The sequence below is a fragment of the Hordeum vulgare genome, chromosome 1H, assembly GCF_904849725.1.
Source record: "Hordeum vulgare subsp. vulgare chromosome 1H, MorexV3_pseudomolecules_assembly, whole genome shotgun sequence".
Classification (NCBI taxonomy): Eukaryota; Viridiplantae; Streptophyta; class Magnoliopsida; order Poales; family Poaceae; genus Hordeum; species Hordeum vulgare.
The window spans coordinates 73,464,286-73,536,374 of record NC_058518.1 but is presented as its reverse complement, the minus strand read 5'-3'; the positions used below and the strand labels follow the sequence as shown (position 1 = coordinate 73,536,374).

The following is a 72,089-nucleotide window of genomic DNA, read 5'->3' as shown; positions in this document are numbered from 1 at the left end:
TCAAGAAAAGACTAAGGAGGGCAGCAAAACGCACATCACCGCCCACAAAACCTTTTGTGTTCTACTCGAGAAGACATCTACGCATGAACCTAGCTCATGATGCCACTGTTGGGGAACGTCGCATGGGAAACAAAAATTTTCCTACGCGCACGAAGACCTATCATGGTGATGTCCATCTACGAGAGGGGATGAGTGATCTACGTACCCTTGTAGATCGTACAGCAGAAGTGTTAGAGAACGCGATTGATGTAGTGGAACGTCCTCACGTCCCTCGATCCGCCCCGCGAACAATCCCGCGAGCAGTCCCACGATCTAGTACCGAACGGACGGCACCTCCACGTTCAGCACACGTACAGCTCGACGATGATCTCGGCCTTCTTGATCCAGCAAGAGAGACGGAGAGGTAGAAGAGTTCTCCGGCAGCGTGACGGCGCTCCGGAGGTTGGTGATGATCTTGTCTCAGCAGGGCTCCGCCCGAGCTCCGCAGAAACACGATCTAGAGGAAAAACTATGGAGGTATGTGGTCGGGCAGCCGTGAGAAAGTCGTCTCAAATCTGCCCTAAAAGCCCCATATATATAGGAGGAGGGAGGGGGACCTTGCCTTGGGGTCCAAGGGATCCCCAAGGGGTCGGCCGAGCCAGGGGGGAGGACTCTCCCCCCCCCCCAAACCGAGTCCTACTTGGTTTGGTGGGAGGGAGTCCTTCCCCCTTCCCACTTCTTCCTTTTTTTTCTTTCCTTTGATTTTTTTCTCTCTTGGCGCATAGGGGATTGGTGGGCTGTCCCACCAGCCCACTAAGGGCTGGTGTGACCCCCCCAAATACCTATGGGCTTCCCCGGAGTGGGTTGCCCCCCTCCGGTGAACTCCCGGAACCCATTCGTCTTTCCCGGTACATTCCCGGTAACTCCGAAAACCTTCCGGTAATCAAATGAGGTCATCCTATATATCAATCTTCGTTTCCGGACCATTCCGGAAACCCTCGTGACGTCCGTGATCTCATCCGGGACTCCGAACAACATTCGGTAACCAACCATATAACTCAAATACGCATAAAACAACGTCGAACCTTAAGTGTGCAGACCCTGCGGGTTCGAGAACTATGTAGACATGACCCGAGAGACTCCTCGTTCAATATCCAATAGCGGGACCTGGATGCCCATATTGGATCCTACATATTCTACGAAGATCTTATCGTTTGAACCTCAGTGCCAAGGATTCGTATAATCCCGTATGTCATTCCCTTTGTCCTTCGGTATGTTACTTGCCCGAGATTCGATCGTCAGTATCCGCATACCTATTTCAATCTCGTTTACCGGCAAGTCTCTTTACTCGTTCCGTAATACAAGATCCCGCAACTTACACTAAGTTACATTGCTTGCAAGGCTTGTGTGTGATGTTGTATTACCGAGTGGGCCCCGAGATACCTCTCCGTCACACGGAGTGACAAATCCCAGTCTTGATCCATACTAACTCAACTAACACCTTCGGAGATACCTGTAGAGCATCTTTATAGTCACCCAGTTACGTTGCGACGTTTGATACACATAAAGCATTCCTCCGGTGTCAGTGAGTTATATGATCTCATGGTCATAGGAATAAATACTTGACACGCAGAAAACAGTAGCAACAAAATGACACGATCAACATGCTACGTCTATTAGTTTGGGTCTAGTCCATCACGTGATTCTCCCAATGACGTGATCCAGTTATCAAGAAACAACACCTTGTTCATAATCAGAAGACACTGACTATCATTGATCAACTGGCTAGCCAACTAGAGGCATGCTAGGGACGGTGTTTTGTCTATGTATCCACACATGTAAATGAGTCTTCATTCAATACAATTATAGCATTGATAATAAACTATTATCTTGATACAGGAATTATAATAATAAATATACATTTATTATTGCCTCTAGGGCATAATTCCAACAACCATAACAAATAGTGTGTGGCTATGATGTTCAGACACATCATCACACTATGATGTTCCGGGTGGCATGAACTACAAAACAATTTCCACATTGTCTTAACTGCGTACCAAAACTCGTAACTCAGATATTCATTTCCATGATCATATCGTAGACAGTTTATCCTCTTGTTACGACGAACTTCACTCTGAAACAGAATTGAACTTTTCAACATTTCGGACTCGTGATTCATTAAGTAAATACTCCTGTATCTACTCAAATCGTCAGTGAAGTAAGAACATAATGATATCCACTGCGTGCCTCAGCACCCATTGGACTGCATACATCAAAATGTATCACTTCCAACAAGTTACTTTCTTATTTCATCTCAATGAAAACAAAGCCTTGCTCATGTGGTATGATTTGCATGTCACTAGTGATTCGAAATCAGGTGAGTACAAAGATCCATCAGCATGGAGCTTCTTCATGCAATTTATACTAACATGACTCAAGCGGCAGTGCCACAAGTAAGTGGTACTATCATCATTAACTCGTATCTTTTGGCACCAATATCATGAACATGTGTAACGATACGATCGAGATTCAATAAACCATTGAAGGTGAATATTCAAGAAAATAGAGTAACCATTATTCTCTTTAATGAATAATCGTATTGCAATAAACACGATCCAATCATGTTCATGCTTAACGCAAGCACCAAATAACAATTATTTAGGTTTAACACCAATCCCGATGGTAGAGGGAGCGTGCGGCGTTTGATCATATCAACCTTGGAAACACTTCCAACACGTATCGTCACCTCGCCTTAAGCTAGTCTCCGTTTATGCCATAGCTTTAATTTCGTGTTACTAATCACTTAGCAACCGAACCGGTATCCAATACCCTCATGCTACTAGGAGTACTAGTAAAGTACACATCAACATCATGTATATCAAATACACTTCTTTCGACTTTTTGCCAGCCTTCTTATCTACCAAGTATCTAGAGTTGCTCCGCCTCAGTGACTGTTCCCCTCATTACAGAAGCACTTAGTCTCGGGTTTGGGTTTAATCTTGGGTCTCTTCATTAGTGCAGCAACTGTTTTGCCGTTTCGCGAAGTATCCCTTCTAGCCCTTGCCTTTCTTGAAACTTAGTGGTTTTACAAACCATCAACTATTGATGCTCCTTCTTGATTTCTACTTTCGCAGTGTCAAACATCGCGAATCGCTCAAGGATCATTGTATCTATCCTTGATATGTTATAGTTCATCACGAAGCTCTCACAGCTTGGCGGCAGTGACTTTGGAGAACTATCACTATCTCATCTGGAAGATTAACTCCCACTTGATTCAAGCGATTGTCGTACTCAGACGATCTGAGCACATGCTCAACGATTGAGCCTTTCTCCTTTACTTTGTGGACAAAGAATCTTGTCGGAGGTCTCGTACCTCTTAACAATGGCACAAGCATGAAATCACAATTTCATCTCTTTAGAACATCTCTTATGTTCCGTGACGTTTTACAACGTTTTTGGCGCCTTGCTTCTAAGCCATTAAGTATTTTGTACTGAACTATCGTGTAGTCATCAGAAACGTGTATGTCGGATGTTCACAACATCTGCAGACGACGCTCGAGGTGCAGCACACCGAGTGGTGCATTAAGGACATAAGCCTTCTGTGCAGCAATGAGGATAATCCTCGGTTTTACAGACTCAGTCTGCAAACTTTGCTACTATCAACTTTCAACTAAATTTTCTCTAGGAACATATAAAAACAGTAGAGCTATAGCGCAAGCTACATCGTAATTCGCAAAGACCATTAGACTATGTTCATGACAATTAGTTCAATTAATCATATTAATTAAGAACTCCCACTCAAAAAATACATCTCTCTAGTCATTTGAGTGGTACATGATCCAAATCCACTATCTCAAGTCCGATCATCACGTGAGTCGAGAATAGTTTCAGTGGTAAACATCTCTATGCTAATCATATCAACTATACGATTCATGCTCGACCTTTCGGTCTCATGTGTTCCGAGGCCATGTCTGCACATGCTAGGCTCGTCAAGCTTAATCCGAATGTTCCGCGTGTGCAACTGTTTTGCACCCGTTGTATGTGAACGTTGAGTATATCACACCCGATCATCACGTGGTGTCTCGAAACGACGAACTGTAGCAACGGTGCACAGTCGGGGAGAACAAAATTTCGTCTTGAAATTTTAGTGAGAGATCACCTCATAATGCTACCGTCGTTCTAAGCAAAATAAGGTGCATAAAAGGATTAACATCACATGCAATTCATAAGTGACATGATATGGCCATCATCACGCGCTTCTTGATCTCCATTACCAAAGCACCGGCACGATCTTCTTGTCACCGGCGTCACACCATGATCTCCATCATCATGATCTCCATCAACGTGTCGCCATCGGGGTTGTCGTGCTACTCATGCTATTAATACTAAAGCTACATCCTAGCAAAATAGTAAACGCATCTGCAAGCACAAACGTTAGTATAAAGACAACCCTATGGCTCCTGCCGGTTGCCGTACCATCGACGTGCAAGTCGATATTTTCTATTACAACATGATCATCTCATACATCCAATATATCACATCACATCATTGGCCATATCACATCACAAGCATACCCTACAAAAACAAGTTAGACGTCCTCTAATTTTGTTGTTGCATGTTTTACGTGGTGACCATGGGTATCTAGTAGGATCGCATCTTACTTACGCAAACACCACAACGGAGATATATGAGTTGCTATTTAACCTCATCCAAGGACCTCCTCGGTCAAATCCGATTCAACTAAAGTTGGAGAAACCGTCACTTGCCAGTCATCTTTGAGCAACGGGGTTACTCGTAGCGATGAAACCAGTCTCTCGTAAGCGTACGAGTAATGTTGGTCCAAGCCGCTTCAATCCAACAATACCGCGGAATCAAGAAAAGACTAAGGAGGGCAGAAAAACGCACATCACCGCCCACAAAAACTTTTGTGATCTAGTCGAGACGCATGAACCTAGCTCATGATGCCACTGTTGGGGAACGTCGCATGGGAAACAAAAAAAAATTCCTACGCGCACGAAGACTTATCATGGTGATGTCCATCTACGAGAGGGGATGTGTGATCTACGTACCCTTGTAGACTGTACAGCAGAAGCGTTAGTGAACGCGGTTGATGTAGTGGAACGTCCTCACGTCCCTCGATCCGCCCCGCGAACCGTCCCGCGATCAGTCCCACGATCTAGTGCCGAACGGACGGCACCTCCGCGTTCAGCACACGTACAACTCGACGATGATCTCGGCCTTCTTGATCCAGCAAGAGAGACGGAGAGGTAGAAGAGTTCTCCGGCAGCGTGACGGCGCTCCGGAGGTTGGTGATGATCTTGTCTCAGCACGGCTCCGCCCGAGCTCCGTAGAAACGCGATCTAGAGGTAAAACCGTGGAGATATGTGGTCGGGCTACCGTGGCAAAAGTTGTCTCAAATCAGCCCTAATACCTCGGTATACATAGGAGGGAGGGAGGGGAGGAGGCAGCCTCAAACCCTCAAGGTTTGGCCGAAATTTGAGGTGGAGGAGTCCTACTCCAATCCTACTTGGAGTAGGATTCCACCTTCCCACTTGGAAACTCTTTCCACCTTGTGTTTTTCCCTTCTCAAACCTTATGGGCCTTAGTGGGAACTTATTCCAGCCCACTAGGGGCTGGTTTATCTCTTCCCATAGCCCATGAGACCCCTTGGGGCGTGACACCCCTCTCGATGGTCCCCGTCACCCCTCCCGGCACTCCCGGTACACTACCGATGAGCCCGAAACTTTTCCGGTAATGCCCGAAATCTTTCCGGTAACCAAATGAGCTCATCCCATATATCAATCTTCGTCTCCGGACCATTCCGGAAACCCTCGTAATGTCCGTGATCCCATCCGGGACTCCGAACAACATTCGGTAACCAACCATATAACTCAAATACGCATAAAACATCGTCGAACCTTAAGTGTGCAGACCCTGCGGGTTTGAGAACTATGTAGACATGACCCGAGGGACTCCTCGGTCAATATCCAATAGCGGGACCTGGATGCCCATATTGGATCCTACATATTCCGAAGATCTTTATCGGTTGAACCTCAGTGCCAAGGATTCATATAATCCCGTATGTCATTCCCTTTGTCCTTCGGTATGTTACTTGCCCGAGATTCGATCGTCGGTATCCGCATACCTATTTCAATCTCGTTTACCGGCAAGTCTCTTTACTCATTTCGTAATACAAGATCCCGCAACTTACACTAAGTCACATTGCTTGCAAGGCTTGTGTGTGATGTTGTATTACCGAGTGGGCCCCGAGATACCTCTCCGTCACACGGAGTGATAAATCCCAGTCTCGATCCATACTAACTCAACGAACACCTTCGGAGATACCTGTAGAGCATCTTTATAGTCACCCAGTTACGTTGCGACGTTTGATACACACAAAGCATTCCTCCGTTGTCCGTGAGTTATATGATCTCATGGTCATAGGAACAAATACTTGACACGCAGAAAACAGTAGCAACAAAATGACACGATCAACATGCTACGTCTATTAGTTTGGGTCTAGTCCATCACATGATTCTCCTAATGATGTGATCCCGTTATCAAGTGACAACACTTGCCTATGGCCAGGAAACCTTGACCATCTTTGATCAACGAGCTAGTCAACTAGAGGCTTACTAGGGACAGTGTTTTGTCTATGTATCCACACATGCACTGCGTTTCCAATCAATACAATTATAGCATGGATAATAAACGATTATCATGAACTGAGAAATATAATAATAACTAATTTATTATTGCCTCTAGGGCATATTTCCAACACATTCTGCTTCTGGACGCAATGCTGGAGCTCCACGAGGCCAGCAGGGCGCTTGCACGTCCCTTCGAAGGTCCTGATGAACACTCGGGCCAGATCTGCTCAGCTATAGATGCTTGAGGGGGCCAACTGGTTCAGCCACGCTCGCGCTGAGCCGTCGAGCATCAGAGGAGGTGCTTCATGGCGACATGGTCGTCCCCTCCTCCGATCTGGAGTGCCACTCGGTAATCATCCAGCCACGTTTCTGGCTTGGACTCTCGTGTAAACTTGCTGATTCCCGTCGCCAATCGGAAGTTGGGAGGGATGTCAGCCGAACGGATGGCTCGACCGAAACACTCGGGACCAGAAACGATGGTCCTGCTTCCACTCGGATGGTCAATATTGTAACCATCGCGGTGGGCTCGGCCCCTGTCGACCCTCCGCTGGGCGATATGCCCTCTCGCGTCGGGTCTTGGGTCATAAGTGTCACCGACTGAACGCCGATCATCATGATGTCGGGGCCCGTAGGGCCCACCCCGCGAAGGGGTGCGTGAACGGCGACGATCTTCAGGGTTTATGGAACGGCTGCCTCCCCTGTGTCGCTGATGAGAACCAGGGCTGTGAACTGACTGATGCGTATTCGCATGAACAGAACTATTGTGGATCTTGTTGTGCGACTGGGAGGCCGCCGAATTTTGCTGTTGTGCCGTGTGCAACAGGGCGCGGATTTGCTCGATCCCCCTGCCAGCCTCTGAATTAGTCGACTGGAGGGAATTGGCTATCTTGGCAGCCACAGCCAAGTTGAGGATGGGTGTGCGGAACAACTCCACGTTGCTCCGCCGAGTGTGCCGACTGGAAGAACGGCGAGGCGGGCGACGCACGTCGGATGTTTCGCCGATCTCGTGCTTGTTCCGGCCAGCTTGACGGGGATCTTCATGGGAGTTGGCCATGTGTACTTCTGTTGCAGGCCCGCGACCCGCGTACTCGGAAGGAAACTCGGTCGGAACCGAGTCCAAGCGCTGGGACGGCGGGGCAACCACAACCGACTCTAGGACCGCCACTTGTGAAGACGCTTCTGGCGCGCCTGGGCGTGTTGAACCCAACACTGGAGCCGCAGACGGTGGGACCGCTTGTTGCGGCGTGTGACGGCGGTGTAGGTCGACACCGGAGCCGACTGCTGGAGAAGAAGAATGTCGCGGGCACGAGCACGGAAGTGCGTAGCCCCACGGCGGGGAAGCGCCTCAACGTCGAGAGGAGCATCCCGAAGCCATGCCGAATCGTCGACGATGAAGGAGAGAGCGCCGAAGAGGATCTCGTGACCCATGCTCGAATCTCCACCGGACGACATGATGAATCGATGTAGTCGCAAACTCGTCGGAAGTCGCTTAGACACCTGCCCCACGGTGGGTGCCAACTGTCGTGGGTATAAGTCTGACAGTAGATGTGTAGGGTACGAAAGGATGGGCAGAGCCTTAGCTCCGGCGAGGTTGTATGAGTTCAGGCCCCTCTGCGGTGGAGGTAATAGCCCTACGTCTCAGTGCTCTAGGAGCTTGTTGTCGAGTGGAATATAGAATACAGTGAATTGCTAACCCCTACACCAGTGGGGGAGCGTGGCTTATATAGAGTGCGCTGCCCTCCACAACGGTTCGGTGCACAGGGGTGGAGTAGTGGCGAATAAATACCTACGTTATAGGTAACGTACGTATTAAATGCTAATAAAGGCACATGGAAACGTATGACCGTTTCCCTGCAGGGGGGTTACGATGCACAGAGTGGAATCCAGTTGGTTAGTTTGATATACTCCGAATTCTAATCTCCGACTCGATGGTCGAGGATCGGTTACCGATTGGATGATGGGAACTCCTTAGTTCAGTCGGAACTGACTAAGGGCCTTGTCCCTTATGAGGGGTAGTCCTTGGGTAGGACCCACTGTTGGGGCATAGTTTATGCCTAAGTAATTTTGGTGATTGATGACAGTACCGTAAAGGACTAACCATGTGTGTTAAGGTTTCAGATAACACACGTCAACGGCACAAGACGACTCGTCTCCTCATTCATGGAACGGAATCACTGTGCTCTCTACGATTCTCTTTATTGAGTCATAGGAAAGTTGTACTATTAAGAGGGGATCCGTAGTGGAAAGGTTTGGGTGGAATCTATCTTTGCACGCGCACACTTCACATATTGTCCCTTACCTTCACATGTGGAGCGGCCCCCGCCACTGTGTTTCCTTCCTCCTTGCAAAATGGGCCCCAGCGGTAGTACCGCTGGCCCTAGCGGTAGTACCGTTGGAAGGCTAGCGGTAGTACCGCTGGCTGGCGGTAGTACCGCCCCTGGTCAGCGGTAGTACCGCTCCAGGAGCTTAGTACCGCCTGCCTAGCGGTAGTTCGTGGACGGACCTTTTTGCGAAGACTTTCTTGGCGGTGGTAGTGCTTTTGCACTACCAGGGGCCCAGCGGTAGTACCGCTGGGGCCAACGGTAGTACCGCTGGAGTTCCAGCGGTAGTACCGCTGCATCCAGCGGTAGTACCGCTAGGCGGCGGTAGTACCGCCCCTGGTCAGCGGTAGTACCGCTGGAGTGCCAGCGGTAGTACCGCTGCAGCCAGCGGTAGTACCGCTGGAGCTCGGGCAGAGAGTGGGAAAACGGTTTGATTCCCCCCCCCACTATATAAAGGGTTCTTCTAGCTCTGGAACCCTATCTCTTACCTCTCTAAGCTCCATTATTGCGCCCCAAGCTCAAAAGTGCCCGATCTCTCTCCCTAGCCAATCAAACTTGTTGATTCTTTAGGGATTTGTTGAGAAGGCCTAGATCCACACTTCCACCAAGAGAAAAGTTGATTCCCCCACCAATCCCTTGCGGATCTTATTACTCTTGGGTGTTTGAGCATCCTAGACGGTTGAGGTCACCTCGAAGCCATATTCCATTGTGGTGAAGCTTCGTGGTCTAGTTGGGAGCCTCCAAGCTTTGTGTGGAGTTGCCTCAACCTTGTTTGTAGAGTTTCGGTCGCCGCCTTCAAGGGCACCTATAGTGGAATCACGGTACCTTGCATCGTGCGAGGGCGTGAGGAGAATACGGTGGCCTTAGTGGCTTTTTGGGGAGCATTGTGCCTCCACACCGCTCCAACGGAGACGTACTTCCTGTCAAAGGGAAGGAACTTCGGTAACACATCCGCGTCTCCATCGGTTCCACTTGTGGTTATCTCTATCCTTTACTTTGTATTTGCTTATGCTTGTGACTATATCTTACTTGTCTTAATAGCTCTCATTGTTAGCTTCTTTAGGGTTCACCTCATTGTCGTATTATTTGTGAACCCGTATGTTGTTTACCTTAACTTGCTAAGATTAATTAAAAAGTGGTCGTTGTCTATTCACCCCCCCCCTCTAGCCAACCATATCGATCCTTTCAATTGGTATCAGAGCCACGTCTCTTTATTAAGGGTTTAACCACCCGAAGAGTATGGAAGGCGGAGAGGGAATTAACCATGGGCAACCCGAGGCCATGGACTTGACTTCGGTCACAAGGGACGACTTGAATACGGCTATGGCCGCCCTCAAGACGTCCTTGACGAACGAAGTCAAGACCATGCTTAAAGAGTTAATTGAGGGACTTAAAAGTTCACCTGAACCGGCTATAGTGGTTAAACCCACCATCACTGATTCAGAGGCCAACTCCTCTAAGGAAGCGGCTAAAGGTATGTGACCTCCCTCATCTCACAAAAAGGATGGGACTGGAACATATGCCTCAGTTCCAACCCCCCCATGGTCTATGGAGGATCCGTTCCCGCACCTCGTCTTAATCCTGTTGGTCCTCCTCCTAAGATTGTGAAAGGTGACTTTGCTAACTGGGTATTTTCTATTAAGTCTCATTTGAATCACAACTCAACAAACTTGTGGAGAATCATCGAGCAAGGATATTATCCCCATGACCCAAGCAACCTCACTCCAAGAGAAGATGCAGACAATCAATACAATCACTCTGCGTTGTTTATTCTCCAGTCTGCAGTGCCACCTGAAGATCTTCCCCACTTGCGTCCCTTCACGTTGGCCAAGGATTGTTGGGAGCATATTATGGTGTTGTACAAGGGAAACTCAAGCATTCAACGATCCAACTATGAAGTGATACTTGATAAGGCCGATGAGTTTGTGATGAAGGAAGACGAGGACCCTCGTGATCTCTATCGAAGGGTGACTGCTATTGCTGTGGCGCTCAAGGATCATGGGAGCAAGGATGTGGATGATACATGGGTCAAGCGCAAGTTCCTCAAAGCCATCATGCCTTTCAACAAAGCCATGTCATCTGTCATTCGTCAGCGGCCAGACTTCCACTCCTTGTCTTCTAGTGAGGTGTTGGATGAGTTCATTGCAATGTCAATCATGAATGAAACAGCCGACAATGCACTTGCTCGTGTTCGATCAAAGAAAACTTCACCCAACCTTGCGTTGAAAGCAAAAGCAATGCTTGAAGAAGAAGATGAAGATGAGGAAGAGGAGAGCTGCCCTGAAGACACAAAGTATGCCTATCATGAGCACATGGCTCTTGCATCAAGGCAATTCTGGGGCAACAAGAGGAACTCAAGACCCACCTTCACCAAGAACAACTCGAGTGGATTCAAACCCAAACAACGAGTAAGGACATGTTATAACTGTGGTAACGTGAGTCACTTTGTGGCCGAATGTCCCTATGAGAAAAGGGAAGACAACGGAGGCAAGCTCATTCGCAAAGACAAAACCAAATCATTTCCAATCAAGAACAACTTTGTGAAGAAACCTCACCCAAAAGGGATGGTGGCCCTAGAAGAGTATCCTTCCGATGATGATGGTGATGATGATGATACAGTGGCAACGGCAACTGTTGCTATTGCCACTACCTCTTCCCAGAAGGTGTCTCTCTTCAACGCCCCCAACGAGAACCACATCACCAAGTGCCTCATGGCAAAAGGTGTCAATCAGGTAACTCCCATCATTAAGACCAACATTGCTTCTGCTCCTTCATTGTTAAATTGTGTTGAAGATAGTGATGTTGGGGAACTTAATGAGCATGATCTTGATAAGTTTCTGTGCACTATTAAGGGAGAACCCAAGAAACACTTTGTTGCTCTCTTGGAACAATTGGGTGAGGCCACTGACCTCATTGAGTCTCATGAGGAGACCATCTCCGAGCTTCAGGGACATAGTCGTGACTATGCCGATGAAATTGCTGAATTATCTAGTGCTCTAGAAGAGGAGCGCACTCTTCGTTTGGCTCTTGAGGAGTCATATAATGATGATTGCGCTAAAATACAAAAGAAACTAGATCATGATGTTGTTATTACTCGTATGCTTAAATCTGAAAAGTATGCTCTTGGGGTTGGCCATGACAGACTCAAAGAGGAGTTTGACATACTTGACAAGGCCCACAAAGCCTTGAAAAGTGCTCATTTCTCTCTGAAAGAGTCTCATGATCAACTCCAAGCAAAGCTTACCAAGGAGATCTCTACTTGTCCTCCCTTTGTGTTAATTGATAATGCTTGTGCAACTAACCCCTGTTGTGAGCATGTACATCTTGTGGAGGAAAATGCCAAGTTAAAGGAGAAACTTGAGAAGGGCCTTGTGGCATGCATACAAGGTGAGAAGAGTCTGAACGATCTCTTGAGCACTCAAAAGGGTGTTGTAGGAAAGGAAGGACTTGGACTTACCTCCAAGTCAAAAGGTAAAAGGACGAACAAGAACAAACGATCTCTCACCCTCATGGACATCTTTTTCAAAGAGGGTGAGGGGACTCGGAAGGTGAACAGGAACAAGGTGGACTATGGGAACCCCAAGAAGGGCAAAACCGTTCCTACTAACACAGCCGACAAACTCAATTCTTCTTATGTTTTGTGTTGTGCTAGTGATGGGCATGTTTATGCCAGATTTGTTAGTTCCTACGATGAGGATATTGAATGGGCTATCTGGGTTCCTAAGACCCTTGTCTCTAACAGTAAAGGACCCATTAAAAAATGGGTACCTAAAACCAAGCCTTGATCTATTGCAGGAGTTTGCTTCCGGTGGGGTGTCATGGTTGCTTGATAGTGGAGCAACAAATCATATGACCGGAAGCAAGGACTTAGTGGTGGATGTGCATCCTTCTCCATCTATGCCCACCCATGTCCAATTCGTTGATGCATCCTCTTCAAAGGTATTGGGATTTAGTAAGGTGGTCGTCTCTCAAGATTTATCTATTGAGAAGGTCATGCTTGTTGAGTCACTTGCCTACAATTTACTTTCGGTTCGTCAACTTGCAATTATGGGTTTTTCCACATTCTTTAATATTGACACTGTGGTCCTCCTGAGGAGCAAGACTCTTAAAGTAACCTATGTTGGACATGTCGAAAATGGTCTTTATGTGGTGAACTTATCAAAGCGACCCACTAAGACTGCGACATGTTTAATGGCTAAAGTTGACGTGGGCTGGCTTTGGCATCGCCGTTTAGCTCATGTAAATATGAGATCTTTGCAAAGTCTTCTGACAGGGGACCATGTTCGTGGACTAACAAATGTGAGCTTTGCCAAAGATCGTGTTTGCAGTGCGTGCATTGAAGGAAAGATTCATGAAACTGCTCATCGTCCAACGACTCTTATCTACACTAAGAGGCCATTGGAACTTCTCCGTATGGATATGTTTGGTCCTCCATCATTTGATAGTCTTGGAGGCAGAAAGTACTGCTTAGTGATTGTTGACGACTACTCAAGATATACCTGGGTATATTTCTTTAAAAAGAAGAGTGAAACTCAACAAACGGTCATCAACTTTGCTAATGAAGCGCAACGTCAACATGAAGCAAAGATCTTGATGATTAGGAGTGACAACGGCACCGAGTTAAAGAACTACACCTTAGATGAGTTTCTAGGTGATGAGGGAATAAAGCACCAATATTCTGCACCATATACCCCTCAGCAAAATGGCGTGACAGAAAGGAAGAACCGGACCTTGATAGACGCTGCAAGGACAATGATGGCAGAATTCAAATCTCCATATAACTTCTGGGCAGAGGCCATCAACATAGCATGTCATGCATCCAATCGGCTCTACATCCGCAAAGGCTTGAACAAGACTCCGTATGAGATTCTAACTGGAAACAAACCCAATCTCAAGTACTTCCGGGTATTCGGTTGTAAGTGTTTCATTCTCAAGAAAGGAGCACGGTTAGCTAAATTTGATTCTAGAGCACATGAGGGTATCTTTGTTGGTTATGCTACAAACTCTCATGCTTACCGTGTCCTCAACAAGTCCACCGGACTAATTGAGGAGACGTGTAACGTAGAGTTTGATGAAAATAATGGCTCGCAAGTGGAGCAAAGTGGTCTTTGTGATGTAGGTGATGAAATTCCTCCCCAAGCCATAAGAAGAACGGGGATTGGTCAAATACTCCCCATTGAGGAACCCCTTGTGGCTGAAGGAGAAGTACAATGCTCTACTCAAGTGGGGCCATCACCCCCACAAGCCCCACAGCTTTCGATGAACAAAGAGAAGACTCTCAACAAGTTGAACAAGCTCAAGGTCAAGATCAATTGCCCAACAATGGTGATGTGTCCCATGATATTCAAGCACTACCCCAAGACTCCGAACCTGCTCATGATCAAGATCAAGTGCAACCCCGAGGTTCAGACCAAGTAGAAGCACAAGATCAAGATCAAGAGCAATCACTAATACAAGAACAAACTAGTGAACCTGCTCAAGTCGAAGGACAAAATGATCAGGAGACTGTCTCACAATTCCCCTTTGGAGCTCCAACAGCCGGCTCAAGACGCAAGGGCAAGCAAAGGAAACAAGTCGATGCTCCCCCGTTATCTAATGAAGAACTCTTGGAGCGTCGAGCAGCCAAGAATGCGAACAAACTCAGAGTCAAGTCACATCTTATGAAGAATGTACTTGGCAGTTTAAAAAGGGGAGTATCCACCCGTCAATAGCTTTGGAATTATTGTGAGCATCATGCGTTTGTCTCGTATTGTGAACCTCAACAGGTACAGGAAGCGCTCGATGATGAGGATTGGCTTATGGCCATGCACGAAGAACTTAACAACTTCGAGCGCAACCAAGTCTGGGATTTAGTTCCTCGGCCAACGGAGGAACATAATGTCATCGAGACCAAATGGATATTCAAGAACAAGCAATATGCCAATGGAATTGTGATTCGAAACAAGGCAAGATTGGTGGCTCAAGGCTACTCCCAAGTCGAGGGTATCGACTACGGTGAAACCTTTGCCCCTGTTGCTCGTCTAGAATCTATTCGCATGTTGCTTGCATTTGCTTCTCATCATAACTTCAAATTACAGCAAATGGATGTGAAAAGTGCCTTTCTTAATGGTCTTTTGAATGAGTTGGTCTATGTCAAACAACCCCCGGGATTCGAACATCCCAAGCTCCCCAATCATGTCTACAAACTTAATAAGGCACTCTATGGCCTTAAACAAGCCCCACGCGTGTGGTATGAGTATCTTACTGAGTTGTTACAAGATAGTGGGTTTGAAATTGGGAAGATAGATCCCACTCTTTTTACTAAGAGGGTTAAAGGGGATTTGTTCATATGCCAACTATATGTTGATGATATTATCTTTGGCTCTCCTAACATTTCATTCAATGAAGAATTTGCTGCACTAATGACTGAGAAGTTTGAGATGTCCATGATGGGAGAGTTGAAGTTCTTCCTCGGGTTCGAGATTAGACAAGGTCTAGAAGGGACATTCATCAAACAAGCCAAGTACACTCAAGACATGCTCAAACGGTTCGAGCTCGAAGATGTCAAACCGGTCAAGTTCCCCATGCCAACAAGATGCAAGCTTGACAGTGACCCCAATGGTAAAGCAGTGGATCAAAAGGTATACCGCTCCATGATTGGATCCCTCCTTTACCTTTGTGCATCTAGACCGGATATTATGTTGAGTGTAGGGATATGTGCACGGTTCCAATCCGCACCAAAAGAAAGCCATTACATAGTTGTTAAGCGAATCTTTCAATATTTGGCTCATACCCCAAACTTTGGCCTCTGGTATCCCAAAGGAGCAAACTTCAATCTAGTTGGCTATTCTGACTCAGATTGGGCAGGAGATTGTGTGGAGAGGAAGTCAACGTCTGGAGGATGCCAATTCCTTGGTCGCTCATTGGTAAGTTGGTCATCAAAGAAGCAGGATTGCGTCTCCTTATCATCCACCGAAGCTGAGTATGTGGCAGCTGCAAGTTGTTGTGCACAATTGCTATGGATGATGCAAACTTTAAAGGATTATGGTGTCACTTGTGACAAAGTGCCTCTACTATGTGACAATCAAAGCGCTATCAAGATTTCCCTCAACCCAGTGCAACATAGCAAAACCAAATATATTGATATTCGTCATCACTTCATTCGTGAACATATCAAGCTAGGTGATATTGAGGTTCACTTCATCCACACTGAAGAGCAACTTGCAGATATTTTCACTAAGCCTCTAGATGAAGCAAGGTTCCGGGAGTTAAGGCATGAGCTAAATATCATTGATTCAAGTAATGTGGATTGAAACTAGGCATGTTGCACCTCACTTTGCATTCCATCTTGGTCTAGATGTAGGCATGGACATAGGGGGAGTGTTGTTCTCTCAATGAACTTTCCCTCCCCCCATTATGCATAAATCAATCTAGTCTTTCACTTTAGCCACTGTCAAATGGCACTTGTGCTTCAAAGACGAGCATTGGTCATGAACCCAAGGATAATTCTTCGCGGTGTCATACCATTATCTCAAACATAGGTGGCCTCGGCCACCGCCCCTTTCTTTTGTATAGAAGAAAGGATATACAATGACAAGTCAGTACATTTTTCTAGGTGCTATCTCGTTTTTTTACCTACTTGTCATTTGCCCAAGTTCTTCTCTTACCCTAGGCCGCGTTGTGACACTTGCAGATGTACTACCGCCAGGGGTAGCGGTACTACCGTTGCGTCCAGCGGTACTACCGCCAGGCAGCGGTACTACCGCTGGGTCCTCAGCGGTACTACCGCTGGCCCGTACCCCTTGGGCTATATAAAGGAGGGGGAGACCGTTTTTCTCAGCCACCGTCTTCTTTCTCGCGGCTCCTCCCTCCCCTAGCCCGAAATCCCCCTGTTTTGATCTCGTTTCATGGAGCTCTTTCTCTCCGTTGGATTGGAAGGGTTGCTCCACCTCTCCTTCCTCCTCCAAGGGCCATGAATCCCGGTAAAGCTCCTCCCCTTCTTCTATTTGGTTGATGTTCTTGTTCTAGGGTTAGGAGCATTAGGGATTGGATCCATGTCTTTGATCTTGTGCCTTGTTCTTGGATGGCATGAAGGAGATACTTGAGGGGATTGTAGGTCCTACGAATCGTTGCTGATTATTTTGCCATGCCCTAGGATTTACTTGTTTTAGATCTAGCACTTGAACTATGTTTGGATTAGATCTAAAACTTGCTCTCTCTTGCCTAGGCATATACTTATCTCGGTGACACCTGTGATCCTCATGTGAGTAGGGCTAGGGTGGAGTTCTTAGTGTTCATATACAGCCCATGCCCTCGTAAAAATCGTGTAGCCCTATGCATGAGGTCTATTTTTATCTATCAGATCTGAAAGTCGGTACTACCGCTAGGACCCCCAGCGCTACTACCGCCAGGGGTAGCGGTACTACCGCTAGGACCCCCAGCGGTACTACCGCCAGGGGTAGCGGTACTACCGCTAGGACCCCCAGCGGTACTACCGCCAGGGGTAGCGGTACTACCGCCAAGAGGATTCACTGTGCATTCTTTTCATGTGCTTGGCAATGAGTGTTTATTTTTCTGCTTTTTCTAGTTCATTGCCTTGACTCTTTTTGTCGCTTCTTTTCGCTGTGTGTTTTGTGTCACAGGTAGTTCTCGCCGTTCGAACCCCCCACGGGACACGCAGTCAAAGCAGTTTCGCAACCCAGAGGCTCCCGAGGGGTCTGCCACCTTAGGTCTACAACCCAAAAGGCAGTCCTTCAAGAAGACCGCAAGCAAGGATAAGAGGATCAATGTCCGAACAATGTCCCCCAAGGACTTTCTGCGGTTTCGCACTCAGAACCATTATCTCAACGAGAGGGCTGTGATCAAGGATGTTGACCATGTCTGGGCAAAGGATCAGTGCAGAATCTACCGCGATATTGTCGCACATTTCAAGAAGAACTATGTCCCCGTTCAGTGGATTGACCTAGCTCATCTTCAGCGGAACCTGGACTATTTTGGTGATGCCCTCTCTCTGATTGATAAACTGGGCATCAAGGACATCATCACTTTCAAGACAGATTTTGACCCCACTGCTGATGCTCAGTTCTATGTCACGGTCCACTTCTCTCCTGATGAAGAGCGCTCTATGGTATGGATGACTCGGACTCAGAAGATGACCGGTACCTGGCGTGAATTCATGACATTCCTCAAGATTGACTTCCAGGGAGCTGACACTCCACTTGGGTTGCGTCCCCATGCTGCAGCCCCCACTGATAGGCCCGCCGCAAAGGACAGATTGCAGCAACTTTATTTGAGGAAGGGTGTGCTCCCCAAGCATCTGGACATCATGCATCAGATCCTTCGCAACACCCTCTTCCCTCGCATTGGTAACTTCGACGAGGTTCATGGCTCTTTGGCTGAGATGCTGCTGCTTTGTGAGGAGGCTATGTCTAAGGAGTCTGCCCCTCTTGATATTTCTGATGTGATGTTCACGGAGTTCTGGAACTGCATCATCATGCGTAAGGTTCCCATAAGTGGCAAGAGGCTTTTCCGGAGGAGGTGCTCTATGCTCAGTCTGACTACATTGTGCACGACCCGATCAAGCTTCGCGTCAAGGATAAATGGGCCAACCCATCAACTTCCTCTCAGCACATGGATACTGACACAGAGACTGCTGCTGACAGAGGAACCGCCTCTCAGTCTCGCCCTTCTGCATGCCATCTTGGGCCATCAAACTGCAGGATAAGATGAAGACTCTATTCTGTATGCAGGCTAAGGGTCAGTACCAGACGCACGTGGCTCAGAAGGAGAGCCGCCAGAGGCACAAGCGTGTTCTAAGGACTCTTGATGTGGACATCTCCAGCGGATCAGAGGACGACATCACTCCAGAGGCTACTTGGATGCAGGCTCAAGGTTACCAGTGGTCTGGCGATGAGGAGGAAGAGGAGGAGTAGGACGATCAGGAGGGTACCGGCGAGTCTGGCGATGCTGAGGATGAGGAGTAACTACCTGTGGCGTTAGGTGTGCCCCTTTTTGGTGTCTTGTGCCAAAGGGGGAGAGAGTCTAGGAGCTGGATTTGCTTTCATAGTCGAACTTTGCTTTGCTTTGCTTTATTTCGTGGTTTGCTTCAAACTTGGTTTGCTTCTAGTTTGCTATCGTTTGTGAGACATGAACTTATGTGAGATTTATTTCCATCATATGCTGTGAGTCATATGCCCCGTATTGTCATATATCTCTATCTTTTTGTTCTCATTTTATTCTCTGTGCAAATCCGGTATTGTCATCAATCCACCAAAAAGGGGGAGATTGTTGGGGCATAGTTTATGCCTAAGTAATTTTGGTGATTGATGACAGTACCATAAAGAACTAACCGTGTGTGTTAAGGTTTCAGATAACACATGTCAACGGCACAAGACGACTCGTCTCCTCATTCATGGAACGGAAGCACAATGCTCTCTACGATTCTCTTTATTTGAGTCATAGGAAAGCCGTACTATTAAGAGGGGATCCGTAGTGGAAAGGTTTGGGTGGAATCTATCTTTGCACGCGCACACTTCACATATTCTCCCTTACCTTCACCTGTGGAGCGGCCCCTGCCACTGTGTTTCTTTCCTCCTTGCAAATTGGTCCCCAGCGGTAGTACCGCTGGCCCTAGCGGTAGTACCGCTGGAAGGCTAGCGATAGTACCGCTGCAGCCAGCGGTAGTACCACTGGCTGGCGGTAGTACCGCCCCTGGTTAGCGGTAGTACCGCTCCAGGAGCTTAGTACCGCCTGCCTAGCGGTAGTTCGTGGACGGACCTTTTTGCGAAGACTTTCTTGGCGGTGGTAGTGCTTTTGCACTACCAGGGGGCCAGCGGTAGTACTGCTGCATCCAGCGGTAGTACCGCTAGGCGGCGGTAGTAGCGCCTCTGGTCAGCGGTAGTACCGCTGGAGTGCCAGCGGTAGTACCGCTGGAGCTCGGGCAGAGAGTGCGAAAATGGTCTGATTCCCCCCCCCCCACTATATAAAGGGTTCTTCTAGCTGTGGAACCCTATCTCTTACCTCTCTAAGCTCCATTGTTGCGCCGCAAGCTCAAAAGTGCCCGATCTCTCTCCCTAGACAATCAAACTTGTTGATTCTTTAGGGATGGGTTGAGAAGGCCTAGATCCACACTTCCACCAAGAGAAAAGTTAATTCCCCCACCAATCCCTTGCGGATCTTGTTACTCTTGGGTGTGTGAGCATCCTAGACGGTTGAGGTCACCTCGAAGCCATATTCCATTGTGGTGAAGCTTCGTGGTCTAGTTGGGAGCCTCCAAGCTTTGTGTGGAGTTGCCCCAACCTTGTTTGTAAAGGTTCGGTCGCCGCCTTCAAGGGCACCTATAGTGGAATCACGGTACCTTGCATCGTGCGAGGGCGTGAGGAGAATACGGTGGCCTTAGTGGCTTTTTGGGGAGCATTGTGCCTCCACACCGCTCCAACGGAGACGTACTTCCTGTCAAAGGGAAGGAACTTCGGTAACACATCCTCGTCTCCATCGGTTCCACTTGTGGTTATCTCTATCCTTTACTTTGTATTTGCTTATGCTTGTGACTATATCTTACTTGTCTTAATAGCTCTCGTTGTTAGCTTCTTTAGGGTTCACCTCATTGTCGTATTATTTGTGAACCCGTATGTTGTTTACCTTAACTTGCTAAGATTAATTAAAAAGTGGTCGTTGTCTATTCACCCCCCCCTCTAGCCAACCATATCGATCCTTTCACCCACAGGGCAGGCCTATGACCCTATCCTAAGACTATAACCCCATCAGTGTTCGTACTCGGAGTTGTTTTAACTTAGGCGATACAGAGTCGCAGCTAAGCCCCCGAGTGTGGAGCGTGTCCGTACTCGGAGTAGTTTTTAACTTAAGCGATACGGAGTCGCAGCTAAGCATCCGAGTGTGGAGCGTGTCCGTACTCGGAGTTGTTTTAACTTAGGCGATACGGAATCACAGCTAAGTTCCTGAGTGTGGAGCGTGTCCGTACTCGGAGTAATTTTAACTTAGGCGACATGGAGTCACAGCTAAGTTCCCGAGTGTGGAGCGTGTCCATACTCATAGTAGTTTTAACTTAGGCGATACGGAGTCGCAGCTAAGTTCCCTACTGTGGAGCGTGTCCGTACTCGGAGTTGTTTTAACTTAGGCGATACGGAATCGCAACTAAGTTCCTGAGTGTGGAGCGTGTCCGTACTCGGAGTAATTTTAACTTAGGCGACACGGAGTCACAGCTAAGTTCCCAAGTATGGATCGTGTCCGTACTCATAGTAGTTTTGACTTAGGCGATACGGAGTCGCAGCTAAGTTCCCGAGTGTGGAGCGTGTCCGTACTCGGAGTTGTTTTAACTTAGGCGATACGGAATCGCAGCTAAGTTCCTGAGTGTGGAGCGTGTCCGTACTCGGAGTAATTTTAACTTAGGCGACACGGAGTCACAACTAAGTTCCCGAATGTGGAGCGTGTCCGTACTCGTAGTAGTTTTAACTTAGGCGATACGGAGTCGCAGCTAACTCGAGCGGTGGCGCGCGGGGCGTCCGAGTGATGAAGACGTGACACACGGAGTGGCGATGCGTGGGGCATCCGAGTGAGGTAGACGAGTCTCGCCAGGTAGCGATGTGCGGAACTGCCGAGTGATGACGATGCAGAGTGATGGCGCGCGGGACAGCCAAGTGTCCAAGACGTGCCTCATAGCTGAGCAACGGCAGCGCGGGGCGACCGAGTCGAACATGTTGATGAAGTCATGGACATCCGAACGAGTAGTGAAGATGACGTGTCGGCGACCGAGTGCATGCGGATTGTCCGAGTGGATGTCACATGATGTAGATGTGTGTTTTAACTGAGTGTCTCCATGCCGAAGTTGGCCCAAGTGAAAATTCGCCATATGAATTGTCCGAGTGAATGTAGAAGTCCCAGTCCATCTGAATCGGTCGCTGAACCAAAGAACCGCTACATCTGCCCAGCAATCGTCGCCGATGGGGGAACGCCATCGTGCTGCTTATTGAAAGAGCTACTGCATGTGGGGGCATGTCCAGCATGTCGCAGAGGCTACCGTCGAGCAGTTGGATGGGCAAAAGAGATGTTGTGTGTCTGGAGGGAGAAGTCGTCGAGTGCGTCATGCTCGGCAATACACCCCGATGGAAGGAGTAGCGCTGCCGGCTGCTACGCTTCGTTGCTCCGGGGTGTCGGGTCGCCAGCTAGTTTGAAGGACTCCGCTTGGTTGATGGAGAAGACGTTACTATGCATTGATGGAGGAGTTACTCACGTCCGACACACGATCTGCATGCAAGAGATATGAATTAGCGGTAATTAAGCAAGAGTTAAGATAGGTCTTGCATGCTACGGGCGTTTCCATTTTCCACGACGCATTCACTGCATGATGTTTATTGCTGCGCCGTGTGTCTTGCTGGACTCAATCTTGTGGTCGTCGAACTCGCTGGGGACGAGCCATCGAAGACACCGGAGAACAGCTCGGGAGCTTGGTGTGGACGTTGTCGACGTCGCGGTCGGCCTGCGGCTGCCGGAGCAGCGTGTCGACGGACATGATGGCGCCGTCGTGCACTAACAGCTCGAGGTCGAGCTGCGGACGCCAGAGCAGCATGCTCGCGGACACGACGGCACCGGTGGGCTCGACGGATAGATCGAGGGCGTGCTCGGCTGCCGGAGCAGCTCGTCGACGGACATGACGACGCCCTCGGCCACTAACAGCTCGAGGTCGGGCTGCGATCGTCGGAGAAGCATGCCGGCGGACACGACGACACCAGCGGGCTCAACGGATAGCTCGAGGGTGTGCTCGGCACCGAGCAGCGCTTCGACGGACACAACGCTGTCACCAAGCACGATGAACCTGACTATGGCATTCCGGTCGGGTTGTGGTCGCCGGAGCCGTGTGCGTGGGATGCAGCCTGCCCTCGGCATGTACGCGTCGACGGATATGCACCTTCAACGTCGAGGACGCCGCAACGCAGCTGACCGGATGAAGAGGCCGTCGTGCATGAGGGTTTGACGACAGCGTCGCGACCGGAGACGACCACAGGCGGTCGGCGTCAACGCCGATACATGGAAGTGTGGCGTCGACGCTGCAGAAGAAGTCGGAGACGACGGGCGGACCACGCCGATGCTCTTACATGAGTAAAGATCAACTCATTGTTAGATAATTTAATGTAAAAAGACAAGATGAGAAGAGGAACTCCTGATACTTAGCATTTTATTCATCCGTAGATTGTGTGATGGCTGGGACTCCCATAGTCTAATATTCGATGATGACTGTTTGATCTCCGGGAGATCATCCCAGAACAACTTGGGTTAGTCAAGATTGAAGAAAATACCATTTGCATCATGGCTCGATAGACGCGATGCCCCACGGTGGGCACCAAATGTCGTGGAAACGATTCCGACAATAGAAAGGGGGTAGGATAACGGAGAATGATCTATGAAGATGCACATGGGTGACACGGTGGTTTTAGCGAGTTCGGGTCTCTCACAGTGGAGATAACAACCCTACGTCTAGTGCTCCGGAGAGGCTTTGTTTTATCTGTCATGGACATGAGTTACATGGTGTAGAGAGAGCCAGAGCTCGAGGGAAAGAATGAGCCCGCCGAGGGAGAAGAAAACTATCCCCTAAGCTATGTGGTGGGGGTGGCTTATATAGAGTGCGTCACCCCGTCACCTCCTATGTTACAAGATGGAGCATTAGTGCCATGATGACAACCACTATGAAACCTCCACTATGAGTATGATGCTTCGACTACCCTGTTGGTCTTCGCATATCCGAGTGCGACATATGGCCGAGTGGTTTACCGTCGTCCGAGTGGATAGTGTGTACTTGTCCGAGTGGTTTACCCTGCTGAGACGAGATCATCACCAACCTCCGGAGCGCCGTCACGTTGCCGGAGAACTCTTCTACCTCTCCGTCTCTCTTGCTGGATCAAGAAGGCCGAGATCATCGTCGAGCTGTACGTGTGCTGAACGCGGAGGTGCCGTCCGTTCGGCACTAGATCGAGGGACTGATCGCGGGACGGTTCGCGGGGTGGATCGAGGGACGTGAGGACGTTCCACTACATCAACCGCGTTCACTAACGCTTCTGTTGTACGGTCTACAAGGGTACGTAGATCACACATCCCCTCTCGTAGATGGACATCACCATGATAGGTCTTCGTGCGTGTAGGAAAATTTTTGTTTCCCATGCGACGTTCCCCAACAGATCCCGCCCTAATACCTTCGTGAAAGCTTCATCCTCCTTTGCCGTGAACCCTTCCTCGTCAACTTCTTCATCGGGACCCTCGTCGTCAGACTCAGATGCATAGCCACGTGAGTACGGAATAGAATGGTCCATTGTCTCTTGCAAATTATATTTGTCCAAATCACCAAGGTTGTTGTCATGAAGAACAGTACCATCATTCTCATCATCATCGTGCTCATCATTAGCCTCTAGCAATGGTTCATGTTGGATACAAGATTGTTGTGCTGAAAGAGGTTCAATGTTGGCCTCTTCGTTGATGCGTGAAGGACTAGCTTCAACAATCGGAGAGGCAGCCCGGTTCAAATCCAACTGCAAGTTAGGAACATTTGTTTTGATGACAAATAACTCTAGAGCCTTGTCTAGTGATTCGGCCACCGTATCCTTGTATGCAAGCCAACGTTGCTCAGAGTTGACACGCATGGTCTTCCAACGAATGTGTATTCCGAATCCCATATTATGCCTACCATCAAACTCAACTACATCACTAGGGTCCATCCAATTCAAATCCTTCTGGACTTGTTCCAACAATTCAACATAGCTAGGACAGAAATCGAACACCATGTCAAGCTCATCCGGGTCCGGATCAATATTGCCTTTTAAAAAGGCATCCTTGCCCACGTGATGAACATAAACACATGTTCTTCCCATCCCTAAATAACACAACATACAATATTTTTTATAAGCAATCATCCAAATACTACGATATCTACTTACTAAAAATAAACCCTATTCCTAACTTCCAAACATCCATAACACTAACCCTAACCCTATCATAACCCTAACAAACCATAATGCGATCATCCAAACAACCCTAATCCTAACCCTAGCCTAACCCTAAAACAACCATAATGCAAACATCCAAACAACCCTAATCCTAACCCCATCATACCCCTTATCCCAACATACAAACAAATACAACAATATCATATACATCCCATATTTCATGAAAAACTAGGGTTTCCTTAAATTTGCAACAAAATAACCACAAAAGACTTTTGTTTGGATGAGAATGAGGGAATAGGTGGGGATTACCTTAGATGAGAGATTGGACAACAAATGACCGGTCCAAACCTTCAGATTTGATGATTTGGAGAGGGATTTGACGAAGAGGCGACTTGAACACACTGTGGGAGAGGGGATGGGGGAGGGGAATGAGGAGGGGGGATGGTGGAGGGGGGCTGGCCCGTGGCTGGATAAGTAACAGTGTGGCGCCTAAGCCTTCGGCGCCCCACTTTACAGTGTGCGACGCCTGAGACTTAGGTGTCGCACTGCCTGGTGGGTGGGCCCTCCCTGCCAGATGGTCGGGACGTGTGGTGCCGACGACTTTAGGCGTCACACAGTGTAATGTGGCGTCTAGGTGTCGGGCGCCACATAAAAGGGTCAGACCGGTGAATTTTTTAAGTTCGGGTGTACTTTGTGAGTTCTTTCGCACAGAGGTCATTTTTGTCAATCTTGACACGGCTAAGTCCCGTTCGGTTTGATTTATTTTTTTCCCAACAGAATTATCCCGAATAAGGCAGCCAGCGGCGCATCTCGCCGCCGACGCCAAGCCCCAGTTCAGCTGCGCAACGCCAAGCTCCATCTCGCCGCCACCTCCCACCCGCCTTGTGCGCTATCGTGCTGCTACGCTACACTTCTTCTGGTTTGTTCCTTCTCCCTTTCATGTCGTCGCGGGAACGGGATTGGGATCCGTCTGAGCAGCGTAGTCCGATTCCAAATCCAAATCTTTTTTTTTCTCCCGTAGTCTCCAGTCCAAATTTTCCGTCGTTCTTGGATTCGGACTCATCTCCTACTCGAATTAGAGCTGAGCTGAGGCTTCGGTAGGTGGGTTGAGCTTCCTGTTATATAAGTGCTCCCTGCCGTCGGTTCCTGCTAGGTTGAACTGAAGGTGTAGGGTTGATAGCTGCGGAAGCGATTCACCATTCAGAAGATCCGATTTTGCAATTTCTCCAATGGGGGCGTGCAGCTTAGTCAGGATGATGAGCTTACTGCAGCTAGACTTGAGAACTTTGCGTACGCTGCTGGCTCTTTCTTCTACTCCCAGTTCACAAGGGAAATTCAGAAAAAACCCGCCATTCATGCTGATGGAGACAGAGACCGTGGTGGAAACATTGCCGGAGCCGCTGCTGATGGAGACCCAGACCGTGGTTGATGCCGGAGCTGCCGCTGGATGTATTGATGGATATCTTTGCCCTCCTGGAGATTCCTGACCTCATTCGTGCAGGCTCTGTGTGCTCCTTTTGGCACTCTGCCTATAGTACTCTACATAACCAGCTTGGGCAATATAAGCGGCTCCAGACACCTTGCCTCCTCTACGCTTCCCAATCCGATGGTGAGAACGTAGCTTGTCTCTACAGTCTTGCAGAAAAGTGTGTCTACAAGCTTACTCTTCCGGATCCACCTATCCGTAGTAGGCATCTCATTGGGTCCTCCCATGGCTGGTTAGTTACTGCTGATGAGAAATCCGAGCTTCACCTTCTCAATCCCATCACCGGTCAACAGATTGCCCTCCCCTCGGCGATCACCATTGAGCAAGTAGAGCCGATCTTGGACAATGCCGGTGCAGTTAATAAGAATAAGATGTGGGATCTAACACCGAACGATGATCCGAGTGAGTTTTCTGACTGCCTCTACTTCAGGGCATTTGTGTTTCCTGTTCCACCCACAGGAAGCTACATTGTGGTTATCATCCACAATCCAGAGCGATATCTTTCGTTTGCAAGGGTAGGTGATTATAAATGGACCCCGCTGCCAGGTCAGAGCTATGAACAGTGCATCCACATGGATGGTCTATTGTACGCATTCACAACAACCGGAGGAGTCTATACTTTTGATCTGACCGGTGCTACCATCACAAGGAATATTATCGCAGACAAGTTGCAGAATGACAAGACGGATGGGTACACATACTTTGTTCAGGATCCATGGGGTGATCTATTTCAAGTTAGCAGGAGATTTAAAGTCACAGAAGAGCTGTTCATCTACACTGAGAAAATATTGTTATATGAAGCTGATATGGCAGCAAAAAAACTTGTGGAAGTAAATGGCTTGCATGATCATGTGTTGTTTCTTGGGCATAGTCAGTCGCAATGCCTTAGTGCGCAAGCTTATCCACAACTGAAGAAAAACTGTGTTTATTTCACAGATGATGAGACATATGTTTCGGACTATAAGAATAATCGCCGGGATATAGGTATTCTCAACTTGGAAAATGACAGTAGAGAAGAAATTGTACCTCAGCTTTGGTGTAATTGGCCAAATCCCATATGGATAACACCAAATCTCACGAGGATGAATACAAATAGTTAACATACTATGTTTATGTACGTAGCTAGCTTTGAATGCTATTAGAAACTGTCCCATAGGGTTGCGCTGACCAAAATACCCAAATTTGTGGGCAAATGCTATGAAAACGGAGGCATGTTCCGTATCTGTTCTTCATAACTTGTGTGCTATATTTTAAATGGCTTTTATATTCTGAGCTGCTCAATATATTTGTGTTTCAGAGTACATGCATATCTATGGTACTAACTTTCTTCATTTAGCTATACAATAGAACCACAGTTTTTTTCTTCACATAACCACATGTTTTAGGTAAATATTTCATTATGATATTTTTGGTGTGCATCTTTTCATTTCTTCTTTCAACAATTTGTACTCCTTTTTTTCCTTGAAAAATAGGAGAGGTTAATAAGATATTCTGAAAACTGAAATAGCAATGCATAGCCAATCCTCATGTGTCACATGTGCAAACCGCACAAACTTGTAAGTTTCATAAAACCAAAAGAGATTTCGAATTCGGACATGCTAAATGATTTCTACCAAGACTTAAAGATGTGCTTCCAAGTTCGTTAGAGAATTTAGCTCAAGGTACATGCATGGGACTGATGGAAGAACAAGAATGCAAGGGCATTATCCTAGCTAGATTGATAAGTGATAATTGTATATCAGGTATGCTCTAAGTTGACTCTAGACCCATCGGTCTCATCTTGAGATACTAATACCATCTATACTACAGTTCAAAAAGCAAGTGAAAACTGAGCACCAGTCAGTTTTTCAGGTTTCCTCCTCCGGCAGCTCAACAGTGTCTACCTCCTGGAAGTATGCTCTCTGCTTCTTGACAAAACCTTCTGGTAACTTGTGTTTGCTTGAATACGAGTTTTTCATCCTCAAAAGTTCGTGGGCAATTCACAATCTAAAACATCACTGCTATGGTTGTAACTTTGTAAGGTTTTGCTTCTAGAGTTTTTCCAGTGGAAATTGTATGTACACGCGACTGCTGTTACCATACCATTTACCCAAGTAATACTTATGCCTTATACCCTTTACATTTGGAATATAAACAATAGCAGTTGACATATGGACCTAAGATATCTAAACAGATATATGGACTAACTCTTGCTTTCTTAAGTTTCTGTGGTACCAGTGACTAAGGTATCGGCTATAGTATGCAGTGTAGAAAATGTTCAGAAGATAATAATATCTTGCTTTTCTGTAATGATTTTTCTGTTTTTGTTGTAGAAGCTGAGGAATGATTTTTTTTTTCTCTCCAGGGGTTTGTTGTAGATGGATGCCGTGGCACCGGCTGACTGGGACCTTGGAAAGATGGCACAAGGAGGAGCTGTGGTGACAAATCAATCATTGTATTGTCAAACTTGAGACCATGTTACAGTAACTTGCAAGTACAACATAATCATTCCATTCCTCATCAATTCAGTGAGGTAGAAGAGAAGCCTTGGCAGGTTCAACCACAAAGGAGTCAAGAACAGCACAATGCTACAGAGGAACAGCTTACAGTATAATATGAAGGCCTAATGGGCAAGTTGACTGAAGTTTGCACACAAAGAGCTAAGAAACATTGGGCTCTTCATGAAGGCAGGAACAAAACAATTTTGTTATTGCGCTGGGCTAGACTTGTAAGTGGTAACTATATATATCCGGTAACTTGACAAAACCTTCTGGTGACTTGTGTTTGCCTGAAGACGAGTTTTCCATCCTCAAAAGTTCTTGAGCAATTGGCAAGCTAAAACATCGCTGCTACTGTTCTAACTTCTAAATTTCTTCTTCTAGAGTTTTTCCAGTGAAAGTTGTATGTACACATGACTGGTGTTACTATACCATTTGCCCATTAGTACTTACTCCCTCTGTTCCATAATGTAAGACGTTCTTTGACACTACACTAATGTAAAAAATAGTCTGACATTAAGGGACTGAGGGAGTCTTATACTCTTTACATGTAGAGTATAAACAAGAGTAGTCTACGTATGAACCTAAATTATTGAAACAGATATATGGACCTAACTCCGACATTAGATAAGTTCATTACTTGGCTTCCTAAGTTTGCATGATACCAGCAACTAAGGTATCGGCTCTATAATATGCAGTGTAGAAATATCCAGAAGAGCATATCTTGTCTTTGTATATGAGCTATCTGTTTTTATTGTAGAAGCTGAGGAATGTATTTTTATTCCAGGGGTTTGTTTTAGATGGATGTTGTGGCACCTTCTCAGAAATGCACCTTGAGAAGATGGCGCAAGGAGGAGCTGTGAGGACAAGTCAATCACTGTATTGAGACTGGAGACCAAGTTACAATAAGTTGCAGGTTCAACGTAATCATTCCATTTCTCATCATTCAGCGAGGTAGAAGAACAGCCTTGGCAGATTGAACTACAAAGGAATCAAGAACAGCACGGTGCTACAGAGGAACAGCTTACAGTACAATATGAAGGCCTAATGGGCAAGTTGACTGAAGTTTACACACAAAGAGCTAAGAAACATTGGGCTCTTCATAAAGGCAGGAACAAAACAATTTTGTTATCGTGCTGTGCTCAAGGGGAGGAAGAAGAGAATAATTAACATTTACTATATATATGCGTGAATATATGGCCAAAGCGTATGATCGATTGGAATGGGTATATCTCGGGGAGATCATTTTAAAGCTCAGTTTTGAAGAAGGTTGGGCGCAAACAGTCATGAAATGTGTGGAAGCAGTCTCCTCCTCGCCTCCTCGGTGCAAATTAATGTCCAATTTTCTTAATTTATCAAGCCAACAAGAGGAATACACCAAGGAGATACAATTTCTCCCTTTTTCCTTCTGTCTGCGGAAGGACTGATCAGTTTCTTGAAGTAGAAAGGGCCTAGCTACTTAGCTAAGGTTATCATGGTTCGATTCCATGCTTCTTGGCCGTCACACCTACTGTACGCTGATGATTGCCTGGTCTTTTATCAAGCCTCTGCCACAGGAGCCGCAAGGCTGCAGGAGATGCTTGAGATATGCAGCAAATGGTCTGGCCAGCATGTGAAGATATTTAATAAGCTATAGTTTTTAAGTGCAAATTGTAGGCTGAAGTACATAGAGAAGCGGACATCGGGCTCAAGCTCATGTTGAGAAGCATTTCTGAAGATCAAACACTTACTCTTGGTTGATTCGCTGAATTTAGGTGGATGGGTTTCATTGTCAGAAATGAACAAGGTGGAGCTGGAGCTGGATCCATCATTTTTCTTTCTTTCGAGAATGACGATCCATCAAATTTCAAACCTGAAGCTGCCAGACAGAGTTGGCTCCAGGAGATGTCGAGTCGGTCTGTCGGTGGCCTACGTTGGAGTTAAATGTATATAACCCCCTGAACTCCCAGATTTGGAGTACATCACCCCCTGGACTCAATTTTGGCTCACTTAATCCCCTAAATCTGCACAAACCGGGCAAAGCACCCCCTGACGACTCTCCTGGTGGTTTGGGACGGCTGTTTTGCGGACGTGGAAAGGGGCCGGTGCCATGTAGGCTTGGACCTGGTGGACTCGGTGTAGTTGCGACCAGACCATCTCGATTCCATCGAGTGCCCCCTTTTTTCCTTCCTCTCTCCCTCTCCCTCTCTACAGGCGACGCCGCCGGCGATTTGAGCGACCACGACGGCGATGGTGAGGAGCACCGGCATGCCCTGAAGGATCTCACCGACGGCGGCCATCAGGTCAGTGTGCTTCCTCCCTAGGAAGGAAATCACGTGTTTTACTGTATTGAGGAGACGCTCGTGGCTGTTATCTGGGGGTTTTGGGGGTTTGATTTGCGGCTAGGGTTTACATGATCGTGGGGGCAAATTAAATTTGTTGAACATGCCGTTGTTTTAAGCACTTTTGTAGTTGAACCGTTTGTAATCTGTGTACATATGCTTAGTTTCAGTTAGGGTTTTAAACGAATTGAACCAAAAGATGGATTTTTGAAAAGAATTCAGTATATGTAATAGAATAATCACTAACTTGGGATTGCTATTTTGCATTGTTTCCTTCAGGTGTAAGGCATGGATCCATTGGATTATCTCTCTGTCAGATTTCCTTCAGGTGTAAGGCATGCAAAATCAGTGCAGATGATGGCAAGTCATGTCACTGATGCTGGTGTACTGGATATCTATGCTACTGTGCCTAGAGATGTTAGTTCAGAAGCAAGTGGTTGGAAGGAACAACTATCAGCAAAACAAGCAAGTTTAGAGACTGAAACACTGCACATTCAGGCAAGACAAACAGAGCAAACAGAGAATATTCAGAGAGAAGAAACATGGCATGTTCAGAGAGAGGAAACAGAGGAAATTCAGCAGTGTGGCAAGGTGTCAAAACTACCAGTTTTCAGGCCTTAAAAATCATTTGTGGCTACTGCAGATAGTGATAGTGACAGTGATTATGATGTTCCTCCAACAGAGAGCAACAGTTCCGCAGATGATGATGAGGTGATTGAGTACAGAAAATATGCTCAAGAATTCAAGGAGAACAAAAGAAAGAAGATGCTTGGGGAAGAAAATGGAAAGACTTGCAATGTGCTAAACAGTTTTATTGTCCCAGAAACATGTAAGGTACTCCCTCCGTTTCAAAATATAAGACCTTTTAGGTATTTCACTAGAAGACTACATACGGAGGAAAATGAATAAATCTATACTCTAAAATATGTCTATGTACATCCGTATGTGGTTTATAGTACAATTCCTAAAATGTCTTATATTTAGGAACGGAGGAAGTAGATGAAAGTGATGGAGATGAAACACCATATTTTGAGAGTGATGATGATATGTCCTATGACGAGGGTAGTGATGGAGAAGTCAGTGTTGTCCGGAGCCTCTACGTTGTGAAGCCCTGGCACTACTTGAAGCTGTGCAAATCACTTCAGCGATGGGAGCTCGCAATGGATGCATTTCTCTGTTTTTAAAATTTGTAATGGAATGAAAGAGAGACGCAATTTACACTTGTGTAACTGTTCCAGAAGCACAATTTACTACATGATTTGTACTAATGTTCCACATGGCACTAGAGGCAGTGCATTTAACTACTCAATTTTTTGCCTTTGGTAAAAAAAAAGACAGAAATCTATCACATCTGATGAGCCTAGAGCTCCGTCACATCTTCTTCCTCCAGCCCATGCGATTCTTATCTCCTTCGATCGATCGAGCTAAAGCCCGTGAGCATAGTACTGGTGGTGTCCGATATCCTGGGCGTTTGTTGCCATGGCATAACACCCACGACTGCTACACCTGAAAGGATCCGTGCCTGATTTGTGGAAATGCTTCATGTGCTTGAGGACCTGAGAAGAAAGAGAAGAGAATGAGCTGAGAAAGCAAAGATAGTTCGGAACGCATGGCAATGTCAAATTGTGAATGTATATCCTGATTGTTTGGAGTGTCCACGCTGTCCCCTCCTTACGTTTTCAGCAAAGAAAAGATGCTTGAAACAATGCAGTTTCTTGGTTACTAGGAGACCCACCACAAGCAGAGAACAAAGCGCCTAAGAGCGGCGACCAACCATCTGTAAAAGGAGCGACAGAGCAAAGTACAGAAGAGAAGGGGAGTACTAGCAGCTAACTATTTTTAACGGAAAGACATACTTCTTTCTGTTTTGTAGCAGCCATGTTAATTCATTTCTGTGATTTTACCTTCTTTAACAGGGCCTTTGATCATGAAATCTTGATGTCTAACTTCCTAATTAAATTGTTTTACTTCTATTTAATTAGGAAAATCGCAAGTTAAGTATGACATTGTCCATGTAGAGTCTGTAGCTTATTACAAAGATATTGGTGCTGCTGTTATAACTTCTATTTTTTTTTGCTTGTTGAGTTGGTCAAGAGATCTCAGGGAGGTCATGTTAAAGCTCATGTTTAAGGAAGCTTGGGTGCAAACAACCATGAAATTTGTGGAAATGGTCTCCCCTTTGATGCAAATTAATTTCCAATTTTCTGAATTGTTCAAACCAACAATACCAATCCGCCAAGGAGATACAATTTCTCCCTTTTCTGGTGTTAATTGACTTGTGTATTTGGTGGTTTTCCCTCTGTTCAATGCAATGCAGTGTATTATTCATAATAAAAACAAAACAAAGAGAAGAAGTATATACAGAGGTCGAATTCATCCATAAAATTCTCCACGTTCAACAAGTAAAATGAAACTGAAAATTTACAGTTCAAAAGTTATCAGGGCCGCATTCTAACCCAGTGAAGCACATTGCGATCACGTTCTACCCTATCAGCGTAATTTCACTGGCGAGAAGTTACTACTATGGATCGATCAAACTAGAGTCCATGTGCGAATTTCTCGTGGTGGCCGATGTCTTGTGAAATTCTTGACATGGCAAAGCAGCCCTTTTTTTTGCACTTGCGAGGATTTGAGCTTGACTTGTGAGAAGAATCCATGTGTTTCGTGGCCTGATGATAAGAAAGAAAAGACAGAAAGCAATATGAATTGACAGAAAACAATGCAGTTTTGGTTGCAGGCGAAATTAAACAAGTTGGAATTCCAACCTGTTCCATTCTCTTTTCGATCTCGGCAGGCTTCTTTTGCTGGCTCTCCATGAAACAGGAGAAGCAATAGGTTTTGTTGCCCTTGAATGAGGCGCAAAGCTCCACGTACTTGAGGTGGATGGCTCTGCGGTCGTCGTCCTCCTCTTCAACGGCACGAGCAGGAGCTCGACCCGCACGAGCAGAGCCCCACGGGGCCAGAGCAGGTGCCTTCTGCACCTCCATCTGGGAGCAGACGCCGAACCCCTTCTTGTTGCCGATCACGGCCGGGCCGTCGAGCTCGGCGTTATTGCCCATGACGTCGCGCTCCTTGTCGTCCGCGTCGTCGGACTGGATGCCGAACGCGCGATCGTTCTTGCTGTCGGCGTCGGCGTCGGCGTCTTCCTCGTTGACGCTGGAGAAGTAACCTTCGTCAGCGTGTTCGGTGTCCTGGGTCTCGCAGGAGAAGTAGCCGGCGTCGTCGCCCTCTTTCTTGGCCAAGTAGTCGTCGTCGTCCTCGGTCGCCTGCGCGTCGTCGCCGTCCTTGCGGAGCTCCGCCTGGCCGTCGTTCTTGCCCTTGCTGAGGTCGGCCGCGCTGGCGAGGTGGGTGTCCTGGCCGTTCTTGAGCTTGGCGACTTCAATGTCAAGCGCGCGCTCCGTGCTGCGGGCGTCGTCGGACTGGATGCCGAACGCGCGTTCCTTGTCGTCCTGGGTCTCGCAGGAGAAGTAACCTTCGTCATCGTGTTCGGTGTCCTCGGTCTCGCAGGAGAAGTAGCCGGCGTCGTCGCCCTCTTTCTTGGCCAAGTAGTCGTCGTCGTCCTCGGTCGCCTGCGCGTCGTCGCCGTCCTTGCGGAGCTCCGCCTGGCCGTCGTTCTTGCTCATGACGCCGATGTCGAGCTCGGCGTCCTTGCTCACGTCCTCGGTCGCCTGCGCGTGGTCGCCGTCGAGCGTGCGGGTGTCAGCGACGGGCACCGGCGCCGCGCGGTGCAGGTTCTTGCACGCCTGGAGCCGGCTCCATAGGCGCCATAGGAAGGCCATGAGCTCCTCCCTCCAGGCACCGCCGGGACCAGGCGCGGCCGCGCAGAGGCGGCGGAGGAGGCGGAGCACCGTGGAGGAGGCGGCTTCCTGGTCCATCGTCGGACGGCTGCTCGTGGTCGGGGTTGCAGGGGAGGGGAGGATGGCAGGGTTGGTGGGGAGGCGGAGGCGGAGGCGGTGGTGGAGCTCTCGGTTGGTTGCGAGGAGCGGGAAGGGGAAGGGGAGGTGATTTTAAAGACGGGCGACCGAGGCCGCCGAGAGGCACTACAAGCAGCCCATGGGGCTTCTTTCTCTCGCGGCCCAACAGGGATTTTTTTTTTCTCGTTTCCCCCACCGGGTCATCTCTCCCGCTCACGGCGATGGCCGGTGTGGGTGCGCAGGGGCGGCGGGCCGGGGTGGCCGCTGGCCGGTTATGTTTTCCGAGCTGCGCCGATGACGGGTGGGCCCTTCGTGCGTGCCGGTTCGACCAAACCGGCTCCGTGCCGGTTCATAATCCGACCCGAGCCCAACCACAGGTCAAACCCTTCTTCATCCTCCGCTCCGCCGGATCAACCAGCCCTTCCGCCGCCCTCTCCGCCGGATCCACCAGGCACCAGCCATTCCTCCGCTCCGCCGCCCTCTCCGCCGGATCCACCAGGCACCAGCCATTCCTCCGCTCCGCCGGCATAGGCCCCTGGGGCGCGGGATGCAAGGCCCCTGGGGACGCGGTGTTTGCGCAGGGCGCGGTCGGCCGTGATGGCTACGGTGGCTGCGGGAACTCGCCTAGTCGTGGAGCGGCGGGTGCGGCGAGCAGCTGGTGGGGGCGTTCATGGCGACAGTTTCAGTTTCGGTAATTGAAACTGAAATTGGATGGTCTGCACCACCACAATTGTTCCAAGGTACAGAGAGTGCTGCATATGTTCAAAGGTACAGTGACTGCATATCTTCAAATTGGATGATCTGCTCTAATTCTACAATGTTTGCAATAATTGATCTAGACAAACATTCAGTTTCACCAGATGACTGTCAATTTTACCAGATGACATTCAAAATTGGAGTACCTTTCAACTGCCAGCAGCAGCAGCAGAGACGGGGGTGCTGGAGGAAGCCAGGGTCACCGATTGGGCAGACAACAACAGAGGCGGAGGCAACCACCGCCACCAGCAGCAGCAGAGGCAGAGGAAGACAGCAGCAGCAGAAGAGGTGGGATCGGCCGGAATTATCCGCGGCGCTGGCGGCTGAAGCGGACGAAGTGTCTGCTCCTGCAAGCGGCGGTGGTGGTCGCCTCCATTGCAGCAGCGCTGGGCCAGACTGCATGTGCTGGTCGCCTCCGTGGGTGGCGGTGGGCATGGTGGGGCGGCGGTGGTCGCCTCCGTGGCAGCAGCGCTGGGCCAGACTGGATGTGCTGGTCGCCTCCGTGGGTAGCGGTGGGCATGGTGTGGGCGGGGCGCTCCTCGCTCCTCGCTCGCCAGGCGCTGTGGGCGGGGGACTGGCGCCGGTCCCTCACCATGACAGGAGGAGACAGCCTGCGAGGGCGCCGCCGTGGCGGGCTCAAGGCCTGCCCGTCGCCGCATCCCTCCGCATCCGCCTCTTCCCATCGCTCCACGCCCTCACCAACACCACCAGAGGTTCATCTCTCTCTCTCTCTCTCTCTCTCCCTCTTCCTCTCCATATGCAACATGCTCACTGGAAATTAATCCAGAGTGTAAAGTCCAAGTCCTGACTAAAACTAGTTGTAATCAACTTAATGTTATGGGGGGGAGGGTCAGTGGCTGATAGTGCCCAACGCTGGTGAGAAAGTTGTTAGATGTTCATTGCAATTTTCACAAACTGGAACCAGTCTTCACTAGTGCAGTGAGCAATCAGCAGAGATGTGCATAGACTGGTTCTAATCCAGTTTTCAAGAGAGAGAATCCCTAATAGAGCTTTCTTGCACAGTTCCCCACCCTAGCAAATATGGATCATAGTTCATACGGTACACTTGTATGAGTTTCCTTATTTCATTGGATGTACTGACTTAAAGTATTGGACTTTTTAGGAAATTTTTCTTAGCTCCTGTATCACAATTACCTAAATGATAAATGCTTTGAAAGGAGCAGATTGCTGCATCCGTCACAAGTTGACAGCCTAGTACAAACCATTTGTTTGAAACCTTTCTTCTGGAAATTCATTTGAAGCATAACTGTAGATGTCGTTATTAACAAGTTCTATTGAGATAGAAGCATTATACAACAAGGTGTAATCATTATACTACAAAAATGATGCAGTATAGTATCATAAAATACAGAGAACAAATCAGGTATGCTACAAAAGAACATTTACAAATTGCATGAAGGTCATATAGTCTTCCTTTTAGGCAACGGGTGGCTTACCAAAATGTTGATGATCAATGATGATGCATCACTCGGTTTTAGCCCGTTTTTCCGTAAATTAACTGGGCAATTCTCTTCTTCTTAATTAATCGATGAGGCATTTTTTTTGCCTCCGTTTCGAAAAATGATGATGCATCACCACTCATTGTCCACCCTGAGCAGCTCGTCTCTAGCTATTTTGCGAAGACCTTCCTCTTGCATATATTCAGTATGGCAACTGAGCATTTTTCAGTATTTGTAATCTGGAAACTGAAGCACTTGTAATCTGCGCACGCCCGTGCAAAACCCGGTCGGCATAGGCGGCGGCGGGGCTGTCTTCTTCCCCCGGTGGTTCCCCTGCAGCGCGGGATGCAAGGCCCCCGGGGACACGGTGTTCGCGCAGGGCGCGGTCGGCCATGGTGGCTACGGTGGTTGCGGGAACTCTCCTAGTCGTGGAGCGGCGAGCGGCTGATGGGGCCGTTCATGGCGGCGGGCATATCTGGTGGTGGTGGCTATCATGGCGACGGAGGGGGGGGGGGGGCTTCGGGTTGCGGGCGTTGGGGGCGGGGTACGGCGTGCCTGGTCTGGTCCCTCGCTTGGCATTGTGGGTGGTGTGGGTTGCGGGCAACCGCCCCTGCCTCGGCATCGGGCTGGTGGCACAGTGGTTGTGGTGGCTCGGAGTGTTGGTCGTGTCCGCGTCGGGACCTTCCTGGTCTGGCACTTGTACGTCGGCAGGCGGCGCGAGGGGTCATCTCCGGTGAGCTCCCTTGGCTGCGGCTGCGGGTCAATTTGGTACCCCTCATCGGTGGGCGTGCGATTGTTGGTGGCCTCGCGAGGATGTGTGTCGGCTGCCATGGTGGGTCGACATGGGGGGTGCTCGATAGAGAACTCGGTGTGCCGGTCCGGATGCGTCCGCTCCTCCTTCTCCACCTTTCCTCGTGTTCGGCGGGGAGCTTGGTAGGAGGGATGGGTGGCATCCACGCGGCCGTGTTTCCTTTCGCCGACACAGGGGTGTGTCGGTCTGGATGCGTCCGCTCCTCCTTCTCCCCCTTTCCTCGGCCGTGGGCGGACTGGCGCAGGTCTATCGATGTATGGGGGCGGGGCGTCCATGGGCGACTCAGTCGGTCAGGGGCTACCGGTTGGGCCAAAGTCGGGGCCTTTGTGTGGTCTCGTGGTTGTCTGGTTGCAGGGCGACGTCTCTGCCGGCGGGAGGCGTGGCGTTTGGGGGCGGTGCGTTCGTCTCATGTGCGGACGGGCAACCATGGCCATGCAGGTGGCCCGCGTGGCTGCGGGTGGTTGACGAAGCCAAGGTGGGACGGTGGAGGTGAGGCTAGGGTACATCACTTGCCTAGTCCTTTGACTGGCTGACGGTGACAGCGGCCATTGAATCTATATCCTCCCGGAAGGCTCCGTCACTGCGTTCCCTCTCCTGTCTTCTTGCTTCGGGTGAAAACCTGATCTTCGGGATCGGGCGGTGGCGGCTATCCATGGTTGTACCTTTCTGGGAGGCACCACTTTGGAGTCCTGGCTTCGTTGTTGTCTGGCTCACCTCTCTATTTTGGATGCCCATGTTGGAGATCTTCGTCGGCCCCAAGCGGTCTTCCTTGCTCATCTGTAGTTTGCTTGGGTGTCGGTCTTCGTCAGCACCAATGGCGAGCGGCTGGTATGGGCGTTCATGGCGGCAGGCAGATCTGGCTGGGTCTGACGTGCCTGGTCCGGTCCCTGGCTTGGCGCTGTGGGTGGTGCGGGTCACGGGCAACATGATCTGCGGGTGGCCGCCCCTGCCTAGGCATCGAGCTGGTGGGGGTGGCACCGCAGTGGTGGTGGATGGTTGGACGTGTTGGTCGTGTTCGCGTCAGGACCTTCCTGGTCTGGCGCTTGGACGTCGGTGGGCGGTGTGAGGGGGCATCTCCGGTGAGCTCCCTTGGCTGCGGCTGCGGGTCAATTTGGTACCCCTCGTCGGTGGGCGTGCGATTGCCGGTGGCCTCGCGGGGATGTGTGCCAGCTACCATGGTGGGGCGACACGGGGGGTGCTCGATGGGCAGCTCGGTGGGAAGGATGTGTGGCCTCGATGTGCGCTTGGATGTCGGCGGGTGGCACGAGGGGGCATCTCCGGTGAACTCCCTTGGCTGCGGCTGCGTGTCAATTTGGTACCCCTCGTCGGTGGGCGTGCGACTGCTGGTGGCCTCACGGGGATGTGTGCCGGCTGCCATGGTGGGGCGACACGGGGGGTGCTCGATGGGGAGCTTGGTAGGAGGGATGGATGGCCTGGATGTGGTCGCACCACCTATCGCCGGCGCAGGGGTGTGTCAGTTCGGATGCGTCCGCCCTCCTTCTCCTTTCCTCGTGTTAGGCGGGGAGCTCGGTAGGAAGGATGGTGGCTTCGACGCGGTCGTGCACCTTTCGCCAACACAGGGGTGCGTCGGTCGGCTCCTCCTTCTCGCCCTTTCCTCGGCCGTGGGCGGGCTGGCGCAGGTCTGCCGATGTCCGGGGCGGAGCCTCTGCGGGTTGCTCAGTCGGTCACGGGCTGTCGGTTGGGCCAAAGCTAGGGCCTTTGTGTGGTCTCGGGGCTGTCTGGTTGCAGGGCGACGAATCTGGCGGCGGGAGGCGTGGCGTTTGGGCAGCGCGTGCGTCCTAGGTGCCGGCGGGCGATCAATGGCCATGCGGGTGGCATGGCTGCGGGTGGTTGACTAAGCCAGGGTGCGACGGCAGAGCTGAGTGCCGGGGTACATCACTTGCCCAGTCCTTTGACTGGCTGGTGGTGACAGCAGCCATTGACTCCGTATCCTTCCTGAAGGCTCCGTCGCGGCGTTTCCTCTCTTATCTTCTTGCTCCGGGTCTATTTTTCTCGTTTCCCCCCGGGTCATCTCTCCCGCTCACACAGCGATGGCCGGTGTGGGTGCGTAGGGGCGGCGGGCCGAGGTGGCCGCTGGCCGGTTATGTTTTCGGAGCCACGCCAATGATGGGTGGACCCTTCGTGTCGGTTCATGATCCGTCCCTAACCCAACCACAGGTCAAACCCTTCATCCTCCGCTCCATCGGATCCACCAGCCCTTCCTCTCCTCCGCCGCCCTCTCCGCCGGCGACATCTCCCGGCCAAGACTCCTCGCTCGCCAGGCGCTGTGGGCGGGGGACTGGCGCCGGTCCCTCACCATGAGAGGAGGAGACAGCCAGCGAGGGCGCCGCCGTGACGGGCTCCAGGCCTGCCGGTCGTCGCTACCCCAGCACCCCTCCGCATCCGCCTCTTTTCATCGTTTTTCTTTTTGCTGTTCCCAAACTGCATTATGCCTCTCAGGCCTGCAGAATGTAGGTATTCCCTAGGAACAGGACGAAAAAAATAAACCTGCCTTAAACAGAGTTTTTTTTTGCAAGTCTGTTACTGTTGATCTTATAATTGTTCTTATGGATGTCTTTGCACACTTCCTTTTGTAGGTAAAAGACATAAACTTAACAATTGCTATGGATATGGTGTGGGGTGAAACTATAATACAAGATGTCGAAGGTCTGCATGGCGATTCATAGTTCATTGCTTGAATTCTCAGAACGAATCTTTACTTAAATTCTCTGGTTAGATCCCTCAGTCATAGGAAAAGTCACTATTTGATTCTTCTCTTTAACTGGAGTGCCATTGCGATAGTCATTTTTCATCTACTGTGTCTCAGGTGGATGCTTGGAAAGCAGCATTTTTTCCAGTTGAAAAAATATGAAGTTATATCTGAATGTGTGTCGTCAAAACTTTGCTGGGGCACCACATATTGTGCCTGCTCTGGATGGTCCTCGAGATGGAACTTGAAAATCTGAATCTCATATTTCTGCATCTTCTATATCTTCTGAAAGTATTCAGGATCTGTCCAAGATACAGAAGCATGGACATCGAAGGAATTTCATGTTTCAATAAATCTGGTCGAGCTTTCTCCGTATTCAGGAGCAACAAGGGATTCCCCTCTGGCTAATGGTGCAGGTACTATTTCAAGAGGAATATTCTTTGGAACTCAATTGACCCTTACACATGTTTAGCACTTCATTTCCATGTGCAATTCCTTGCTTTGATTTGTCTCATAACCATATTGAGCCCTGGCTTGAACCAACTTGTATTATACAGTACCACCTCTTACTGTATTGCTGAAACATCAGTGCCAATTTGGTTGTCAAGTGCAACCTCGACAAATAGTTCATTTTGAGTAGTAATAACTAGAAGTAAACGCATGTGTTTCTGCACCGTCTAGAACCAGTGTTGCGCTGAACTGTTCAAGCAAATTTTGATATTGAACACGCACACAACCCTCTTATATCCAAAAATAGTAAAATATTGTCCTTTTGGTTAGAAGATCCCTGTGAAGAGGGAAAAGGGGAACGGAAAAAATAGAACATCTCATATGAAATGGATACAATGACAGCAATAGTTCCTTTCTTTTTTATCTTTTGGGACTATGGTTGCCCTTTGGATCAAAAGGAACAAAAACCAAACTGTAATAATAACATATTCCTGAATTTTCCTTTGTGACCCAAAGAATGTCACAAGTGTTGTCTTATTTCACTAATTTGTTCACAATGAAGAGCATCTATCTGGTCAGAAAAGAACATTTGAACTGCTGAAGGTTGATTAGAATAACCTTCTTAAGAAAGAAGTTGCACTGGAGGATACCTCCCGTCACAACAAAAATCATCTACCTGATCAAAGCGCAATAAAAATAAGCTTGCAGTAGAAAACCGACAACCAACTACACTGCTTTTCATCTCATATATGTTAATACATACCCATGGGCCATGGCAGTGCCACCATTGCTCTCATAGGTGGTCAAAGGTGTTGTCTTGGTCGTGCAGCCACAGTGCTATACTACGTGAACAGTGGCAGAGGACCTTCTCCTTGAACAAAACACTTTTTGCTCCTTAATTGGAGATGGGCTAGCTGCAGAATATTTACAGAAGAAGGTTACTACACTGCAAGAGAAGAACCTGCAACATACTCCCTCCGGTTGGGTTTATAAGTCGGGCATGGTTTTTTAGGTATTCAGTTTGACTAGCAAAATATGTGTTATATGTCACACATAAAATCGTTAGATTAGTTTTTTTTTTTGAAAAGAAAGGGGTTTCCCCGCTGCCCCATTTTATTAATGAAGCAGCAAAGCAAACCGAGCTACAAGATCAACGTTTACCACCAACTAAAAGAAAACATCCATTACAGGCAAAACACTCAGGTAATGTCTGGTGGAGTAACTAAAACGACAGCCAAACCGGCGGTACTAAATGAACACAAACTGCCTGGGCAAACACCAGAGCATAGTCTTTTATTACATCACCAAATCTAGAGAATAAGCGATTAGATGTTCAGATCCACGCTATCCGCATGAGCTCCCCTCGGTGTTTGTCCAGCAGGAGGATGATTCGCCGCAGAGTGTCTGCCTGCGCAGCGTCGCAAAGAACCACCCATTGCCGCAAGATCCCTTTTAACTTGGCAAGACCGCAGTCCAGTCCTCTCCATGTGCGTCCCTGGAAACAAAATTCATTCCTCAATCTCCATATGCTTCACAAGGAGGCAGCAGTTACGAGGTTAAGCACGGGTCTTTTTTTGTTAAATTTCCACAAGGAGGAGATATCAGCAAAGCAATTAATTCTTCGAAGATGAAATCGTTAGATTAGTTTCTAAGCATATATATTTTGTGGCATATTACAAGTGTTCTGTTAGTCAAATCAAAGAACTAAAAAACCGTGCCCGACTTATATACCCATCATAGGAGTTGTATCTCAGGAAAGAGATACAATGTATCGTCATTAAGTGTAGAAACGGGAGGGAGAGAGGAGTACCTCCAGCACGAGTGTTTTGTGTGTGGCGGCTCTGTCTCAGGAACGGGAGATGGCTGAGAGCCTCCTTTTAGGTTAGTCCCACTACATGGGCCTGTGCCCTAAGAGATAACTTGTATGGGCTGGGCCATACCGGTTCAACACTCCCCCTCAAGATGGATGGTAGATATCTATCATTCCCATCTTGTCACATGCCAAGTTACAATCCTTTGTTCCCAGACCCTTTGTCAAACAATCTGCAAACTGCTGCCCAGAACTGACATGAGTAAGGCTGATGACCCCGGCATCAAGCTTCTCCTTAATGAAGAACCGATCAATTTCCACATGCTTTGTCCTATCATGTTGAATTGGGTTATTAGCGATGGCTATAGCTGACTGATTGTCACACCACACCTTCAAGGGCCCCTTCCTCAGAAGTTTCAACTCGCTCAGTAGGTACTTCACCCAGAGCATCTCACACAACCCTTGAGATAATGCTCTATACTCAGCTTCTGCTGTTGATCTAGACACAACCGGCTGTTTCTTGCTTCTCCATGATACCAAATTTCCTCCCACAAACACGCAGTAACTAGAAGTTGATCTTCTATCATCTTGACAACTGGCCCAGTCAGAGTCACTATAGCCATCCACCTCAAGATGTCCACTCTTCCCAAACCACAACCCTTTACCCGGAGTCCCCTTCAAGTATCTCAGGATTTTGTGCACAATATCAAGATGCCCACTCCTTGGTTCATGCATGTATCTGCTCACCACCCCCGTAGCATACGTAATGTCAGGCCTGGTATGACACAAGTACACCAACCTTCCAACCAGTTTCTGATACTCTTCCTTATTCACTAGCTCTCCTGATTGTGCTGTCACTTGGTGATTTTGTTCAATCGGAGTAGGGGCAGTACGACATCCCATCATGCCCACGTCACTCAAGAGATCCAAGGTGTATTTTCGTTGGCACAAAGAGATTCCCTTCTCTGTCCGAGCCACTTCAATGCCAAGAAAGTATTTTAGGTTACCCAAATCCTTTACCTCAAACTCCTTGCTCAAACAACCCTTCAATCTCTCTATTTCCTCCTCATCATCTCTAGTGATGATAATGCCATCCACATAAACAGCAAGAATGGTGATCTTCCGATCAGAGTGCTTGTAGAACATCGTGTGGTCACCGTTACACTGACCATACCCCATACCACGGACGACACGTCTGAACCTATCAAACCAGGCCCTTGGTGATTGCTTCAGTCCATACAAGGATTTCTTCAGCCTGCATACCTTCCCCGTAGTCTCTGAAGTACCAAAACCTGGTGGTATTTCCATGTACACTTCTTCTTGCAACTCACCATGCAAGAAGGCATTCTTGACATCTAATTGATGCAACTTCCACCCAAAGTTTGCAGTACAGGAGACCAATATCCTTACTGTGTTCATCTTTGCCACGGGAACAAACGTCTCATCATAGTCAATTCCATAAGTTTGACTATATCCTCTGGCGACCAATCTGGCCTTATACCGTTCCACCTTCCCTTCAGGATTCTGCTTCACTGTATAGATCCACTTACAACTCACTGCTTTCTTTTCTGCCGGCAATGTGGTTAGCACCCATGTCTTGTTTTTTCCGTAGTGCTTCCAACTCTTCTATCATCGCCACCTCGGATCTTGCTTTGCAGCCTTCCAATCCTTTGGAATTGACACAGTTTGAAGGGAGGCAACAAACGCCTTATATGTGGGTGACAAAGCCTTATAAGACACAAAATTGCCAATATCAAGATCATCACAAGCATCATCCTTTGGTAGAGCCTTCCTTGCTACTTCACCCTTTCTTGCTGCTTCACGTGTAGCCTTTCGCAATGCAATGGGCAGCTCCACTGTGTCAGATGAGCTCGTCTCACTATCTTGCTGCTCCCCCTGCACTCTTGCCTCATTGCCTTGTTGCTCCCCCTGCACTCTTGCCTCACTGCCTTGCTGCTCCCCTTGCACGTCGAGAGTACACTAGGGTGTTCGTCTACCATCGATCCCGAACAGGAACCCGAAGAGCACCAATCTTAAGTGTATCGACAGTTGGCTCGACAGGAACCTGCACATCATCATCAGTGAGAGTACTAACTGGAATTGTTCCCACTATTGGTTGGACCTGAACTTGCACATCATTAGCAGTGTTATTGCCCACAGAATCACCCTGAGTATGAGACACATCCTTCTCCCCCTCTTGACCATCGTGCACATGATGTAGGTGGTCAAGCTCTGCAAATAGCAGACTGAGATCAGTCGGCGTACCATAGAATGGCTCGGACTCCCTGAAGGTAACATCCATACTCACGAACCTGCGTTTTTCAGAGGGAGACCAACATTTATACCCTGCTGACTAGAAGAGTATCCCAGGAAGACACACTTCACTGCCCGAGGATCAAGCTTTCCAACAGATGGTCGGTGATCACGAACAAAGCAAGTACTGCCAAACAACTTTGGGGAAACAACAAACTTATTATCTCCAATGAGCAACTCAGACGGAGATTTCATACCTAATATCCTGGAAGGTGTCCGGTTGATCAGGTACGTGGCTGTCATAACTGCCTCATCCCATAAGAACTTAGGCACATTCATGGTAAACATTAATGACCGAGCAACCTCAAGAATATGAAGATTCTTCCTTTCGGCCACTCCATTCTGAGGTGGGGTGTCCGGACATGAAGTTTGATGAAGAATCCCTTGGTTAGCCATGAAATCCCCAAAAATATTGTTCACATACTCTGTACCATTGTCGGTACTAAGCACGTTGACCTGCACCTGAAACTGGTTTTTTACAAGAGCATGGAAGTTCTGAAAACAGCTAAACACCTCATCCTTGTGACGCATCAAGTAAATCCAAGTCATACAAGAATAGCAGTCAATAAAGGTAACAAAATACTTCTTTCCATTCATTGACACTACTGGGCTAGTCCATACATCCGAATGAATGAGCATAAAAGGAGATATGCTCCTAAGCCCCTTACTCACATATGAGGCTCGTGTGTGTTTTGCATATTCGCAAGCATCACATGTCAACTTGCCCTTGCCTATTCTACACATAACATCCGGAAAGATTCTACTCATCTTATCAAAAGATACATGACCCATTCTACAATGATGGATCATCGCGTGCTTCTCCTTGTCCTCCATGGTCGCAGCACATACCAAGTCCGGTTGCACCTCCTGGTCCATGTACCAGAGCCCCCTACGCCTGGTGCCAGTCCCAACCGTCTGGCTCGTCTGTTGCTCCTGAATCAAGCAACCGAACTTGTCAAGGATCATACGACAGTCTATTTGATCAATGAGAGCACTGAAAGAGACCAAATTGACAGGAAAAGCTGGCACATACAAAATTGACAATAAGGAGATGGCTGAAGTGCATTTGACTGTGCCAACCCCTACGACGGGCTGATTGGTACCATCGGCAGTTTGTATAGTGCCCTTGTGAGTAGGAGCATGCTTATGGTAAGACTCAAACACACAGGAATTACCCGCAACATGCTTAGATGCTCCAGAGTCTAAGACCCACTCTGAAGCACTCTCATTAGGAGGAAGAAATGCCTTCATCGAATTACCTTCATCAGTGGAGGCCCAGTGAGCAAAGTCTCCATAGGCAGCCTCATCAACTCCCTTGCCCTGTGACGTCCCAGTGTCCTCTTCAACTACCATATGCGCCCTGCCCCCTGAGTTTCCTGAGTAGCCACCTCTGCCCCTAGAAAGTTGACCCCCTGAGTTCCATGGGTATCCACCTCTGCCTCGAGCATACTTGCCTCTGCCAGTGCCTCCTCTGTTCTATCCCCTGCCTCTACCACGAGTTGGACATTCCCTCTTCCAATGACCTACCTCCCCACAAATATGACATTTGTTGGGATCTCCCCACTCCATGTGCTCAGTGACTGCAAATGTTGAAGCCGGCACAAACTTCACGTTTGCATGCTCAAGAGATAGCCTCACCTCCTCTTGAGACATTGTTGCAATAGTCTCCTCAATAGTTGGCAGGAGAGGTTGGTGCAACAGGGAAGCCCCCTGCCATGAAAGCAACCTCTGAGGCCTTCCAACAGTTTCAGCACGAGCCTGCGTGCAATCCACTTGCGCCTGACTCGATGCACGCCGCATCATAGAGTTCCAGAGGATCACAGTTATCCTGCTCTGCCCACAAAGCCTGCAGCTCTGCTACATATGCCATCACTGACATGTCATCGCCTTGGCGCAGCCGACTGATCTTCCCCTCAATCTAAGCAATTAGCATGAAATTACCCTTGCCTGAGTATTGGGTGGATAGAGTCTTCCATATCTCGGCGGACGTGGATAGTCCCTCCACAGAGCGACCAATGGAGGGCACCACTGAGTTCAACAACCAGCCAACAAGCACAGAGTTTATGACCTGCCACCGCTTTCCCTCCGCGGTAGTCTTGTCTCCGGGTTCATCAACCGCACCCAATAAGTGCCCATCAAGTTCCTTCTGTTCCACAGCCAGCAATGCCCTTCTGGACCAGCTCAAATAATTTGTGGCCCCCTCTAGCTTCATGTCCAGGGGTGACATTTCGAGCTTCTGAGCCACTTCCTGTCGAGGAACGATGGCCCCAGAGTTGGAGTTGGACTCCGCAAGGATCTTAGCGAGCTTCTCGAAAGCCTCAGCAAGCGCATTTGGTTCAGCCATCTCCGATCCGGTAAACAGCAGCAGCAGCCCTCAGCAGCACAGCCTTACAGCTGCACGGTTGGTCCCTTTACGCCCCCTGGCTAGCAGTAGCACCCAGCAACTCAGCAGCTCCAAGTGCAAGCAGCAACCACAGCCTCTTCCTCCAGCAGCAGTTCTCTTCCTTCTTCCTCTGCAAACAGCAGCAGTTCTCTTCCTCCTTCCTCTGCAAACAGCAGCAGTTCCAGAGGATCTTGGCCTCCAACAGCAGCCAACCCCCGCAGCAGTTCTCCAGCTCCCGGTCCCCTGCAGACACACACACACACAGCAGCACAACAAGGAGCTGCCCTTCTCCACTACCCTTCTCCTCTTCTCCTCCCGCAGCACCACAGCCCGTTGGAGACCAAGCCGCTCCTCAGCTTCCTCTTCCTGCCGCGCAGCACAGCAACTCCACCTCTCCTTCCTCTGCCGCGCAGCACAGCAGCTCCACCTCTCCTTCCTCTCCAACGAGCCGCGCCTCCCAGATCCGCCGCTGCCTCGCCGGACGCCGCCCAAATCCACCGCCACCTCGCCGGACGTCGCCGCCGTCTTCTCAGGCCCCGCCGTCGTTGGCCTCTGATACCATGTAGAAACGGGAGGGAGAGAGGAGTACCTCCAGCACGAGTGTTTTGTGTGTGGCGGCTCTGTCTCAGGAACGGGAGATGGCTGAGAGCCTCCTTTTAGGTTAGTCCCACTACATGGGCCTGGGCCCTAAGAGATAACTTGTATGGGCTAGGCCATACCGGTTCAACATTAAGAGAAGACTATCAAAAGGTGAAATAAAAATCAGGTAGGCCCTTGTATATAAATAACGTACAGACAAGACTCGAGGCTGTCAATGAATCCAATTGCTGAGCAGTGAGTTATGCAGCATCATCCCTGCCTGCTGTGTAGTTCTGTAAAATATATTGATGTTGTAACAAAAGAACAAGGATATTAGTTAGTGCTATGTTGGAAACAAGATTACTTGCATAGGCTAAGAACTTTAAGCATTTGAACTAGCCACGCAAACCAGTACCTGGACACATGATTTTTATTCCTTGAAAACAAAAGTTAGTATAGTCACACGAGATGTACGTTCTTACCGGGGTTGGCCATCTGATATATGTTCGTTGTTAGCAAATCCTCACGCTACTGATTGTGCCCGTACCGCTTACTGCTAGGGTTTAAAGGGAGTTTGCGATGTCGCCAAGTTGGTCATGGTTCTTGTTTGAAAGTTGTCAAATTTGGTCAATGATGGGGCGTTTGATTGTACCCTGTTGATCATATGAAGTGCTCAACTGATTCGCTCCAGGAAAATGAATTAGCTAGGTCCCTGGTTTCTGTGAAACTTGTCACAACTGGATGTTATATTCGAATGTGTTAACTGAATTTCCTACAGTTGTGACCTTCTTTAACTGAATGTTCTGCATCTTTTACTCTGTCATGACTGAATTTCTGCTGCAGTTTTGTTAAAAGAATGATCTGAACTTTATGCACACGGAATCTTTTGAATTTTTTATACTGTCATAACTGAATGTTCTGAATTTTTGACACTATCATAACTGAATGTTCTGAATTTTTTGTGCTGTCATAACTGAAGTGTACACTGAATGTTCTAAGCTTTTTACACATTGTTTTAACAGATAGCACTTAATTTGTTGGACAATGTATGAGCTTAAATCACTCCTAATTGTTGTGAACCAAAACTTCTGAATGCAGGAACTTTTGATGGTCTATTTAATGTTGCGATTCAGCACAAGGGTTTTCTCTGTGCAAATGGGAGCAACAGGAAGTACATGGACTATCAAGTTGACTGGTTTGACAATTGTGATAGTGACACATGGTCAACCGTTTGGACAGATGATTTTCTACAGCAGTTGGGTCATGACAGATCTCACTCGAACCATGATGTGTATTGGCTGCAGCCTGGTAAAACATGTGAAGATGGATTAAAGCTGCTGACCTGTGATGCAGGCATGCTAGCCATGATTGCTGCATCAGCAGAGCACAGTGCACAAAAATCTGGTTTTGATAGTTGACCATGGTGATACTCTAAGCAACTTACTAAGATATGATGTGCTCCTTGATGGGGTACTTGAACAACCAATATTTATCAGTCCCAGCAAGTGTAGCAAGGGAAAGGAGGTTGTGGGTTCTTGCCAAGTTGTTGGAAGAAATACAAGAAATAAGAGAGCAAGGGGTTCTTCTTTTATTGATGCATGCTCTTCTTCGTGATGTCCTGTTGAAGTGGAAGAGCAGGAACAAGATGAAGGCAATGATGATTCTACGGATGAAGATTTCTATGGAAGTGATTATGAAGTAAATGAAGGTGATGATGACCTCTTTGAGCAGAATGTGGACAATGAAGTAGATGATCACAAAGAGAATCAGATTGTAGATGACTTTGAAGGAGAATTAGCTGAAGATGCACTGGATGACTCTCATTTAAACCTAAGTAAAGAAGAGAGAGAGAGAGAGAGAGAAAATCAAGTACAAATTCAATGTGTTTAATTCAAAGACTGACATGAATTCACCGGAATTCAAACTTGGTATGGTCTTTGGTGATGCGAGGGAATTGAGAAAAGCTTTAGATTCTTATGTAGTGTGGAACAGGGTGAAGGTAAGGAAGATTAGGAATTCATCCACCAGATTAGATGTTGTTTTCATAGATGGTTGTCCATGGTACATGAATGCCTCCAAGGATGCGAGGACAAGCAGTTTCTTCATAATGAAGTTTTGTGGAATTCACACTTGCAGTGAAGTCGGGAATGTCAAATCCTTGACTGCACCATTTCTCTAATAAGTTCAAACATGAGTTCAGGGATAATGAGTAGATGCCCTTAAAGAAATTTGGTGCAAAAGTGCAGACGGAGTACAATATGCTTCCAACCAGAAGTAAGATAGGAAGGGCAAGAAGGGCAGCAGTGAAGCAGATTAGAGGTGAAGATGATGACCAGTACAAACTTCTGTTGGATTTTGGCCAGGAACTTAGAAGATCTAACCCAGACAGCAAGTTCTATCTTTGCACAAAGGAAGTGAAGAAGGAGAAGCATCCATTCCCAAAAGAACACTTCTCTACTCTATACTGGTCCTATGATGCTTGCAAGAGAGGCTTCCTTATGGGTTGTAGGCAAATAATCTTCGTTCATGGCTGCCACATAAAGACAAGGTACAAAGGGAATTTGCTAACTGCAGTTGGAATTGACCCAAATGACTGCATATTTTCTGTTGCTTTTGGTTTGGTGGAAGTTGAGTCAACTGATAGTTGGGATGGTTTCTGGCTAGTTTAAAGGTTGATCTGCATATTTGCAACACATCCCCATTCACAATCATGAGTGACAAGCAAAAGGTACTGAAAATGCTCGCTGAATTTTGTTGCACACTGTCATAACACAACACTGAATTTTGCTCTGAACATGTTCACTAAATATTGCACACAACATTGAATTTTGCTTTGGTTATGCTATCTCAATGCTCTCTCGTGTAATATTCTTTATTGGTAGAGTTTAATAGCTGCTGTCCAGAAGGTATTTCCTGATGCCGAACACAGATTTTGTGTGAGGCATCTTTACCAGAATTTTCACAAACTTCACAAGGGTCAAACACTCAAAAACAACCTATGGGCCATTGCTAGATCAACTACTGTTGAGGCATATACCAACAATATGGAGAAGATGAGAGTTGATAGCCAGGATGCATATAATTGGGTTGCGAAAGTGCCACCAAGGACATGGTTAAAGCATTCTTCAATCCTTTCCCAAAATGTGACATTCTTTTGAACGACATGTCTGAAGTATTCAACAGGTCAGCCCATATCCTCTCTGTTACACATGTTGACATATTGAGTTACTAGACATGTTTGTAAAATTGCATTTTGTTTCATGACATTGCAGCTATATCTTAGAAGAAAGAGAACTTCCAATTGGATCCATGCTAGGGAACATTCAGAATAAGTTAACCCACAGATTTGAGTCAAAAAATAGGGAGGCAAGTGAGAAGTGGACAGGGAGATTGTGCCCAAAAATGCAGAAAAAGGTAGAAACGTATGTTGAGTGGGCTAAGAACTGCACAGTACTGGATGCTGGACAAAGGGTTTTCAAGGTGAAAGGGTTGAACAACTCATATATTGTGGATTTAAACACAATGTGTTGTGATTGCAAAAGGTGGGAGTTGTCACCCTTCCCTGGGAGATTGAGTCTCTAGCTGCAGCAATAAATGTTACTCAGGAAGGGGGATATTTTGTCTGGGTAGGAATAATGACTTCTCTCCTAAACAAGGAAATGAGGTAAAGTGGGCACAGAAATAATACTCCCTCCGTTCCTAAATATTTGTCTTTGTAAAGATTTAAATATAGACTACATACAAAGCAAAATGAATGAATCTATAATCTAAATTATGTCTATATACATCTGTATGTTGTTCATAGTGAAATCTCTAGAAAGACAAATATTTAGGAACGGAGGGAGTAGAACATCACATATGAAAAGGATATGATGACTTCTCTCCTAAACAAGGAAAACCCTAAACCCTAAACCTTCTTAAGAAAGAAGTTGCACAGGAGGATACCTCCCATCACAATGAAAAGCATCTACATGTCCATCACAATAAAAAGCATCTACCAAGCGAGGGCATTCTTACTTGAGTAGTGTTGTGTTGTCTTGTTGATGTAAGATTAGTGCTATGTTGTCTTGTTGATGTAATGGGATCATGTAATCCATCTTTTGTTGCAATAAGAATGAACATTTGGTTTGAGAGAAAAATATGATCAAAGTTAACATCACATCCAATGATCGATAACAAAATTAACATCACATGATAAAAGAGACAGCCACTACTCGAACCATCTATGCATGCATCATCACATATTCTTCGATCAAGTTCAACAAAAGTCATCACATATTCTTCGATCAAGTTCAACAAAAGAGAGAACCACTACCGGAACAACTACTCGTGAAGTCCATGATCATTTTAAAATTTCCTTCAGTTCATCCTTACTTAGAATATCTCGATAGTAAATGCTCATCAGTTCTAGCCTGACCTTTTCTGCGCCAGGAGGCACAGAGAATTGCTCGAGCGGCGGCATTGGGTCGCCATCGACCATCTCGTTGTACTTTTGTCAGTCGTAGATGCCACTATCATTGACGAGCGCATGCAGGGATGCCGCTGCATAACTCTGCTCTGCAATTGGATTCATTGACAGCCTTGAGTCTTGTGTGTACGTTATTCATATAAGGGCCTACCTGATTTTTATTTCGCTTTTCGATAGTCTTCTCCTTAATGATGATTCATTGTATCTCTTTCCTGAGATGCAATTCATATGATGGGTATATAAGCCGGACACGGAATTCATATGATGGGTACTTAAACATCCGTGTCCGGCTTATATACCCATCATAGGCACTGTTTTTTTTGCAGGTTGCAAATGTCTGCTGACATCTATGATTAGTTGGCGCTATCTAATACAGTTTATCAAAATATGTCATGTTTAAATTTGGAAGCAACACAGTGGCAATAAGGAATAATAACTAATCAACAAAATTATAACACACATACTATAAATTGCTGAAGTATATGCACAATTTGAAATAGATGTCAATCATGTCATTCAATGCAATAAGAACACAAAGATATAGAAATGCAATGGCGGACCAAGAAATATGTAGCCAATTTTCTTTTCATATATGGAAGGAGAACCTTCTAGTCTCTTCCAATGCCGCCTCCAACTTCCTTCTATAAAACAACAGTAGAGCTTGAACCAGATTACCTGGTAGCAAAGGACAAGTAAAAACAAATCTTATAGAGAGGCCGATAACTGGACCAACAATATCTTGGAAAAAGGAAATTGATCAAACTTGTACTACATGACTACTAATATATATGTGTCCCGCAACTGCAAATGCAAAAGATTATCTTTGAGGATCGAAAATTTCTCTTTTAAAGACAACGAGAACTCAAGAATCCAAACGGAACCAGCGTGCTACCTGTGTAGCGATTTGAGCAGTTGGGTATTTCAGTACAGCATCAAAGTTCTTGATAGGCCAATGGTCCGTACTCAGTACCCTCTTATGTGATCAAAATAGTGCAATGAGATGCAAATGTCTGAGAGAAGCATAAGATTGCTAATGATCGGTGGGAATCTATGTTACATGTTGTGTCGTAGGTGAGCGTGGACGAGAAAAAGCAGCAGATGTAGCAGAGCTGGTTGCGCGTCGTGACCGAAATGCGGTGAGTCTGACGGAAGCACAATGCGCGTGATTGGCCATCGGGCCTGGTCGACGCGCCGCTGAGTCAGAGAGGCGCCACACACAATGTCGCGCACACCCAGGACCTAGACGGATCACGTCGACCACCACCGCCCGTCAGCACGCACCAACGGCAGGCACGAAGCCGTCGTCCGCTCCACTGTCGCTGCTGCTGCCGGTGCGAGATGAAGACAACAGGAGGTGACCGAGTGAGTAAGAGAAAGAGGAGAATGAGGGACAAATTGAGACAAGAGAAAAAATTGCTCCTTTTTATCATGAGGGGTGGGGATATAACTTCCATAGCTCCACCATTGTGCACGATCTGCACCTGAGCTAACCGACAGTTGCCAGTCCAACTATGGCCGTCAGTTGCCATAGACTAAACCGGCACGAGGGTGGTAGAGGGAGTGGGCCATAGTTGCCGGGAATGGGAAGCGGTGACACGTCCCCTATACCCAGGGGCGGAGCTGGAGCAAATATTACCCCATGCACCACTTTAACAAGGTTTAAAAAATTAATCAACAAATGTATTAAATAAAGGTGTATTTCATGACTTCTAGCACACATTATTGGTTATAACATAAGACGGTTCCTAAAACCAAAATATAGCCAAGTACGTACTTGTGTCACAAAAGAGGCTGACCATAATGCTTATTATAATAATAAAACAAGGATTAAAATTACTTGAAAAAGATCGAGTTGCAGTTCCAAATTCCGAAATACATCATCGGACAACAAGTTCAATAACCTACAAGACACAAATAGAATTGAACTTACTAGTAGAATATAATAAAATGCGCAAATAAAAGTACTTAAATGGCTAAAATTTGAAAGTTACCTTTAGTATGTTCTGTTCCTCCGAGTCATGAAATACTCAACCACTTGAGCATTGGTGACCTTTTTCATTTCTTCTTTCTCCACATTTAGGACAGTAAAACTGAACCTAAAGCGAGCCCTCTCAGCGTTTTGTTTTTTTAGTCGTCCATTTTAACAATCGGGTCATTTCTAGCCATCGAATGTGATGTATACCGCCACCTCCAGCACACTTTTTCATCGTCGGCCCGACTGTCCTAATGGGCCGCTACTCCGGTGGCCGAAACCGTGTTATCTGGTGAAATGGGCCTATTTTCTCAGCCCATCCAGGGTCAAAAAAATTCATATTTTCCATACGTTATCTACAAAATATATGCGAGTACACAAATGAAACATACATAATTAAACAAATAAATTTATATTACCTGTTTCAACACCATCCATTCACGCTAATTTTATTCAAACAACAAACCTACAATACACAATAAATTTCAACAAATTTAACATACAACTATTACTCATTATTCAAAAAAAATAAAGAATTAAAGACAACAAAGTTTAACAAATATAATCGTACCTACAACCAACACAACTGAAAAAGAATTAAGTCCAGCTCACAAACTAAGAACTGCATACACCAACATCGAAACAAACACAAAGGATGGTGTGTATATATAGAGCAAGTAAGCTACTAACGTCCCTCTACTTATAACTACCGTTCATAAATACAAAGGTCAACAGAGTTACAAATGCTAATGCAAAACCTACAACCATTCCTATCCTAGATCAATACCAAATTAATGCCCCACTAAAAACGTTCAACATACACATCAATACACAAAAAATGTTGACGCAAAAGTATTAATAGCTAAACAGGCCCATATCACCCCAATTACAATATTACACACAAATTACAAAATTACTATTATGTGGCCCATAACACCCCAAAATTTCCAAAAAGTAAAACAAAAAAATTGCATCAAAATAAAGATCGCAAACCACAAGAAAATAATTAATGTAATACAAATATATCTTAAGCGATTATGATCCTACATAAATATACAGAATTAAACCCTCACTAAAAACGTTCAACATACACATCAATACATAAAAACTGCTGGTGCAAAAATATTAATACCTATGCAGGCCCCTATCAGCCTAATTTAAATATTACACACAAATAAGAAATTTACTATTATGTGGCCCATAACACCACAAATTTTTCAAAAAAAAACAACAAATAAAATGCAACAAAATAAACATCGCAAACCACAATAAAATAATTACTATTATACAAATATATCAATAATAATTTCATCCTAAATTCATAATAGACGGGCGCAGCAACGCGCGCCTTTCATGATCTAGTAACAAATAACATCATCACTCAAACTATCATCATTAAGAATTACGCAAGCAAGTTTTGACAAGTTTCATAGCTGAAAAGCATCTCTCAACTCTAGCAGTGGCAATAGGCAAGACAATTACTAGTTTCAACAAGCGATAAAACAATGGATACATAATGTGCCTCCTGGTCTGCACCATTTTTTTTAAAGCTCGGTGATTGTTTCTATGTTGGAAAAACTATCATCTGTGCTTACATCAGCAATATAGAGGCGTAGATCCTTATCAAGATCCCTTAGTTCCCCAGAATCAAAATCTTGAGGGTATAGTTTAGCCAAACTCATAAGATTGTCCAAATGAAATCATGAAATGAATCTCTTGGACTCAAAGCCGCCGACCAAACAAGTAAATTAGTGGATGTCTCACTAAACCTATTGTCAAGCTCTTGAACTAGCCAATCAAAAGCATCATTGAAACAATCAACTTGATAGTGATGTATGTTTGTAATTCCAGTTACCTTCCTTCTCTTTTTAGGATTAACATATGCTTCTTCCATGTCCAACTCTACAATATCATGTTTCTCACAAAACACATGAACTTCAGCTAGCATAGATTCCCATCCATTTTCTCTAAGGTCATTCAGAACAACTCTAGTTGACCTCACACACTTCATGGCATTTACTATGTCTTGATCCTTCCGTTGCAATGCCAATGATAATGTGTTTGTAGTTGTGAGGACTGTCAACATGAGATGCAAATAGAATACAAAGTCAAAATATTGAAAATACACTAGAAGACCAAGAGCTTGGTATCTATTTGTTCTATCAGTGTCTTCTTATTCAACAAATTCTAGAACTTTAACAACTGACCTGAACATGTTAATCAAACTCTTGAGTGTTTTAGCATGGGAACCCCAACGAGTGTCTCCGGGTCTTTGAAGGCATTGCTCTTGATTTAATCATGTTCCTGTTGTAAGTTGTCCACACCCTAAAGCCTTTCTCATTTCTTCAAGATTAATATCTCTAATCATGTCCCTTCGCTTGGAAGATCCACCCACAACATTTAGCAAGGTAGAAATCATGCTGAAGAAATTACTAACTCCTTTATGCTTTCTTACCACAGCCACAACAACTAATTGAAGCTGGTGAGCAAAGCAATGAACATAATAAGTTGTGCTACTTTCTCTCATGATCAATGATTTGAGGCCATTAAACTCACCTCTCATATTGCTAGCACCATCATACCCTTGTCCTCTAACTTGATTGTAACTCAATTTATATTTTGTAAAAAGAGAATCAATTGAACTCTTGAGGTATGAAGAAGTTGTTTCTTTCACAGAGGAAACTTTCTTTAGAATCTCCAAAACTATCAACATACCTCAAGGCCACAACCATTTGTTCTTTGCCAGAGATATCTCTAGACTCGTCAACAAGCAAACAAAACACATTATTGCGAACTTCTTTGAGAATAGATTGCACTATCACATGTGCAAAACCTTCAGCGATATCTTTCTGGACTTGAGGAGCACACATAAGAGAATTCTTTGCAGCATCTTTTCCCGCAGCCTTGCGTACAACTGGATCATGCTCAGCTAAGAAGTCACGAACTTCCAAGAAGTTTCCTCTGTTGTGCGAGTCCTTTGACTCATCATGTCCCCGGAAAGGCAATCCTTGTTTCAGCAATAGTCTAGCTGTGTCAATAGCGGCATTCAGTCGAGCAAAATATGCAACCTTCAAAGCTTCACTTTGAACCTGAATAGCAACATCAATGTGTTGATCTTTTTTCTTAAAATCGAGTAACTTTTTCATTGCTTGATTATGGACACTTCCCACCTCACCAACATGTTCTTTTAACCTTGATTTCATGTTCCAGCTCTTCCAACCATTCACAACGAATGCCTCATATCCAGCTTCTTTCTTGTGATTACGGTCCCTAAATAAGAAGCAAGAAAAACAATATGCCCTTTTCTTCTCTTCGCTGTATTCAAGCCAGCTCTCAAATTCATCAAACCATTCGGGATTGAACTTTCTTTGTTTACTCTCAAAATCTGTGGATTCAAAATCAATCTCTCTTGGCTGACAAGGTCCATTCAACAAATATTTTCTTCTTACCAGATCTTTCAAATTAGGATGATAATGCTCTATCAATTTTCTCTTGCCCGGATCATATTGAATCTCCTCTTCCCAATTTATGTCTTCCTGAACATCCTGTGATGGTGCTTTTCTTTTGAGAAGAAACCTGTCCATAGAAACCTATCTGTATTTGACAAATAACAAGTGAGACATTCAGACTTGTATAGACAAATGACGGCGTACGGTGTCGCAAAATTACCGAGCTCCGGATCGGCTGACGGCGTGTGGCTTGCCGGCGTCGCTCGCATGCGTCCTGTCGTGTCTCGTGTGGTCTGCGCTCTGCAACGTCCGACGCCTTGACGACTGTGTACGACGGCCGGCGGTACTGGCGACGGCCGACGGCGAAACTGGCGACGTACGCGACGGCCGGCAGCACTGGCGACGGTAGGCGGCGAAACTGGCACGTACGGGACGGCCGGTTAGGTTTCTGATTCCTTAATCAATCGATCGAGCCATCTAGTCCTGATTCCTTAATCAATCGATGGCATGGTCAGGTACGCGACGTGAATACGTGAAAGTGTGATGTAGCTTTTCCTGAATCACCACTCTTGGGCTTCCCTGATGCACTTGGCTTTTTTATTTAATAAGTAATACTAGCTAATTTTTGGACCCGTATTCTAGTGCATACGGGTAGGCTCAATGAGCTCTGCCCCTGCCTATACCAGCGATCGAGACATACCTGGGGTCCATGGCAAGAGCCTTCCGCCGTCGACAAAAACGATGTGTGACGGAGGCTGGTGTGGACGTCCAAACGCGGTGCCCGACGACCGGTGTCGACGCACGGAATGTGTATGCGGTGCTCGGCAGCGGATTGCGGACGAGTACCTGAGGCAATACCTCATGGACTACGAGGACACGAATTCCAGAACATGTCCAAGGAGGGCCTGAAGCTGGCAAGGAGTCGAAGCTCAAGGACCTCAATGACTCGTTCGCTACTGGTGGAAGAAGGCCCTGGACACGGAGGGCATCGACTCGGTGAAGATCAGCAACCGGCTGCACAACACCCCCTGGGTGATGGTCACCTCCAAGTACGGGTGGAGCTCAAGCATGGAGAAGAGCATGCAGGCGCAGACCCTGTCGGACGCGAGCAAGCAGGCATACATGCACGACAAGAGGGTCCTTGAGATCAACCCCACGCACCCCAATAGCATTCATCAAGGAGCTCCGCAATAAGGTCGACCAGGACATCGATGTAAGTGCAGTTCTCTTTACGCCCCAATCGATCTGTGTGCCTGGAAGCAATCATAGTGCCTTATTGTTGCTAACATGATGTGTATGCGTGTGCAGAGTGAGGGCATGAAGAAGACGTCGAGGCCGGTGTACCAGACAGCGCTGATGGAGAGCAGGCTCAACCTGCCTGACCCTAAGGACTTACCGTCGAGCATCTACCGATCGGTGCAGAAGAGCCTCGACCTGAGCCCCGACGCGGTCGTGGAGTAGGAAAAGAACTAACCTGATGCAGCAATAGCCGGCGAACAAGGGTGTTTTGTGAGCAACAACTGGCGAGCAGCGGAAGAACTGGCATTTTCCTCCCGTCGACGTGCGCTCGGGCTCGGCGATGTGCGTTGGCGAGGTTGCTGGAGACGCACCTTGGTTGTGGGTTTGACTGTATTTAATTTTTTGGGCCGGTGGTTGTGGGATGAAAAATCTGTGGGAGGGCCTGGGTGGGTGGACTTCTCTAGCGAAGAAGGGGATCGCTGCAGGTCGAATCATCATGACGGCAGATCCCTTTTAATAGTAGAGATACATCAATATTTCTATTGCTTCCAAAGTAGCTATATGTATTTATCAGTTTTGCATCACATCAACCAGAAATTGATTCATTAGTGGTTATGTTTTTGTGCTCAGTCATGGGAAAGTGAACTCGTGACATCACTATCATTTTAGGAGTCATGAAATCAAAGCATATATTTTCGTGGAATGGTTTTATAGCCGAGGTAATGGATAAGTAATCCAAATACAGATCCAGTTTACGTTTCGAGTGTTTACATTGACCTCTAGAAAGTTAATTACAGTTAAGGACTCATCTTGTCCACTTCTCATAAATATAAGGATGTATGGAGGTTTTTCTTATGGTCATCTGCACTGCCATTTTTTTCTTTTCTTTCAATGATGTTGTTTGAAAAAATCTCTGCCAAATTACTGCGTTCACAAATAATTGCCCGAGTCACTGCTCTGAATAACACATAAAGAATAGTGTGCGATCACACTGTGTGATTTGATTTAGTCAGCAATCAGTTATAGGCTTCAAATTTATCGTTTGTTGATTGTGGCTAGAACCCATGATATATTTCCTTAAGTGACATAAGCTAGGTAATAAAAAATCTATAGTCCTACAAACACTGTGTTTATCTCAATTCCCTAAATTTGAAGATTGGTATCAAACGGTGTCTTTTCAGTAATATTTATATTCGTTGAAAAGTCTTGCTGGCATCAAATGGAGATATATTGTCATTGCAATTCAAAACATGTGATGAACCTTGAATTATCATAAGAACATTGTCGGTGAACTGTACAATCTCATTTTCGTTGTATTGATTATCCAAAATAAATTTGCATGGTTCTAATTGTCCTATAATGGTACTCCCTATAATTCGACTTAACTGACACAACCTCGAAGGAGTAGCAATAATATACCTTGGTTCATCCGTAAATTTAATTAGAAACTAATAGTGAGTGCCTTTATCTTTTTCTTTTTGTCTTATGTTTTTTTAGGTAGAAATATATGCTTTATTAGCTGCTGGTAAGAACATTGGTCCCTTCTAAAGTGATGTGCAAAGTCAAGATATTTTGAGGCCGATGCATAAGGTGGGCTGCAAGGTGTTCGTTGATAGTAAGAGAGTAGAGATGTCACGTATTAAAGTCATGGATAAACTTGCTCACCCCTGTCAGGAGCTGGATACTTAGTGTTGGGCTTGGCCTTTGCAACATGTTTAATTTGGTATCTGTATCAAGCTTGTGAAGTAACACGACACCCCATTTTCTCTGGCAGGTTATCCACTTCACCGACCCGGTGGACGAGTACCTGATGCAATACCTCATGGACTACGAGGACAAGAATTCCAAAATGTGTCCAAGGAGGGCCTCAAGCTGGGCAAGGACTCGAAGCTCAAGGACCTCAAGGAGTCGTTCGCTACCAGTGGAAAGAAGGCCCTAGACACAGAGAGCATAGACTCGGTGAAGATCAGCAACCGGCTGCACAACACCCCCTGCATGGTGGTCACCTCCGAGTACAGGTGGAGCTCCAGCATGTAGAAGAGCATGCAGGCGCAGACCCTGTCGGACGCGAGCAAGCAGGCATACATGCGCGACTAGAGGGTCCTGGAGATCAACCCCAGGCACCCCATCATCATTCATCATGGAGCTCCGTGACAAGGTCGACCAGTACAGCGATGTAAGTGTAGTTCTCTTTACACCCCGATTGATCTGTGCGCCTGGAAGCAATTATGGCGCCTTATTGTTGCTAACTAGATGTGTATGTGTGTGCAGAGCGAGGGCCTGAAGCAGACAGCGAGGCTGGTGTACCAGACGACGCTGATGGAGAGCGGGCTCAACCTGCCTGACCCGAAGGACTTAGCGTCGAGCATCTACCAGTCGATGCAGAAGAGCCTGGACCTGAGCCCCGACGCGGCCGTGGAGTAGGAAAAGAACTAACCTGATGCAGCAATAGCCGGCAAGCAGGGGTGTTTTGTGAGCAACAGCTGGCGAGCAGCAGAAGAACTGGTATTTTCCTCCCACCGACGTGCACTCGGGCTGGGCGACGTGCGTTGGCGAGGTTGCTGGAGACGCACCTTGGTCATGGGTTTGACTGTATTTAATTTTTTGGCCCGATGGTTGTGGGATGAAAAAATTGTGAGAGGACCTGGGTGGGAGGACTTCTCTAGCGAAGAAGGGGGATCGCCGCAGGTCTAACCATCACGATGGTGATCCCCCTTTAATAGTAGAGATTCTTTTTCTGCGTGAACCGTTCCGGTTCTTCCTCATCATCTGCTAGGTATAGCTTGAGAGACTTCTTGGTGCGGTAGAACCATTTCTCATCTATATGAATGAGATTGTACATTTCTTTAAAAGACGACTGTTCCTGTAGGCTCTCTTCTTGAAACTGCGAGAGGCACAACTGAACCCTGCGTCTCTTGTTCAAATCAATGAGAGTTCCCTTGATGGCATTGTTGTGGCGTCTAATCTGATTCTCTTTAAGCCTCCTCCAAACCATGGGTTGGACACATTTAACTCGTTTGCGAGGTCTTTGATGGTTGTTCTCTTCCTCTTATCGACTGCCTTTATAGGCTCTGAGTCGATGACTATACTTTTATGACCATAATTTTTTGGCTTCTTGTTGAACACTCCAAGCATCCCTCCATATAACTTTTCATGTTCCACGAGTCCTGGACAGTTCTTTGCAGCATACCGGTCAAACGAGACACTTCCTTGGTCACTTCATGCTTCATAATTCCTAGATTTGTCCTCTCCAACAACATGCCATAAACGGTGAGTTAGCTTTCTCACTTATTTCCTAAATCAAATTTGAAGTCGGATTTAAACTTTTGCGACAAAACAAACCAATTTTGCATTAATTAATTGAATCAAACATCGTCCGCGACCATGCATGGGGTCACCTGCGTGAGCTTCGCCATTCTCTACATCGTGCCCCTCGGCTCCAGCATCGCCATGTCCAGTTGTCCACCATTGTCGTTGCCACCACCAGCGGTGTCTTCGTCTTCGACATCCTCGCGCGCGGCGATGTTCAAGTCAGGAAGCAGACGCCCTCGACCTCGACCATGTCCGGCCATGCCAAGCCTCCCGCGACCGGGGCCCGATGCCGCTCCTCTACCATGTCCTCGTCCAGTCACTACAAGGTGCTCCGGCTGCCACTGTATTGTGCCGGCGTGAGATCGCCCACGGCCAGCGAGGCCTAGCCGTCCACGAACAAGGGCTACATCTCCTCCGCTGGTGACTTGCACGCTTCCTCTGCCAGCGACTTGCAGGCCTCTTCCGCGGTTAACATTGCGGAGCCCACGACCGGTCAAGCCTAGACGAGAGCGGCCATGGTTGTAGCTGCTGCTTCATCCGCTGGAGGTGTCCTTGTTGTTATCGCGGTCGGTGCCGCCACTGCCGCCTTCAGAGTCCGCATCATGCACGTGGTCGGTGCAGCTCAGACCAGCGTCGCTACTTCCGCCTTGCACCTCCACGTCCGCAGGCTGGCTCGTGTTGCCGTTGCCATCGCTTCCGCTTGCTGGCTGGTTTTGCTTGGGGGCTTCATTTTCTGTAGTTGGTTTGGAAGTTCAAAAGCGATCAAATAGAGAAGAATAAATAGAGTAAAATGAGACAAGAACAATCAGTTCATACCATCGTCGCTCTCCTCGAATACGTAGACTTAGTTCATGTCCTCGGCATGGCCATCATATTGATCCTCCACCTCGTCCCAGTCCATGGACAAATTGAGATCGAAAGTAGCCATTGCACTCAAGTGGCAGGAGAGAGAGAGAGAGGAACAAAGAGAGTGAGGAGAGAATTTTGTGTGGTTCTGTTCATGGCTGGGGCTGGGATTTATAGACAAATTTTTTGAGTCTAGCCATGGCGGTAAGCTAAATTTTGAGCTAATCCATGGCGGGTTGTTCAGTTTTGGAGGGAGTTGGAAATTTTAGCAGAAAGATTTCATCTAATTGAATGAATTGTTTTGGCTTCAACTCCACCGGCTCAAACGTCGGTCGTGTTCTTCCTGCTCATAGGGCAAGCAATGGGTGAGAGATTAGCACGGAAGCCGAGAAGATTTTAGAGAGAGAGAGAAGTACATGCAGAGAGATGAAGAGGAGAGAGATGTGTGTGCATGTAGAACCGGAGAGAGATGTGCATGCATGAGAGATGGAGAGGAGAGAGACGCATGCAAAAAAGGTGGAGAGAGGAGTTATGTGGGCGCGAGAATATAGGGTTGCACGCCAATCAAATCATTCACATGCACGGAGTAAGGGTAACTCCAACGGGCCGATCCAAACGCATGACGATTTTGTCTGTAGTGTCCGCTTTTTTAAATGGGTCAGCACATGCACCAAATGAGAAGCAAGTGGACAGCAGCACTATGACAATATAATAATGAGAGAAAGGTGGATGGAGGTGGGCCAGCGAATTAAATAAGTAGGTAGAGATGGGTGGATGGCTGTGTGACAAATAGGCCAGGCCGGCCACATGCGGACATAGAGAGGGAGCGCGTGTCCGCGCCGACGCATTTCAGTCCCAAATTTGAGCCAGAAATGGGTCGACGTGGAGGCAAAGCGGACGTGTTTTGGAAATGAGTCCGCGTGTTAGGCCATCACTTTTATCCGTGCAGACCCAAACGAACAACGACACACGAAATGGGTAGCCACATTGGAGTTGCTCTGACTACTCAGCGTCTCCTCCGTAGCAACTCAGAGGTAAAGTAGTCTAAATTTTGCTCAACTCTCCTTTCCTTGGTATCCGGGCTGAAGCTTAAACGCAAAGAAAAAAGGATCGCAGGGAGTATCTGGACACATGATTTTTATTAACGATGATAAGTTCCGAACGTTCTGGATTTGCCCATGCCAAATCACACATCTTTTGTGGCAATTTATATACGCGTGGGATGATTTGCCCATTTGTCGTCTTAAATCTTGATTTGCAATTACATTTACATTGTGCATGCAACATCCTTGTTTATCTTCAAATAGTATTCTGACTTTGTAGTTCGCTTGCACTATTGGTATTTTAGATTGTGTAAGGAACCGTTGAGCAACCAATTCAGTCACGTGTAGTTTTTTTGATAACACACCACTTTATAGATTATGACATAATATCTATACAAATAGATTCTCGGATGCATTCGGAAGACACACCATGCCAAACACGACATCCTAGCTGATTACAAGTTCTAGCCAACAAATGTGCAGAAACATTTTGCTCTCGGCGCACATGAATTATAGAACAACTACTGAAAGAAGCTCTAATATGCTTGATGTCTTGAATCACAGGGCCACAAGAAGATCGATCCATGACCAAAGAATTGATACTTGAATCACTGTCAAACAATCTGAAGCGAGAACAACCTCCTGGATACCTTCATCCAAAGCAAATAGCAAGCCTCTCTTGATAGCAATTGCCTCTGCCAACTCAGGATTGTAAACGTCAGGCACACCAATACCATAGAAAACAATACAAGCTCCCAGCTGATCTCGCATCACTACACCTGCCCCCATGCTCCTGGTATTGGAAAAGAGAGCAGCGTCCACATTAATCATCACTTTACCTGCCGGCGGCGGAACCCAAGATACTATTGAAGAAGGTTCACGCCTATGGTTAGGTCTGTTAATGAACAAGTGCTCCACAATCATGTCAACATATGCTTTGATTTTGAGAGCAAGACTAGAGGACATACCACGTCCTGTGATACTACGGGATGAATAAACCTTTGTCATTCTAGCCAAGTGATATGTTGAACGGACCGAAAATGTACCAGACCGAGTATGAGGCCACGAAACAAAATCACTATCACCAAAATGACTGATAGGAAGTTGAAGCACTTGTTCCGCCACTGCAGCATCAAAAATTGGTCGAACTAGCTGTTCGTTCCAATGCAAACCATCTTCAGCAAAAAGAGAACTAACCTTCTGGCCGGCCGAAATAGGAGAAAGCAAATGCAAGACCTGAGAATTCACTCCCGGGATCCAATTATCCTCTTGAATATTGATTGTAGCACCATTTCCCACACCCCAACAGATTCCAGATTTGACCACCTCCATACCATGAAGAATACTCCGTCATGTGTAGGAAGCAGATCGTGGACATTTTGCATCCCAAAAATCAGAGTTTGGGAAATAACGTCCTTTAATAACCCTCGCACACAGAGAATCTGGATCTGTGAGTAAATGCCAACATTGTTTGTCCAACATTGCTTGATTAAACATGCATATCTCTGAGTCCCATTCCTCCCATAGATTCTGGACATGTCAGCCAATCCCAAGATTTCCAATGCATTTTCCTTTTACCATCAGCAAACCCCCCCCCCCCCACTGATCAGAGATAGTTCTCCTCATTTGCTCACATGTACCAACAGGTAAACGGAAACAACTCATCACAAATGTAGGAATTGCCTGAACCACAGACTTTAATAAGATCTCCACTCCCTTTCTAGATAAAGGTCGATCGGTCATGTGTAGTTATGTACAAGCTTTGCACACACTCTCTTTCTGGCTATTTTTTAATATTATTTTTTTATTGAATTTGAAAAATATTGCATCGTTTGCATTTTTTAAAATAACACAACCTCGGTCTAATCGAAGCCGACTGCTTCAATCGGCCTTGCCATGACCGATTCCTTCCTGTCGGCGTTCGTGAGGCCGATTAGTGACCAGTCGGCCATGTGGTAGCCGACGATTGGCTCGGCCATGTCGTGCCCACTCACTCGGCCTGGAGGGGATCCAATCCGCTTTGGCGCCGCCGACATGCCTGTCGACCTTGGCGCCGCCGACAGGAGACTGCTTGGCCTTAGCCAGCCCGCCCCCTTCTTCCTCCTCCTTATCTTCTTTCTTTCTCTCCTTCTCCTCTTTCCTTCTCTTCCCACCCGAAAACTCTCTCATCTCTACACTAAATCCAAGTCGTTTTTTTCCTCCTTTTGCATCGTAGTTGTGTTATAGAGGGTTAGGGCAGCCAAGCCATCCGTCGATCTCGCGATGGGGTAGTTCGTGGTGGTGGTGTTGAAACCCACTTATGTCTTGCGCAGAGACGCTATGCTAGTGAACACACTAGGCGAGCCTACATTGCACTAAATGAGTAGTTTGATACGTACACTCGAGTTATCTCACAACCATACATGCAAGCAGCCATAACTGCTAGATGTCCCGGTGGTATTTCTGAGCTATGCATGAGAGATCGGGGTTTCTGGATGACAAAATCGAAGATTATTTTTTATGTCTTCATTGAGGAGATGGCGCAACAGCGGGTTATGAGGCAGTTCGGTCTTCGGCGGCTGGAGAATCCACCCCCTACAGAGAACCAGCTGCAAGGAGTAGTCCACAGGTATTATATACTTACTGCTTATTACATTGTCTTTCACTATGGTCTATGGTTAAACAACCTGCTCAATTATAGGATGACAAGGAAGGGAACCGGCAATACAATGCTCAGTAGCTACTACAGAGGCTAGAGCAGTATGTTACAGACTGGGATACTGCCATTGAACGTCTCTGGCATGAACAAGTCAGATTTGATCTCGCTGGATACAATGCCTATTTGGATCGGTACATGAGAGGGACACGATTACACACTGTTCACCACTCTAATACAGATGAGATACCGGACCCTGTTATGTCGGACACGTACCCGACCTATGATACTTATGGCTCTAGGCAGTACATGATAATATTTATTATCATTACCTAATACAGCCTGTTGTTACACACTTTGTCTTCCATACTTATTAATCATCATGACAATTTCAGGGTGAGTTGGCATAGAGTCTTCATACTGACGTGATGAACTATGGACAACAACTGTCGACTCGACCTCTTCTGTTACAGAGGTCTCAGCTCCAGCCATGGTTCACGCGCATGGAGCAGAATATACGAGATGTCTATAAAGCTATCATGTGCACCCACACTTCAGACGTTGTTCAGCACCACCACCAGCAGCAGTTGCGTCCCTTCGTGCATCGACAGCAGCCGCGTCCACGCCTAGAACAGCAACCGACACCCCATCCACCCCTTCCTGACCAGGCTGGCAGTTCGGTTTGGCATCACCCACAACACCATGCTCCCTCGCCGAGCTTCGTATTTCAGCCAACACCACAACATCAAAGTCCCACTGCCGGTTTCATGTTCCAACCACCTCCAACTGGAATGGTCCCTCCTGCAGGATCCTATGCATATCAGGTGGCGTCGGCGTCCGGATCCGGGTGCGTGAGTGAACAAGAAGAATCACTATCGCAGCAAAACATGTGGTTGGACATGTTTTCGACTCCTCCACCATGACCCACAGAGGATACAGAGAATGACCAGGGTGGGACCGAGATTCCTCTTCATAACATTAGGCCCCCCACAGGTTTGGATGGAGTACGCCTCGCACACCCCAGAGCGCCAAGGCAGACGTCGTCAGTGAGGCTTCTATCTATCATTAGAGACATGGCTATTTGATTATGTATGAGACACATTCATGTTCTATTTCTATGCTCAGTTGGTTTAGCGGGGATAACACTTATACTACCAACAAATGCACCCAACGACTTGAGATTACAAACAAATACTACAAAATACATCTGAATTAAAAGGCAAAACTAAACTACATGAAGGCATCATCGTCATCCTCCGTCGATGCAGAGCTCTTGTCCTTCGTCGATGTAGAGCTTTTGCCCTTTGATGATGAGGTACTCTTGTCCTAGGTACTTGGCATGAAGATATTGTATTCGTCCTCGTTGTTGTCCATCCATAAAAATGGATGTTTTACTGCACCGTGTATGTGTTGGCCTTTCTTCTTCCATCTTTCATTCAACCCGATAAGTTCTTTCCGTATCTCCTCAAATGTCCTTGGAGTCCACCCCTTCCTAGCTAATGCATGGGCAACCTCATTCAGTAGTGTGTCACTGTTGATGATTTCGTCCCATGAAACTATTCTATTGTCTATCTTGAAATTGCTAGCTAAGCGCAGCATACATTGATACATATCAGAGTGAAAACTATGATCGAAAGGATAATGGGACATCTTGACGAAAGTAAGCTGCTGGACTACACTCCTTATCAACCTTAGTGTGGAGGGGGGAGGGGGGGCGTTATAGTTGCCGGAGAGCGAGGTGGGAAATAAATGACGGGAAAGCGAGCCGGGAAAGAAATGACGGGAAAGCGAGCCGGGAAAGAAATGACGGGAAAGCTATGGCGGAAAAACTTAACATGTTTAAATTAAGATACACCTTGCTGAAATTAAGATAAAACTTGCTGAAATTAAGATACAACTAGCTGAAATTAATAAACAATTTTAGGATACAATAACATAAATCTACTGAGTCCAACGTGGATATTTTTCTTTTTCATCACCAGCTTCTTCTGCTGCCTTGGCCGCATGAGACCTTTCTTTATTTCTTTGCCTCTCAGCTTCACGGGCCTCCTGTCGCTCTCTATAAACCTCCGCGAGTTGAAGTTCCTCTTCTCGGTTTTTCTTCTTCATCTCATCAATCATAGCCCCCTGCTTCACACAATACTCTTGCCACTCTCTCTTCTCCTCTGCTTCCGCCTTCTCGCGACGCTCTTCCGCGTCCAAACTAGCCCATGCACGATGACCTCTTTCATGAATCTCATCACAGGCCAGTCCAGTATTTCTATGTCAATCCAATGATAGTACATGCACAGTGGAGGAGGAGACTACAAAAAAAAATAGAAATATAAAAATCAAGTAAACAGTAATATAAACAACGTGTTTATTCTTGATGACTTAAGCATACCGGAGGCCTGATGTACGGAGAAATAGAAACAGGTGGATCTTGCTCATAATTGGCGCAGATGAAAAACTTCATGCGCAACCAATCTGAAAAATGCGTCACCTCCTTCACCTTGCAGAGATCGCCGCACTAATAATGCAGTACTTCCACCCCCGGAGGCAAACTCACACTCTTAATTTTCCTAGGTCTAATGCTTTGATCTGAGCAAGGCAAACTCATAATGACTAGTTTGTTTGTGTATTCAAGTGTGGTTGGACGATGGCGGAAGACGGTCCAATACCTCATTTTATAGACTCAGATGACAAGTGCAATGGCGGAAAAACGAGGCGGGAAAGATATGGCGGGAAATGGAGGCGAGAAAGAAACGACGCGAAAGTGTGGCGGGAAATGGAGGCGGGAAAGAATGGCGGGAAAATTATATAGGGGCAAATTTGATATCATGGGCATAACAAATTGTGCATTACACGAGAAAAAAATTTGCATGCATTTATTGACTTTGCTAACACCAATTAGTACTAGTTGATCACGGCTAGGTTGATTGGTACTAATTGGTCCCGGTTAGGCCGATTAGCACTAATTGGCCTAGCCAAGGCCGATAAGTAGCTAGGTTGAAGGCCGACAGGTGTGTCGGCCTAGCCATAGCCTATAGAACTAATTGGCCTTGGCTAGGCCAACAGATCACATTTTTGATTTTTTTTGATCCAACGCAATATTTTTCAAATTAAATTAAAAAAAATTAGCCTCTTTCTGTACAATGGTATGGTTATAGGATAGAGGAAGATACTTAATTCCTTTGATGGTTATGTCTATCTGTGAAATAATGGATCTTGCCAATTGATAATTTGTTTTTAACATTTTTGTTGTTTCAGTAGCATAGTGTTACTAAATATGTGTACCACGAGAAATTGTTTTTGGAGCTCGGCCTCCATAAAGACCTGCAAATTCAAAAATCATATTGTTTACATTTAAAAATCTATAAAAAGTTCAGATATATATCAAGGCATAATGCACTAGGGTGCAAATTCTCAGGACGAAATTATTTGAAATGAGGCCGTGCAAAAAGATAAAAAAATGAGGCTTTCTAACACATGATACTATTCATCTTTGCAAGCCATGAATTTGTTTTTTTACAGTCGCAATTCAAGGTATTTTATCGTGAATTTTTACACACATGTACATGACATCCTTATATACATGCATATTTTTTTCAGAATTTTTGAAAACCAAAAAGTTTGAATTTTGAATTTTGTTTAAAATCCAACCTTCATGAAGCTCGGATCCAAAAGGCCTTACTCGTGTACCACACCATAGATAGTCATCATAAAAGATGTGTAACAATGAGCTGCAAGCAAAGCATTTCATTTGAGTATAACGAGAGTAGCCAATGGTGTCACGTCCTGCCATCTAGTTGTCTGGCATCTGTATTGATAATCAAGTGAACTGTACTATTTTTGTTGTTCATGGTGATTGCCGACTTCATATTTCTGAAAAGGATTAATATATGATGAAATTGTAAATTAGGAACCACCAGATAGTCTGGTTGGTAAGGGCGTGGTGTGTAGACACTTTGGGTCCGGATTCGATCCCTCTTTACAATGTATCACTTCGCAGTGAGCTGTGGCTAGCTCATTTTCATTGTAAAAATTTCTTTGCAATTACACAAAATTCCAGACAAAGCAGTTTAAGCATGTAGATCCAGCCCAGCTACCATGGATAAATATATCTCATCGGCCTTATTCCTCTACTGTTTGATCTTTGTTATCCCACACGACAAAGGTACCTTGCTGGTTCTTCTGATGAGGATGGACAATATTATTGTGGTGGATGTCATCCGCTCAAATGAAGGTCACTCTGGTGGTAGGACCGATTCTTGATGAATATAGGGCCTTACTTCAAGATTTAGGGAAGGTAACTTTGGAGCATTGCAACCGAGAATCAAATGTTGTGGCTCATGAGCTAGCTAGTTGGGAATTTGCAAACTCTCTATCCTTGTGGGTGGATGCACCCCCAGATTTTATTGTAAAATTCTTAGCAAATTCAAGGATACGTCAAAGATTGACGTAGCGAGATCATAGATAGAAAGTGCCTAGAAAGGTGAGATATTTACAACTTAGCCACGACTATCATAGCCATTGTTCAACATGTTGATTACTCACTACTATACCACTCATCTTCTCGAATAGGGAGTGATCGTGCCTCTCGCAGCAGCCCTTCCAGCCTCCAGTCTTATCCTTCTAAATCAATCTTATTGAGAAGCTCGCTTGTGGAAGGAATCGCTCCATTGAACACCACATTGTTTCTGTGCTTCCACAACATCCAAGCCACCAATGCAATTATGGTCCATGTCTCCTTCCTAAGCTTATGCCGTGGGTTAACTGTAGTCCACCATTCCA

General features: G+C 46.7%; 2 protein-coding genes and 3 pseudogenes across 4 annotated transcripts; 4 read left to right on the top strand and 1 right to left on the bottom strand.

Moving 5' to 3' along the window:
• Nucleotides 1-25,634: 25,634 nt before the first annotated feature.
• On the top strand, nt 25,635-32,434 carry LOC123424864 (annotated as a pseudogene).
• A 1,082-nt stretch (nt 32,435-33,516) lies between these two features.
• LOC123396788 (putative surface protein SACOL0050) lies at nt 33,517-35,041 on the bottom strand. Its single transcript, XM_045091617.1, has 2 exons — nt 33,932-35,041; nt 33,517-33,835 (listed from the first exon to the last, which is right to left on the bottom strand). Exons 1-2 carry the CDS (start codon nt 35,039-35,041, stop codon nt 33,704-33,706), a joined length of 1,242 nt encoding a protein of 413 aa, XP_044947552.1. The 3' UTR covers nt 33,517-33,703.
• A 186-nt stretch (nt 35,042-35,227) lies between these two features.
• LOC123424876 lies at nt 35,228-52,037 on the top strand. 3 transcript variants are annotated; one of them, XM_045108576.1, is made up of 6 exons: nt 35,228-35,848; nt 35,961-36,549; nt 40,705-40,774; nt 40,935-41,233; nt 49,451-51,535; nt 51,625-52,037. In XM_045108576.1, the coding sequence occupies exons 1-3, from the start codon at nt 35,792-35,794 to the stop codon at nt 40,749-40,751; spliced, it is 693 nt and encodes a 230-aa protein (XP_044964511.1). In that variant the 5' UTR covers nt 35,228-35,791; the 3' UTR covers nt 40,752-40,774; nt 40,935-41,233; nt 49,451-51,535; nt 51,625-52,037. The 3 variants fall into 3 exon arrangements, with proteins under 3 accessions (XP_044964511.1, XP_044964507.1, XP_044964519.1); XM_045108572.1 differs by having other exon boundaries at nt 40,705-40,839; XM_045108584.1 differs by lacking the exon at nt 40,705-40,774.
• A 7,154-nt stretch (nt 52,038-59,191) lies between these two features.
• LOC123396770 lies at nt 59,192-59,702 on the top strand (annotated as a pseudogene).
• Nucleotides 59,703-61,511: 1,809 nt separating this feature from the next.
• Nucleotides 61,512-62,272, top strand: LOC123424899 (annotated as a pseudogene).
• The last annotated feature ends 9,817 nt before the right edge of the window (nt 62,273-72,089 follow it).

Bases quoted from the DNA above. Each gene is read 5' to 3' on its own strand.
- LOC123396788 (XM_045091617.1), bottom strand. From the start codon at position 35,041: ATGGACCAGGAAGCCGCCTCCTCCACGGTGCTCCGCCTCCTCCGCCGC. The intron at 33,836-33,931 runs GTTGGAATTCCA...TCTTATCATCAG, and splicing joins TCGAAAAGAGAATGGAACAG to GCCACGAAACACATGGATTC.
- LOC123424876 (XM_045108576.1), top strand. From the start codon at position 35,792: ATGGTCTGCACCACCACAATTGTTCCAAGGTACAGAGAGTGCTGCATA. The intron at 35,849-35,960 runs GTACAGTGACTG...CAATTTTACCAG, and splicing joins AGTGCTGCATATGTTCAAAG to ATGACATTCAAAATTGGAGT. The intron at 36,550-40,704 runs GTTCATCTCTCT...TTCCTTTTGTAG, and splicing joins CCTCACCAACACCACCAGAG to GTAAAAGACATAAACTTAAC.